This window comes from Pungitius pungitius, chromosome 3, assembly GCF_949316345.1.
Source record: "Pungitius pungitius chromosome 3, fPunPun2.1, whole genome shotgun sequence".
NCBI classification, from domain to species: Eukaryota; Metazoa; Chordata; class Actinopteri; order Perciformes; family Gasterosteidae; genus Pungitius; species Pungitius pungitius.
This window is the reverse complement of record NC_084902.1, coordinates 1,884,562-1,945,509: the sequence shown is the minus strand read 5'-3', so window position 1 is coordinate 1,945,509 and position 60,948 is coordinate 1,884,562. Positions and strand designations below refer to the sequence as shown.

The 60,948-nt window shown below is 50.4% G+C and overlaps 4 protein-coding genes across 4 annotated transcripts; 2 read left to right on the top strand and 2 right to left on the bottom strand.

The window, feature by feature from the left end:
- Positions 1-2,349: 2,349 nt before the first annotated feature.
- Positions 2,350-12,928, bottom strand: chrd (chordin). The gene is made up of 21 exons (XM_037476602.2): positions 12,569-12,928; positions 11,357-11,460; positions 11,122-11,248; positions 10,330-10,476; positions 10,130-10,247; positions 9,711-9,798; positions 8,723-8,864; positions 8,459-8,596; positions 8,275-8,354; positions 7,192-7,339; positions 6,470-6,576; positions 6,079-6,358; positions 5,751-5,992; positions 5,526-5,639; positions 4,495-4,680; positions 4,320-4,413; positions 4,172-4,228; positions 3,971-4,074; positions 3,480-3,743; positions 2,955-3,048; positions 2,350-2,829 (listed from the first exon to the last, which is right to left on the bottom strand). The coding sequence occupies exons 1-21, from the start codon at positions 12,711-12,713 to the stop codon at positions 2,765-2,767; spliced, it is 2,844 nt and encodes a 947-aa protein (XP_037332499.2). The 5' UTR covers positions 12,714-12,928; the 3' UTR covers positions 2,350-2,764.
- A 4,659-nt stretch (positions 12,929-17,587) lies between these two features.
- LOC119197931 (uncharacterized) lies at positions 17,588-21,212 on the bottom strand. Its single transcript, XM_037455061.2, has 5 exons — positions 20,396-21,212; positions 20,032-20,086; positions 19,842-19,925; positions 19,518-19,739; positions 17,588-18,479 (listed from the first exon to the last, which is right to left on the bottom strand). Exons 1-5 carry the CDS (start codon positions 20,822-20,824, stop codon positions 17,971-17,973), a joined length of 1,299 nt encoding a protein of 432 aa, XP_037310958.2. The 5' UTR covers positions 20,825-21,212; the 3' UTR covers positions 17,588-17,970.
- Positions 21,213-22,487: 1,275 nt separating this feature from the next.
- thpo (thrombopoietin) lies at positions 22,488-25,487 on the top strand. The gene is made up of 5 exons (XM_037459035.2): positions 22,488-22,782; positions 23,284-23,405; positions 23,569-23,655; positions 24,233-24,397; positions 24,715-25,487. Exons 1-5 carry the CDS (start codon positions 22,770-22,772, stop codon positions 24,898-24,900), a joined length of 573 nt encoding a protein of 190 aa, XP_037314932.2. The 5' UTR covers positions 22,488-22,769; the 3' UTR covers positions 24,901-25,487.
- Positions 25,488-26,242: 755 nt separating this feature from the next.
- Positions 26,243-51,790, top strand: zgc:153039 (uncharacterized protein LOC767698 homolog). The gene is given in 14 exon segments (XM_062561016.1): positions 26,243-26,663; positions 28,131-28,265; positions 28,706-28,843; positions 29,124-29,447; positions 30,018-30,125; positions 30,206-30,317; positions 37,020-37,177; positions 38,638-38,720; positions 40,942-41,067; positions 45,041-45,232; positions 48,655-48,753; positions 48,756-48,831; positions 49,530-49,676; positions 49,906-51,790. Coding segments are annotated over 14 exon segments (2,847 nt in total). The 5' UTR covers positions 26,243-26,443; the 3' UTR covers positions 50,835-51,790.
- Positions 51,791-60,948: the final 9,158 nt, after the last annotated feature.

Below are 60,948 nucleotides of genomic sequence, written 5' to 3'. Positions count from 1 at the left end.
TTAGGAGTGTGATTGAAATGAGAGGAAGCCGGACTTTGAGGCGTTTAAAAGGTTCTCCTCCACAAGGCAGTGGAGTTGAAATGATTGAGTGAAACAGTAAAAAACATCCAAGGAAAGAGATAATAGGTCCATTTTCTGAGGTGTCAATGTGTGTGAGACAGATGAGCCTCTGATGACTGTAACAGCTGTTTTCACACTATGCCTCTACTGTCAATACACAACACATGTGGCCTGTGTGTGATGTATTTGTTTACAGTCTGTATTATGCCTTCCCCTCACTAAGTCAACGAGGACTTTTGGTTTTGCTGTTGTTGGTGCAAAGTAAAAACCTGAAAAAATGGCTGAAATTGATTTGGCAGGAGCCTCTTTTCTTTCTCTCACACACACACACTCAGGCCTTGTTCTGTTATCGCTGTGAGGACACACATTGACGTAATCCACTCCCTAACCCTCACACTCAACCATCAAAACTAAATGCCTGAGTTAAACCTGAACCCTAAAACCAAGGATCAACCCCTAAAACAGCCCTTTGGAGGTTTGTCCCAGAGTGAAGGCCTCATTTCCATAAAATGTCTTAAACTCGTTAATTGGTCCTCACAGTTATGGTTGTATAAGCGCTCTCACACACCTTCACAAGATTCCCTTACATTAATTCCCTCACACCTAAAAGAAGCAGCTGACTTTACTCAAAAATGTCATTTTTAATTTAGGGACCTACTTTTTGTTCCCATAAGTAAGGTTAGTCCCCACAATGTGACTGTGTGGATTGAACTGTGTCCTCACAAGACTGGAATACAGGTCAACACACACTCACACTTTCCCCTGCAGCCTGACGGATGTTTTGAGGCTTTAAGAGCTTAGCTTAGCATAAAGACTGGAAACAGGGGAAAGCAGTCAGCCCGACTCTGTTCAAAGGGGAAATAATCTGCATACCAGAAGCTCTAGAGTTTATTAAGTAGGATTGCATCATTGAAAAAGGAGCTACCCGCCGTACAGGACAGTGCTCTATGATGTTAATATATTCAGTCTGAATCTCCAGGTGTTATGGTAACTCACCTTTATCTTTAGACTAAAGCCCGGATAAACATTTCAAATGGTGGAATCCTATTATCTTGTCTCCATTTTTTCCCTAATGCCAAATAGTTGATCATTTCTACTCTGCTTTGTTCATGTTACACATAATCAATCCTCTGGGTGTAAAAAGAGTAAAAACCAAACTGAGAATAAAGGATGAACCAACCTTCCTTCACTCGGGAAGAAGCAAAGGCAACAGTTCATGACATGTTGCTCTGATTGAGGTAATAAATAAAAGGAATGCATGATTCTTATTGGCTGCAGACTGAACAGACATCTGAGGGGGGAAGCCGCTTCTCACGAAAAACAGGTTGAATTACTTTGTGTTAAACGCAAAACAAATAGAATATTTTTTCTAGCTATTCAGCTATTGCAAAACAGTTTGGAGAGGTTTGAGCGGGTGTCAGGGTGTAGCTCAGCATTTTTGACCTTTGACCCCTCCCCGACCGCTTTTCTGATGATGACTTTCCAACATGCAACACACACATGGAGTTCAACAGGTGCCATCACCACCATCTGTGTTTTCACACCGTCAGTGTGAGAGCGCCTTTCAGCCAGCAGAGTGCAGTGTACCAGATGTGTGTGTGTCTGCAACGAAGTGTGTATGTGTGCACGTATGTGTGTGTGTGTGTTCCTGATTCAGGAGTTTGTGCATTTTTACATCTGTGAATATGTGTTTATGTTTCAGTCTGTCTGCACCATGTGTGTGTGTGTGTGTGTGTGTGTGTGAACACATGGGGAGGTGTGTGAGGGACAAAACCTCGCTGAGTAAGGAAAGAAAGGGAAGGAGGGAGGAGGGAGGGAAGGGAAAGGAAAATACAGACAAAAGAGGAAGGAGGACATAGGAAAGGATGGAAGTGAAGGTGAGAAAATAAAAGGACGTCAATGAACTTTCTTTTTCAGCGAACATCTTTTTATTTTCTATTTCGTCTCCACGTCAATCAATAAATACAAAATAAAAATACAAACAAGTTTCATATTCATAAACAACAACAATGAGAATTAAAAGAAATTGTTTTTAATTGTTTAAAACAAGAAGTAGGAATCCACAGGGCTGCAGTTAATCGATCTTACCTCTTCTTCACCTAAACCCTGACGTTTTGGACGTTTACTTTCTGTATCGCTGTTTATTCATATTCTTTACTGGTAAAAACACACACACACACATTCCCGCTCTCTCTCACACACACACACACACACATTCCCGCTCTGTCACACACACACACACACACACATATTCCTGCTCTCTCTCACACACACACACACACACACACACACACACACACACACATCCTCGCATATGTAGTAGCTGCAGTACCTCGAGCAGTACCCTGTCGACTGTTACCACAAAATGCATTCACAACAAAACATATATAAATGTATATACGTTTTTGTTGTTTTATCCTGTTTAGCTGTTTAAAAATAAAATAAAAAATCCAACAAAAATAAAAGTCCAGCAACAACGGAGCGACAGGAAGCAGAGAGGTTTGTGAACGTCTTCATTCCTTCACCTGGCGAGTCTTTGGAGGTGTTTCCTGCTTCCTGTGTCTCTCTGTTCATTACAATCCCGAAGCTGATAGCAGGGTGGGTGAGGAGGGAGGGAGGGAGGGTGAGACCCAGGATGGGACCCAGTGTGCAGGGTTGGGGTCCATCGGGGGGGACGGGGGGGGGACGGGGGGGGCGGTTCACATTAGTGTCTCCAGCTTCGTCTTTTGTCCGCAGCTTTCATCGGCGGGACGTCCTCCTCTCTGGAATCTGTGCGGGACAGAAAGACGTGTTTTCAGGACCCGAGAAGGATGAAGCACAGCGCCTTGTGTGTGTGTGTGTGAGTGTGTCTGTGTGTGTGTGTGTGTGTGTGTGTGTGTGTGGCCATTGCTCACCGAGGCATTCGGGGCAGCACGCCGCCTCTCTGCGGGCGATGCTGCTGCAGGTCAGCACGGGACACTGCTTCCTCTGACACTTGGTGGCACCGTGCTAAGGGAGGAAGGGGAGGAGAGGAGGGAGGAAGGGAGGGAGGAGAGGAGGGAGGAAGGGGAGGAGAGGAGGGAGGAAGGGAGGAGAGGAGGGAGGAAGGAGAAACGCCATTAAAATGAGGAAAAGGAAGGATCTGCTGCTGTTTGGGAGGAATTTAAAACTACGATGTGTCATCATCATCATCCTCGCTTCTGTCACATGGCAGGTTAAGTAACAAAGCCCACTCTATCGAGCTGAGGAGTTCTCTTAGATCTTAAAGTTCTCGCCACATTAGTTTGTTAGCTAAAGACTTCTCTTTCATCTTTGTGATTTTGAGCCAAAATGCTCCAAACAGTGGCTGAAGATGTTGGTGTTTCAGCAGGGATTCCACATGGTGTCAATACAACTAGAAGAACTTGCAAGGAGAACTTTTCCCTCAGTGGAACACTCACATCACACCAGCAGTTGATGCACTTCATCTCCCCCACCAGCGGCACCCAGGGGTGCCAGTTGTCACTGTTCTGGTAGTAGTTCTTGCCGAACTTGCAGTTCCTCGGGCCGTCCGCCTGCATCATGTCGCCGTGCTCCAGGCCCGGGGGGGTCCTCTCCTCCTCGGGACACTCCTTGCAGCAGTCGGAGGGGTTGCGTCTCACCGGGTGGCTGCAGGTCAACAGCGGACACGTCACCTTCTCGCAGTGCACCTCCCCCGAAGATCCCTGCAGGAACACAAGCAGCGGGTCAGATGCTGCTACTTTGATTCTTCCTTCTTGCACAACGTCGACTTCTGACTCCCCCCCCCCCCCCCCACATGGACCTCATGGACCTCGGGGTGAACTTACGAGAAATGCATTCATGCCTCCGTGAGACAAACGTCCCGCTGAGGGGATCTGGAAAGCGCATGCAGCCAGATGTGTGAGCGGGTTCATGGTTCATGTATATTTACCTTGCATGTGCACACGGCACATTTAATGTAGCCAAAGGGAGGCACAAAGGGATGCCACGTGGTCCCCGGGGCGTGCATCTTCTGGTCTCCTTCGAAGTAACAACCTGAGACGGGACGGGGGACGGTTAGAAAAGGAGGTTCTCTTTGTGCGCTGAAATGCAACAAGTGAAAAGTGAAGGAGACGGGAGAGGAAGCACCCACCCTCGGGATTTTCATCCACCCGCTCGGCCACCTTCATGTCTTGGGGCTCTTCGCTCTCTGAGAAGATACAAAAAAAGACATAAAAAACGGAATCAGTTTACGACTCACGAGCCCTCTACTGGACTCTGCTGAAAGCGGAGCGTCTCACCGTCACAGCGGGGGCAGCACTCGTCTTCGGGCTGGACGGTTCTGGAGCAGCTCAGCGGGGGGCAGATGACGGGGTCACAGATCACGGTTCGCTTCTGCAGGGAGAGACGGGACGAGGTTTAACGCGCGATGGGGACGGACGGAGGGACGGACGGACAGGGGCGCTTCCTCCTTACCCGGCAGCTGCAGGAGAAGCACCTGTCGTAGTTGGGGGTCCAGCGGGAGCCGTGGGCCTGATGCTGGTTCTCGAAGAAGCAGGTGTGGGGGTCCTTCTTCAGCCGCTCGGGGTCCATGGCCAGCAGGTCGTCTAACTCGGCCTCCTCGGCCCGGGTCCCCGACTCGCAGTTGTTGGACACGTGGACCTGCAGAGGTGTGTGGAAAAGAAGAGATGGAAAGGGGGGAAGGGGGGGGTTGGGGGGAGGGGGGGTTATGATGCAGAGAGAACACAGAGAGAGGCCGGTTAGAACTGGAGGAGGGTCTCAAGCTGTTAATGGTTCCTAAGAGGAGGGCTTCAGAGCAGATGGCTGATGGACCCCACTATGTGTGTGTGTGTGTGTGTGTGTGTGTGTGTGTGTGTGTGTGTGTGTGAGTCTCAAAGGGCTCATCGACCACCTGACTCGTCCTCAAACCCCAATAAAAGTGGTTTTAACTTCTCAGAGAGCAGCTGTGGGTGAAAGTGATCAAACACTCGTCTTCCTCCTGTAATCATCTATTCTGCTTCGGCAATTTTATGACTCAAATCAGTGATTGATGACAATAAAGACACCATTTCATCTATTGTTATGGTATCAATTGTACATTACATTATTTCAAGTTTTTTTGTTCTGGGAATAAAATAAAAGGCTAAATGAAACGTTTTAATAAATGATACATCGTAGGTTTGAGCCTTTGATCAGTTGAACAGTTTCGAACCAGAACCATTATTTTAACATCTGATGTGTTCAGTCTGATGCTCAGTTTGAGAAGTAGTAGAAAGATCTCACGTCCCGTTTCCTGATGAATCCACTCCCCCCCCCCCCCCCCTGGAGGGGGCGGACTAAATAGCGCTGTTAGCATTTTATTGTGTTACCGCTGTAAAATGTTTGTCTTGTAAAACAGTGTCAATGTCTCCTCGGCTTTAAATTGTCTCCAAGAAAACCTAAATCTAAACAAAGGAGGAAGGAAACGGCTTCACGTCGACGACCTGAACCACAAATGACCAACGTACCCGTCCTCGTATCTCTCCTCGCGGGTTGGTCTTGGTGCTGACCTGGATGAAGGCCATGCCCTGGTCCAGGTGTCGCAGTAGTTCAGCGCTGATGTCCTTCAGCACTCCCTGAGCCTGGAGGAGGAGGAAGAGGAGGAGGAGGAGGGTGTGTTTGAGCATGTAGTTTGTGTGTACATGCATGAATCTGTGTGTGTGTGTCTGTGTGTGTGTGCGCGCGCGACCCACCTGCGACCCGTAGAAGCCGGTCAGCAGCCTCTTGTGGGCGGTGCTGCTGTCGTCGATCTCTCCGATCTCGGCCAGGCCGTGGAGGTGGGCGTTGACGGCGAGGTCGTCCGTCTTGCTGAGGCCCGCCACCACGATCTCGTAGTGCAGGTGGCAGTGCTGGTCCACGGACACCCAGGCGTGACCGGAGGCCCCGGTTCTCACCGGGGGGGACACAAAGTGTCCGGCCAGCGTGGTGGGCAACTCTGGAAAGAAGAAGAGACCCGTCAATTAGCGCCCAGCCCCGCCCCTAAAGCACGCGGCGCTCTGCGACCGCTGGGCGCGCCCCCACCTTGCCGCGGCGCCTCCAGGCCGCTGTAGAGCAGCGCTCGGATCTGCCCCCTCAGCTCGCCCTCCGGGGCGTGCGCGGTGGCCGCGTTGATGAACAGCTCGTTCTGCAGCAGCATGTGGACGTGCCGCGCCTCCATGCGGCTCCAGCTGCCCTGCGCCCGCCCCGCCGCCGCGTCGAACTCCGCCGTCAGGTCGTACAGCACCGAGCGCTTGTTCCGCCGCCGCGGCTTCAGCTCGATGGTGAGGCCCACGCACTCGCTGGAGAGGCCGGCGACCTGGACCTGGAGGCGTAGAGGGGGGGAGAGGGGGGGACAGCGACCTTGTAACCTGTGCTGTCATAGTCCACACTGCAGAATATACGTTTGTGCTTCGACAGCGTGACCATGTCGTACCATGTAGTCCAGCGTGCCGTTGTCGTGGAGGTTGAAGATGGCCGACCCGGCGCCCCCCGTCTTCCCCGGGGTCAGCGCGTCGCCGCTGGACATCACGCTCTGAATGGCTGAGACACACGGAGACGGACTCAGGTCAGAAAACCACCTCGGAGCAGAAGCAACCATCACGTCGAGCCCCCCCCACCCCACCCCGATCAACTGTAGTGGAGCCCGATCAGCATGCGAGAGGACGTCCAAAGACGCAGTCACTGAGGCAACAGATTTAATTGAACAGCCAATCAGGAGGCACGTAGCTGTGTCTGTGACTTTCGCATGTTGTAGCACACACACACACACACACACACACACACAGACACACGCACACGCATGTTGCATGCACGCTTCAACAGCCAAGGTCAGGCCTTGAGAGTGAGGTAACCCTCGCTGAATGCAGCGAGCTTAAAGAGATTACAGCGAATGAGAAGCAGAGGCTCCGGAGAAGTGAAGGAAAATGGAGTTAAAAAAGGAAAAGAGGCTTTTGGATTCTTCGCACATAACGTCACGGCGTTCAGAGACCTCTCATAATTAAATAAAAAAGCTAAAAGCGTCTTTCTGTCTGTTTGCTGTCAGTCGTCAAAGGTTCCCGTGGAAGGACACAATCAGAGGGTCCGCCCCCCCCCCCCCCCCCCCTCCCAGGAGGATGACACAAATAAAACAGTGTGTGTGTGTGTGTTTAAACTCACTGTCGCACGACTTCCTGCCGGTGATGGAGCCGGAGATCTGCCGGGGGTCCTGACCCTCGGTCGCCACGGCGATCTCCAGCTGACCCCGGGACAACCAGAAGAGCTCGCGGCTGTTCAGGTCGGTCAGAACCTCGGCGAAGTCCGGGTCCTTCACGCCAACGACAAAGGAAAAGAAGAAGATTCAAAGTCAGTTTTTATTAATACCAGAGAAATGTGACATTGAGCTGTTCTGCCTCTTTGAGATGGTGTTGGTGCAACACAGAGGTGTTACCGTGGCAACCGGGTCCTCAAGCTTGTTTAAAAAAGCGAAGACGGACGGACGTGTTTCCAGCAGAAAACCCATCAAACACAATCAATCATGTGGAACCTCCAGGGAGAACAAACACCCCCAAAACAACGCCATTCGTAGTGAGTGAAGGTTGAAGCTTTTCAGTGGGGGGGGGGGGGGGTGTTGAAGAGAAAGAAATGTAACTTTTATGACTTCAGTATGAATACACACAGCTGTAAAGGAGGGAAGGTGACTTGGGCTGGTGGGGGGGCAGGAGGGGGTGGGGGGGGGTAAGGTGCAAACAGATATATCTCTCTCTCCTCTCTCCGCCGAATTGAAACCCGACCCCCCCCCCCCCCCCCCCCTCCTTTCCTCTCTTCGCTCCATCTGCAGCCCACAGACCACTAACCACTGACATGTGTGAGGAGTTTGTACCACCCCCGCCCAACCCCACCCCCCATCCCTCGGTCACATCTGTTCTCATCTCGCACACTTTCTCTCGCCCCCCCCCCCCCCCCCCCCCCCCTTCCTCATTTGAACTCGTCATGTCTGAGTCTTGGGCTGTGATCACAGGGCTAGGATGTGGTGAGCGGACCACATCCGTCCCAGAGAGACCCGGGTGGTGGTCGGGGTGGTGTGGGGGGGGCGGGGCGGGGGAGGGGGGGGCACCCGGAGTGTGTTGCTGTCTGCTGTTTCCAAACCAACAACAACAACACTCCCTCTTTCAGCCTAAACACATTTCAACTGTATCAACCAAGCCCCGCCCCCCTCCTCCACCCCCCCCCCCCCCCGATGGTTTCACGGCCTGGACTCACGTGGGAGGTGACGTTGGCGCGGATCTCTCTCAGGACGTGTTGGCGGTACATCAGCTGGACTCGGATGGGCACCAGACCTTCTGAGGGGGGAGTGGAGAGAGAGAGAGAGAGATGGATTTAAAGATGGACCCGATGGACCCAGCGGCGTGGATGGACGGGCTCCTGGCCCCCTCCCCCCCCTTACCTCGGTCCCTGTGCTGCACCAGGCCCTGCAGGATGAGGATGAAGTGGAGGTTGTTCTCCGTGTCGCTCAGCGTCAACATGGCGAGGCCCCCGGTGCCCGAGTTCTCCTCCGAAGACGTCAGCGTGGAGCTGAAGGTCTCTGCACACGAGGGACACGCCCAGATTACACCACTCCTCCCACTCTGATCACTGTGACACACACATCAAGACCAACACCCCGCCCCCTCCCCTCCCTCCCTCCCTCCTCCCCCCCCCCCTTACGCACCGGCAAACAGCGCCCTGTGTTTGATGACCTTTCCCTCCACCTCGTGGCGCCCGCCCGAGGCCGCCGTGATGCGCACGCGCATCAGCTCCGACTGCAGCTGTCGCATCGCAGGCTTCGCCATGTTCTTCCAGACGCCACAGATCTGCACACACACACACACACACACACACACACACACACACACACACACACACAGGCAGGTCAGCGGCATTGTTGTTGTTGTTCAGACAGAGTTTTAACATTTAACAACAAGAGAAGAAAACACGCGATTGTTCTCGTGAAAGCCAAAGTCTGCGTCAACGTGAAGCCACTACTTCTCCTCGGGGGGGGGGGGGGGGGGTGGAGGGGGTGGAGGTGGAGGAGGGGGCTGGAAGTTCAGGAGGAGGGGGGGGGTCGTCCCCCGAGCGCTGATGTCACGTCTGAACAATGTCTCTCTGACTGAAGCACTCGCTGTTTTCACACAGGTCCTTGACACTGATATTTATCTAAAAATAATCATTCCTGGACCTGCTTTCTATAAGGGGGGGGGGGGGGGCAAGGATGTGTGTGTGTGGGGGGGGGAGGGGGGGGCAGCCTGGCTGAGTGTAGAGGAGATGTGTATTTTGGCAGGAAGTGATGGAGTCTCAGGGAGCTCGCTGATTTATCCCCATAATATTGGGGCTTTTTGTTCTTTATTAAACCTGATGCCCCCCCCCCCCACATGCCCCCTTCAGCGAATGAGTGAGTGTTGATGTTAACAGCAATCGGACTCAGTTTAAAGTGTACTTGTGTTTGCAAATGTGTGTGTGTGTGTGTGTGTGTGTGTGTGTGTGTGTGTGTTTGTCGTTTATTATTGCAGCAACTGAGTAATGGGAGGAAGAAAAAGTCACGGAGGGGGGGGGGGGGGGGTTAGGAGAGGGGGGGGCATCCATCAAACCAGGCCTCTCTCTTCCTCTGCGGAGAACGTGCACACGTAACAAAAACAGCGCCGACGGAGGAGGTTTCTCACCATGTCGGAGCGTCCCGGCGGGACGCGGTGCTCGAAGGCGGGGGCGCCGTCTGCATCCAGGAAGACTATTTTACCAGGGCGGCTCATTCTGAGGGGACGAGGGGGAGACGAGGGAGGGACGAGGGAGGGACGAGGGAGGGACGAGGGAGGGACGAGGGGGAGACGAGGGAGGGCAGAGGGAGGGACGAGGGGGAGACGAGGGAGGGCAGAGGGAGGGACGAGGGGGAGACGAGGGGGAGACGAGGGAGGGACGAGGGGGAGACAGTGTTAACCCAAAGTCATATCTCACATTCCCGTATATTTAAATCACACTAAACAAGTCAAGTAAACGTGTTGGACGTAGAAGAACCAGAGGTCACATGACCTATTTGATGTGATCTGACCCCCCCCTGAGATCCCCCCCCCCTCCTCTGTCCTACCTCTGGTACGTGATGGAGAAGGCCAGGCTGGTCCTGGTCAGGGAGAAGCGAGCTCTGGCCACGCCGTTGGAGCTCGGCAGCCACGACTCCGTCACTCCTGTCAACACCGCCACAAAGTCTGCAAGGGGGGGGGAGGTTACTTCACCACGCCTGAATAAATCCCACGGCCCCCCCGGCTCTGAGGCTCCTCTGGTGCTCACCTGTGCGGCTCTCCCCGGGGCCCGCCTCCTCGGAGCTCAGGTAGGACCGGTCGTTGTAGGACTTGTGGAGGTCGTCCTCTTTGTCTTTGCTCTTCTCGTGGAAGTACTCGAAGCCCTCGGGCAGCGAGGCGCTCGGCCTCTTGTCGCCTGGGGAGGGAGTCGGTGGGGGGGGGGGGGGGCGGGGGGCAAAAGACTTGATTAAATAGGAGTTACACGCTGTGAAGCCGCTACCAACAAGCAGAAAGAAGAAAACAGCTCGACTCACAGCATCGACAGCATGACTATGAATGAAGGGGGGGGGGGGGGGGGTCTGGGTTGTGTCTCACTCTTGACTTCTCCCCACTTCACAGCGCTCAGGTGCACCAGTCATAACACACACACGCACACACATACACACAAACACACACACATGCATAAACAAGACACTTTTTTTTCCATCACTCGCACAAAAATACTTTGTTGCCAAAGCTAAGACAAACACACTCAACCTTTTCCTTAAAAGGTTGACCACAACACACACACACAAACACACACACACAAACACACACACACACACACAGTCCCGGGCCTGTCCACATGCGGCTTTACCTTTTCTTTCCATTACCAGATGCACAGTGTAGAAAAACAACCAATCTGCTGAATAACAGCATGAAGACCCACCGTGTGTGTGTGTGTGTGTGTGTGTGTGAGTGGCACTAAATAGACGGCTACTTCGATGGAGCCGCTGCTCAGTGCATCAAACAGCTGTTTGGGGGGCTAGTTGGTCCTTTGGGGGGGGGGGGGGTGTCGTACCTTTGGGGCAGCTGCGGCAGCAGTGTCCCGGCAGCAGGACAGGGTCCTCGCAGTCCGGCTCGGGGCAGGCCTGCTTGATGTTCCTACAGTTCACCTTCCCGAAGACTTTACCGCGACGGCCCTTCTGCTGCGAGGGAGACGCGGCGACATCAATACACACCGATGCACGTTTACACACACACACACACACACGCACGTGCACGTACACCCACGTGCACACGTGAGAGGGACTCACCGGTTCGCAGTGGCACTGGACGCAGTGCATGACCCCGAACGGCTCCCCGAGGTCCGGGTGCCACGTGTCCTCCAGAGAGTAGAAGCGGCCCCCGAACGAGCATCCTGCAACACAAACGCTAGTTTATGACGTGGTTGAATTCATTCATTCATGCGTCACGTGAACGCTGAACACGTTTAAGGGGCCATTGCAGAAGGACATCAGCTGGAGCAGCTGCAGATTGTTTTAGGATTCCTCAGCGAATAGGAAGTATGTCACGGGGTGTTTATTGTTTATCGCTGTCAGGGGTTATTATGGCTCTACTAAAAACCATCAGTGTTAGTCACGCTGTGTTACTGCCTGCTGGTAAACACACACGCGCGCGCACACACACACGCACGCGCGCGCTGCTACCAACCTGGTTCACATTATTCTTTCGTTAAAGTCGCTGCACACTTTCAAACATTGAGCCCAAATAAATCAACTCACGAGGAGCCAATGCATGCAAGTCGATTGATTATACAGGAGGGGGGGTTTCAGAGGGGGGGGGGGTCCCACAGACTTTAACCCCTGCGTAAGTTACCTTGTTAAAAGAAAAAAGAAAAGGCGCGTTTGGGGGGATTTCACACATGAATCAAACGGCGTCCCCGGTTCTTCTGACCCACGTCTTTCCCTCCGGTCACGGACACGTGGGGCGATCATTAGGGAGCACGTGCACAACACAGGGGACCGCTTCTCTCTTTTTTCGGGAGTTGCCATCGCGTGCGGATGAAGTGGGGTCGTCGCCTCCGTGGCCCCCGGACGCGCAGACGCGCCGCAGAGAGCCGAATTAAAGCTTCATTGGCTTTTATTTCAGGAGACGCACGAAGGGCCGACATTACCACTGATGGGGGGGGGGGGGTGTTTCGGCTTGATTTGGATTTGAAACCAAGACATTCATTTCGACAAAATCTGGAAAGTTGCTTAAGTGCTCGCTGCTGCCCCCTCACGACGTGTTTCAGGACGGATGGGGGGGGGGGTAAAGCTCGAAGTAAATGACCAAACTGCAGTTTTGGGGTATTGCACATCAGCCGAATTAAAGACTAACTCCTCATAATTCATGTACACTACACGGTTCAGCCCTTTGACGCTTGCACACACTGCAGCGCGGCGCGCGCTGCTTCAACGCGCACGTTGTGAACGGAGTCACCCCAACAGGCGTTCTAATGAAAAAAAAGCAAAGCCGTGTCTCACCTGCCAGGCCCTTGGAGGGCAGCGGTTCCCTCTCCGAGTGGATGGGCAGAGAAGAGGACTTGAGTCGAGAGGCCGCTCCGCTGGACTCCAGCCACGCGCAGCTCAGCGCGCACAGCAAGGACGGGAGCGCGCGGGTAGCCAGCATCCCCAAAAGACTCCCCGTAGCGATACGGAGCACTCTGTGAAGCCTCGGAGCGAAAACACGCGCACGCACACACACGCAAACGCACACACACACACACACACAAGAAATAAAACCAACTGCAGCGCGTCACGTCCGAGTCTCCTTTAGTTTCTCGAGTCTCTGACTGAAGGTTTTCTCCTCTCGGCCCCGGCCCTCTCTGCTTTATAGTCCGCTTCCCTGACAACTTGCAGCGGCCACCGGGTGGAGGAGGAGGAGGGGGAGGAGGAGGAGGAGATGGGTGGGGGTGGGTGGGGGGGGGGGGGTGATGGAAAAGGGAAATTGACGCCCCTATCAATTCACTAAGGCCAAAGACATGGAAATGAGCCTGAATCGTTTTATTGGCCAACAATACTTCCAATACAAAACTTCCATCATACTGTTTTTACCCCCCAAGATCTCTGCAGTCCAATGGGGGGCTCTGCTGCTTGTCTTGTTGTACTCATTTAATAATTTAATTTGCGTTACATGGGGTTTTTTTCTGTACTTTATCCCACCAGAGATTCAGTTTCTTACTTCTGCTCTCACACAGAAACATCTCAAGACTTTCTGTAGAGAGATTTCTTTCAAACAACTGATTCCCTCATTAGTATTTTTATGTTTTATTCATGTACCGCTGCCATTGTGTTGGTGTCCCCTTATTTACTTGTTGATTTGAATTATGGATTCATTTATACATCTGTTGGATTGCCATACGGCCTCCACACATCGGTGATGCAACGTTCTGGGTCCCCCCCCCCCCCGTGTGCATCTCCAGATCGTGTACAGTCAGGAATGTGTGAGCGTCTGGGCCGTCTTATTTTCTCAAGTGCGTTCGGAGCGGAGACCCGAGCGACTCAACAGAAACAAACCAAAATAGTTTGAATTCCTCCTTCAGTCCATCTGCACACCTCCGACCGCAATCCACATCGGCTGGGATTCAGGTACAGGTGCCAGGGGCCTCAACAACAAGGGAGATTCATAAGGTGGGTGGGGGAGGGGGGGGGGGGGTATTTAGATCTGGGAAATGTTCCCATCGGACAAGCCGTTGAGCCGTTGAGCAACAGTCGGGCTCCTCTCAGTCGGTCTCTGGGGGGCCCGAATAAAACGCTCCGTGGCTGAAGTTTACGTTGCTGTGTGGTGCAGCTCCAGAGTGATTTATCTCCCATGGGTTCAGCAAAGGTCAGGCTCGTACATGGCTGAGATGTTTGGAATAAAAGGAGGGATTGATTTGTTGGAGGGGGGGGCGGGGGGGGGGGGGGGGGTCTATTAATGAGTTTGTAGAAAACATGCTCAAGTTAGTGCCTTCGCACTGAGGAGAAACCCTTTGTTTTGCTGATCCTCACATTGAGAACCCCTGAGTGACTCAAGGCAGTTGTGTTCATTTGATTGAGGTTTCTCTGCCAGGGGGCCCCCCAGTGCCCCCCCCCCCCCCAGGGGCCATAAACGCTGCGTCTCTGCACTAAAACATGTGCTGCATGTAGCGCGCTCTGTGCCATCAGCGAGGTGCGAGGTGAGGTGTCGGTGCCAATGTGTCACATAATGGGACCTGTGGGAGTCACTTCCATTCGGGTGTGGAGATTCGCGCCCCCCCCCCCTCCCCTCGATGACGGCCTATTTGCGCCTCATCATCGGGTGATAAGCGACACTGTTCTTCTTCTGCGGTGATTCATTAGGCCGACTGGATGCTCGCTCTTCTTCTGGCGCAAACAGAACGGCGCGCACTAACGAGCCGTCGGGGGGGGGACAAAGAGCTGTTCATGTGTATTGGAAACTCTTATTCCATGAATTCCAGACAGTACATCACAGTTCGGACATTGTAATCCTCCGGGCGGGTCTCACAGAGTTTCCTCTTGCTGGTGAGCAGACCACGTGACTCCGAACCAGGTTCCAAAAATGAAGCCGAACGATTATTTACGACGCGCACCGTATGATTACAAATGATCAGCATCGATCATCAGACAGGTTTTCTGTTGACACGGCTTCTGAGGAGGATTCAGGCTCCCCGACCAGCAATGTGGAGGTTTCTATAAAAGTTATTGAATATTCGTTATGACACGTTCATCTCGCATGGATCCAGGATTAGAACGCGCAGAGCGGGAATGAGCTCTGACGTCATCAAAATCGATCACGACGCTCTTTTTATTTGGGTTTAAATGGATTTACCCACGTCGCAGGTTTCTAGATGCGTCGATATGAAACCACACCATGCACACAAAGGGGATATGGTGCGCGTGTGTGTGTGCGTGCGTGAGCTGTAAATCAACCGCATTGGGGTGATGGTGCAGCTGAATGGACGCACACATTTGGGTGCTTCACGCTCCATCACAGCGCTGTGTATTTGCTCTTGTTTGTCAGACGTCGGTCATAAATGCCCCCCCCCCGCCCCCCACCTCTCTTAATCTGTCTGCATTGACTACACAGCGCGCGCGCGCGCACACACGCACTGCCCCGCATCCTGTTTGCTGGTCGGACTGGGAGGGTGTGAATATTCCACCAGCGAGCTACGACAGCCCGGCAGATGTGCCCGTCTCCCTCTCAGAGACGCGCACGCACACGCGCACACGCCACCTGTTCCTCGTCCCACGGAGGCGCGCTGCGCCAACGTGCACGACACGTCCCTCCTCTTCGCTTCTGCCCTTAGACGTAAATAAGCGTGCGATCTAAAGGAGAAGGATACTCTCATCGCGCATCTCCACGTCACGTGACCCCCTGTTAGTTCGCATCTCAAAGGCCCGATTATCTGTGGCTCATGTTTAGAAAAGCCGCGTCCTGTTGCATTCCTAATTTATGTGCGCATTTTCCCATCATAGGGCAGACATCTCGGGCGGTAAATCATTCCACTTTCACACCAAAAGCAAAGAGGGGGAGAAAAAAAGAACATCAAGAGAACCGAAGCGCATCCACTTTGGGACTCTGTCATGCTGATGCCGATAATGATGGTAATAAGAGGCTCGCTTGTAAAGCTAATGTTGTGCTGCAGCGGCCAACGAGGGGGTCCGGTGGGCCTGTCCTGCCCCCCCCCCCCCCTCCCCCGCCAGCATGCGGGTTCCCATGTTTATTCATACGAAACGGAAATCCATTTGCGCGCGCACGTGGAGAGGAGCTGCGGTTTGTCTCCATGCGGCGGGCCTCACTGGAGCCAATTAGCGCGCACGATGCACGGGCTGCTGTTTGGGGGTGTTGCGCTTATTTTGACACCTCGACGAGAGGAGCCTGATTACAGTGGAGTCTGACGTCACTGAGCCGCTAAGAAAGTGAAACAGAGCAAACACATATCAGAATTCTTTATTAGGATCCTTTACTTAAGTAAAAGTACACGTAACATTAAAATACATACATAAAATACATAAAATATATATACATAAAATATAAGGCAGGCAATTCAAAGTGCTTTAAATAAGACACGAAAAGGCCTTAAAACGAGACAAAAGAAGAAACAAAAGAGTCAACCATAAGAGGTGGATAAGCTTAAAATAAATAGGATTAAATTTAATATGATAGTACAATTATTCAATTCAGTGCAAAAGGTTCACTGTAGCAAAGCGTGAGATGGAAATACTTGAGTAAATGTACTGAGTCTCACCAAGAAAGTACTTCTTAAAGTAGTCGCTGCCAAATGCTCACACATGGCACAAAGCGTTTGAAGCCTTATTCATCCTTCCTGGAAATCTCCACATCTCTCCCCCTCTCCCTCCCCCCTCCCCCTCCCTTTCTCCCTCTCTCTCTCTCTCTCTCTCTCTCTCTCTCTCGGCTCTTTGAAATGTGCATCACTTCCCTCTCATTTCTGTTTACAAGAGTCAAATTGCTTCCACGCACAATTTATTCTGTGAAGCAGATAACTCTGCAGGGAAAGCTTCCCCTGAAAAGCCGTCGGAGCACATGTCATTTTTTTTTAAATTCCCTTTCCCTCCCTCCGGTGAGCAGTCACGCCGATGAGTGGCCTGAGACAGTCTGCCGAGCGTCTCTTTTGGTCTCTTTTGACTCACCGGTTATTCCCGAGTCTGCACGAAATGAATGATGCTCAGCGGACTGCTGCTACTTTTATCATTGAGCTTGGCCTAACAAGTGCCCCCTGGGGTGCCGACACCGACTAATGCCTGTTTTAATACCAGCACTTTCCTTTTCGTCTTAAAATTCGATTTACAATTTGACATGTGTGAATAAATAGTTTGGGACAATCTGAACGTTGACAGTAAAGCCAGAGACACATGTCAGCTATAAAGGAAGTAAAGAGAGACTCAAAGCTGCTGCAAAGAGGTTCAGAAACACAACAAAGGTACAAAAAAGAACTACAAAGCCACTCAAAATGACTACAATGGGTCACAAATAAAGTGAAAAAAGATACAAAATGCACTCAAAGCCGCAATGAAGAGACACAAGAATGAATGAATGAACCACAAAGACACCTAAAGACTACAAAGAGACAAAAGACAACAACAAAGAGGCTTCGTTCGGTAAGAGGTCCTTTTAACCCCTCAAGACTATAAATGTACACATATATATATATATATATATATGTTTTATGTGCCAACAAACTTATTAATGAACAATCGGCACTTTTAATGAGTTCAGTTGAGCTTTCGAGCTGCTGGGACTCCCTCTCTCCTCGTCACCTGCCGCCTTTGATTCACGCATGCTGTTTTTTCTTTTGAAGTCGGCGCCCCCCACCCCCCCCCCCCCTGCGGTTTTCAGAAGAGGTCGGAGAAGGGCAAAGCCCCGCTACTGTCCTCCGGGCGGCAGGCCGTGGGACAAACCTGCTCTGCCACCTGTCCTCGCCGCTCTGTGTCAACACCGCCGGCGTAACTGTACTCACACCTCGCCCCCCCCCCCCCCCCCCCCCCTCTCCTCCGCTGGCACTCACGCGTTGTCATGCTTGTGCACACACACACAGACACACACGCAAGGACGTGCGCTGTTGGACCCCCTACCGCCTGACAACCGTCACACAGAGACAGATCCAGGAGTCCTGCTGCTAAGCGAAGCCCACCTTCTCCTCACACCTCCCATTACAGAAGAGTCTTTCTTGACCCAATCCGGGGGTGGGGGGGGGGTTTGTTTGGTTGAGGCAGAGAGGGGCTGCGTCCTGGGGAGAGAGGCCATTGCAGGTCCGGGGGGGTCACGCAGAGACCGGTGAAGAGGCGGCCAAAACTCTTTTAAGATTCAAAGATTTGCCTTTCAAACACAGCCGAAGATCAAACCCCCCGGAGGAGCAGTGCGTTTCCGGTGGTCCCATTGTTCCTCATTCCTGTCCCTCCCCCCCGCGGGGAAACGTCCCAGTGGCCAGATCCACGGTGCAGCAGGACGACCCAAAGCCGGACACCAGGCCCGAGTCAGAGTCGGACACGGCCAGCTCCTCGAACCTCTGTATCACTCTCTTCACCGACTGGAAGGGAGCGTCCCGGGACCACCGGCCCCCGCCGGGGCGCTCCCTGTAGTCCGAGTCCCTGCCGAGGAACACGTGGGGAGGGGGCGGGAGGCCGCAGCGCAGCCTCAGCCGGCCCTGGCCGAGGCCCAGAGCCGGGAGAACTCCGGCCGGGCCGAAGCGGGTCGGCAGGGTGGCCAGGTGCTCCCGGGTCAGAGGGTTGTGGAAGCTCAGGGCGCCCCCCCCGACGTTCAGGAAGACCCCGAGGGTTTTGACCCGAGGCGGGACGGTACGCAGCGTCTCGCGGTTCCCATCGTACACCGCACGAAAAGCTGGGCCCCGTCTCTCAAGCCACCAGCCGCCACAACCATCCAGGGGGCGGACGCCTGAGGGACACAAACCCAATACACCAGCATCACACATATGACAATCAATTGGTACAAATGCCCTATTTTTGGCGAATTATTAAAAACATCTTCTTCTTGACGCTTTAAAAATCTTGGAACATGATACATCTGAAATTTGGTCACCACCATCCAGCAACCTCTACTTGTAAAAAGTCAAAAGTCGAACCTAAAGTGTCTCAAACCTGCAATCTCTCTCCTATCCACCAGGGGGCGACTCTTCTGGTCCCATAAAAGTCTATGGCAAAATGACTCTACTTCTCTCTTGATTTATTCCCTCAGTAAACATTGTAAACATTAGTGTATGGTCTCAGTCTCTAGTTTCATGCCTTCTTCAATACAGCATGATGTTCATTTATGTTCCAATCAGAGTAAAACAGACCTTGTGATTGACAGACCTGCTTGAGACTTTTAGTCTTCTTTTATTGTTTATCTCCCCAAAACTAAAAAAGGTCATTCTAGACCCGAAGTTTGTAAGTCTTGCGTCTGTTTAGATTTATATGCAGATGATTCTGATTCTGTGAATAAATGCAATTTAAAGCATATATAGTTTTTTGAGCTTACCAGTATGGTAACATGTTGTTTAAGGTTAGATGCACTTTAATTTAAACTTTAAATATATTGTGAACATATAGGGTTTATTTTTTATTGCCAACACCATGTCCAATTGTATTCATCTAGTTGATAGCTTGATAAAAACAAGATACAAAAGGTAATTAATGTATTTCTCAATGTTTTCAAAGCTGTTATGTTTCAATTCTTCCTGTTTCAAACAAATGAAAAAGTTTTAACGCTGGCCAGACATGACGTTAAACACAGCCTCACTTTTCACTCAACCAATTATCAACATTTGAACCACGTGGTGGCGATGGCGCTTGTGTGTTTGTGTGTTTGTATTTGTGCATGAATGTGAGTGTGCGTTGGAACAAGCACCGTCCTGCTGACCAACAGTTGGGGCCTCTGGAAGCAATAAGCGGGCTGGCAGGAGACCAACCCGAAACAAAAAGGGAGAGCTCTGACCGATCCTGTAGACGGAGCTGTTACAGACGTCCACCTCCCAGTAGTACTGTCCTCGTGCAATGACCACGTCGGCGCTGACCTGGGGGAGGGGGTCACAGGTCGTGGATCTCCTGGCATCGTGGCCTTGAGGCGGATTCTCTCCTTGGTAGGTGACGGTGAGGGAGAAGTTGGACAGAGCGAGGGATGGAGGGACATTTGAACAGTCCAGAGCGAAATGTAGTCCTAAAATAAATAAATAAATATAACAATCAATATGCCATACACATTAAAGTAAATTAGTTGTATTCATCTAAAAGATGAAAGTCATCAAGTATGATTCCCGACCCGAGACGGACCGCTCCATCTCCTCCTCTCGTAGGTCCACATCGCCATCCACTGGTGCTACCGAGGAACTGGCAGCGTCGCAGCCTGACGGGGGGGGGAAACGAGAAGAGTCTCCCCCATTCTGCAGCTTTTCATGTTCACGGATCACGCAATCAAAGGTTTGCTCCGAGCGGGACCTCGCTACACTCACCATGTAAACAGCCGGGCTCCGCCGTGTCACTCGCGTCCCGGCAGCGTGAAACCCCCTGAGTACAGAGATTCAAAATAGAAGACATATGTGGTAAATTCAAACCAGGGGAATGACCATGTGCGCTGTTTCATGACGCTAGTGCAGTAATAGATTGCAGTGTAAGAAGCTGGTGCGGATTTATCAGGAAAAATATCTTCCGAAAACCAGCTCGGAGTGGAAACAATAAATCTGGGCTACTTGTCTAAGAAGTATGCAGCTTGAAGGCCGGGAGGCGTTTATCTTAGCACCAGGGCTACAGTTTTCTATCTCTGGGTTAAACATTGAAGTCTCTACAGGCCGCTTGTCTTACTTTGTGTCTCTTTACCTGCACGTGTTGACTTTGATCTTCAGATTGTCCCACCTTCCTGTCTGTCCCCCCGCTGACACGCAAAAGACTCGGGTTGGGATGCTTGGGGAGACAGGAAGTGGCAGATGACCACGTCCGGCACGGCAGCTCCACAGGACGTCGGCAGTACTGGCACGGCACCAAGCAGGCCACCGGCGCCACGCTACGCTGACCACCAGACTGACCGCGAGACCGGCCTGATCTCGTCTCCTGCACGGCGGCTATGCAGTGGGCACACATGGGGTGAGAGCACGGCAGTAGCAGGACGTGGTCGTGCCCCCGGCTGAAGACGGGACACAGAGAGAGCTGGCGGTATTGGTCATCTTCATCACGGGACTGCGCCGCTTCCACACCCGGAAGCTCCTGCTCCCTTGGTCTTCTCCAGAGCTCAAACACCCTCGCCGACATCACCGACAGTTAAATACATTCTTCAAAAACGGCTGCTTTTTGGACTTTCTCCGATCCTGTCTTGCGAGAGAAGTCAAAGTGAAGCTCTTGGTTCACATGTTGCCTTAGAAAAAGCCCAAAAATCCCTAAAAATCCAAAGCCCCCCCCCCAAAAAAGCCCTAAGAATTTATTCTCCATATCCAGCTGCTCACCCAGACGAGGGCGACATCTTATTGTCCTGGTGTCCTTTTTAGAGAATCCCAAAGACGGACTGCCGAACGCTGGTGAGCAGTTAAGAAACCCTACCGCTGGTGATCCGCTCTGTCTCTGACTACTGCGGGTGGAGAAAGGTGGAGTAGCCTGAGAGCAGATGAAAGACACCGAGCAGAAGAGCGAGAGGAAGGGAGTGAGTGAGTGAGAGAGAGGAGCCCGGCCTTTTAAAAGGTACTCAATGCTTGGTGTTGCCATGGTATCGGCTCTCCCCTTAGAGACGCACAATGGGCAGATAATGCGCTTGTGCACGCACGCACACACAAAGGGCTCATTACTGCCACCATCACGAGCTACGCCGGTCTAAACCTCTGTGACACCCCACAACCCCTCCCCCAGCACCAAATCTGTCCCAGCTCTTTAGATCCCGAGTTGGCGAGAGGGAGGCTGCTCATTGTCCCCTTTGACTTGTTTACAAGGCAAGAGGCCGGATCTGAGGTCAGCGTAGGGAGGGCTTTCGAGTACTACAAATAGTAAAGAGAACCAAGTGCTTCATTGGAGGTTCACTGGTTCTTTACCAATTCCCTCGTAGCTGGATCGACCAGATTTGGACGCTGTTTGGTTGGTAAATAGTTGGTCAGAATTGTGCGTTATGTCAGGAGCTTTAGAAAGAACCAAATTAGAATACATGCATACAGTCTTTGCAAAATAAAGCCCCGTCTTCATAGGAAGCTTGAAATTGTGCAACGTGACATGATATCTGAAAAGTGCATTATCAAGCTAGCAAAGAGGCCAGGGGTGAGAGGTGTTTCCCCCCATGGTTGTCCGGGGAAACACAAAGGCCTCTATTACTCTTGAAGGAACAAATATTGAACTTTAACAGAGCCTTTGATCGTAACGGTCCCTCACAGTTACTCGGAAATGGCTCACCCATTACTGGAATGGAGCCAAGAGGAGCATGGGCAATCTCCGGATTGGGAAAGCACAAAAGGAAGGTACCACAATAATGACCATGATATGATACCCATATTGCCCTGAAAGCAACCTGTCAATCACAAGTTTGCCCCGCCCTAAACCGTTACCTGCTTCATGGTCTGTTTGACTCTAAATTGACAATAATTCACCAAATGAACATCATGCTCTATTAAAAAAGATTGAAACTTGAAACGAGATTGAGACCATAAACTCATGTTTACAATGTTTACACTGAGGGAATAAACCAAGAGAGAAGTAGAGTAATTTTCTCATAGAGGTCTATGACCAGAGGAGTTGTTTTGATGTGCACAACCCGACCAGCACCAGACATAAAAAGTCACAGACTCTCTGCTAAACATAGTTGAGCATCTGTTGGGGTTAGGTTAGCTAACATCCACATGTATCTGGGTTAGTCCTGTCCGGGTCTATGTGGTGCCTCTCTTGTCCTATTTGCGTTGAGCATCCAGAGTCAAACATTAACTTTGTGCTAGATCAAATATAAAACAGCTTGCAGTGCACGTCACCGTTTGACTCATGGCACACAGGTTTATAAAACCAATGCCACAACCACTCAAAGAGAAAGCAGCTCAATGGGGTCTTCACCTGAGCTCTGATTCTGGACTTTGAGGGAGTTTCTAACTCGAAAAAATGGGGTTTCTACTGGATACAGAATGATTTTTGATTATCTTTGCTCTGAGCACATTTTCTCCAAAGCTGAATGGAAGAAGGATGCAGGTTGACAAACCACAACTGACGGCCACCATGCACCCAGCATCGGGTTATGGCTTATAGCAGTAAGTAAGCCTCATTCCCTGCACTGCAACACTTAGACATAATGGATTTGGTGTCATTGTTGGATTATAATACACTTACAGTGGTGTGAAGGTATTGCTTGTCAAACACCATGGGGCCTGATGGAGAGATCCGGTCACTGTTTGGAATACTGCTGCGCTACATTACCTTGATCCATTACAATATCCCGCTCTCTTTCGTAGCAGACCAGAAGAACTCTATAAAAGGACAACAGAGAAGTTACAACACCAGATGCCAGATTGTGTAGCTAATAGTGGCTTTGGAAATACTTGTTAATGAAAGGCATGTGTGTAGGGAGTTCTTGAGAGGGGAGAGTATGCTATAAAAGCAGCTAGCAGGCGAGATGCAACACGTAAAATTCACACCACTGGAGAAAGAAAAAGGAAGGGGAGGGGGAAATGAAAAATCAAATGCAGAAAGACAAAACCCAAGTTGCGTCCAGATGGCCGATGGTCAGTCACCTCCACCGTGTGGCCCCCTAGGACTCCTGCTGCTGCTGATTGGAGGCATTTGCTCTGTCCACGCCGGACCGACCGACTTTTGGTACAACCATCCAGTCAGAAGAAATATGGTGAAAGGGATTGTGGGCCTGAGGGAAGACATGGTGAGGAGTTGCGCAATAATCTTGATTTAAAAAATGAATGTGTATCTGTTTAAAAAACGCTCCAACAAGAGTTTCTTCAAATAAATGTTTACCTTATGTGTAGAAAAAAAAGAAGTTTCTTTGTTGGTTTATGAGTGTGACAACACTGTGGTCATGTGCTCAGGTAGCCTGCGTGGGTGCAGACACTCTGCACTCTCCTGTTCAGCTGCCATGTGTTATGGTGCACGCAACAGAATGGGCAAATAAAACCGTAAGTTCCTAACACCCTGCGGCGCAGGTACACACACTTTCACTTTCATACATTTGTCAGTCAGTAACCAACAGCTGGTCTTTTGAGTTATCTTTTTTACTAAGTATTTTAAATAGCAATGTGGCAACCTCTGGTTCTGAAAAGTTTCTTCCACCAGGTGCGACTCCTCTGGTCCTATAGAAACAGGCTTCAGTCGACAAACCAATTGGTGACGTCGCCATGACTACGTCCACTTCCCATAACGAGTCTATGACTCGGCCTCACAGAGACACCAGCACGGCAGCTCGGTGTGGTTGATGAGATTACTGACCCGGACCTGCAGCACTTCGGTGCTGATGACCGGGTCGGTTGTAACACCGTCAGCCCGACCGATCCGACAGGATCGGCTGTGATGTCGTCGATATCACACTTTTTAGTCGATGGGCGTACGACCGCTGAGTGTCAGATGCTCAAACAAAAGGAGTCACCACCAAACCCGCCCTCCCCCACTGAAACACGTCACACTTAACGAACCAGCCGCCTTGATCTCGCAGGAACTCTGTTAAAGTTTCGGGGTGTGCGTGTGTGCCTCCTGCAGCTCCAGCAGAAGTGTGCAGAGGTGGTCGAGGCCCTGCGGATGTTTCGGGACGGCGTGCAGGCGACAAAGAATCAGTCCACGTCGGAGTGTCAGACCTCGCTGCTGGAGAAACTGCAGCGTCACATCACCAACTACGTGGCCATCGTCCGCAGGCTCCAGATTCAGGTGAATACTGCACAAACATCCACCGAAAACAAGGTATATTTATTGCCACTTGTGCCTAAGATAAGAGGGAGAGTGATATGATGAATAGGGAATGTAGAGCAGGACATTTTTAGGACATTTTGGTTGCAAAGAAGGCAAAATCCAAGATGCAGGCAGCCAAAAAGCCAAAACCCGCAGCTTCACGCCTTTGGTCCCCAAACCACAATGACTAAGTCCGCTTCTTATGAACAGCCCGTGGTCTGGAACCAAGTGAAACCCGTGTTTTGTCCTCCTTGATCTTTTGAATTCGGGATTTGTGATCTTCTGGGCCCTTACAGAGCGGCGCAGTGACGCCGCCTCCCCCGTCGCCACAGAGCTGCTCCAGGGTGAACTCCACCAGCGAAGTGCTGAAACAGTACGGGAACCTACTCCGGGGGAAACTGGAACGCCTCGCCATCGACCTCCGAGACGAAGCCCCCGAGTGGGGTCAGAGGTCAACCGCAGCTGAAGGACCGTCCAGCTAATTTGACAATAGAAGCGCTTGTTTTGTGCTGCCGAGCCGCTCCGCTGACCCGCGTTATGAGGAGAGGGACCAACGCATCGAGAACCGGGAGGTGGTCGGGTTCGGAGGAGGGAACGGCGCGAAGGGATCCAACGTTTTCATGTTTTGCTCCAGGGACGAGGACGGAGACGGGCAGAGAGCGGCTTGGGGCTCAAGGGTCTTTGGTTGAACGTCATTAAAAACTCATGAGGAGCGGCGGCCTCTCTCAGACCTTCTCAGTGTGTAAAGCCAGTAGTGTTATTAAGTAATGGATGACCTATGACCTCACCACCAAAGTGCAACAACTCTGACTCATTGTCCCTTTGAAGCAGTCAACACCGCCCCACAAATGTCAAATGTCACATTCTAGATTTTTAAATCCATGTTGTGAACGACAACAAAATTAGTGGGGTCATTTTTATGTTTATCCGTTTTTATTTTAAACTTTCATCAGACCAAAGATGTCTGAATACATGTGTATGAACACTGAGAGATACTATCTAATTACTTATGTAGATATTTTTACAGAATCTCTCTCTCTCTCTATATATATATATATATATATATACACACACATAAATGAATGAATATGAATATTTTTGTGATAATGTGTCTTTTTTTCTTGTTGAATATAAATATGTTGTTATTTTTAACTATGAATCTAAATTAGAATTTGCTTGTGTGACTCTGTTTCATGTTATTTATTTACAGAGGAGGACTTTCAATTGTTTGTGGAAGAAACGTAATGAATGTATCAATGATGTCAATGTTTTTTTTATTATTTGTTTTATTTTGTATTCTGAAATGTTAAAAAACAACAACATTGAAACTTTTTTGGGTTACATGACCCAAATGTAACAGGAAAAAAGTAATCAAGGATTATAGGAAAAGAAAATTGAAATTTTCAAGTTAGCTATTGACAGCAATGATAAAACCGGAAATTGCAGTATGTATCTTGTATTTCTCTCATGTAACTACTACTACTACTACTACTACTGTAAGTACTGACTGTCTGTGGTTTATGTTGGTGAATTATTCTAAATTCTTTTTTGACTTTGACATATAAATAATTATACATATATCTAAAAATATTTTTCTAAATGCGTATTATAAATATATAAATACATGCATAATATATTTGTAATAATAAAGCAGTATTTTTTTGAATATGCAATGATTTCAATCTAATCTATTTTTAATCTAAGTAAATGCACTCAGTGTCATCCGAATCATTTTGTGGTCAGCAGCTTTTATACTGGTAGTTACAACCGGAAGCTCCGTGTCTACTTACGGCAGGTGACGTTGGCACGTCACATGACTCTTCTCAGTAACGGCGCTAAGATGTGAGAGCCGGAGAGGCTGAGCACTTGAGGTGGACTTTTAACTGACTTTTTTTTAGTAGTAGTACACGCCAGCGCTTGACCTCGCCCGGTTCACGTAAAGTCGTTTTCATCGTAATTTCTTAACTTTAGCAATGTAACGCTAGCTAGATAACGCATTTATTTATTTTTTCGGTCGTCGTCACAATGACGGAGCGGACTCCTCTCCTCCACTACCGCCTCTCCACCAGCGTCAATGAGTCCGAGCCGCGGTCACCTGAGCCCGGGCAGCCTCCGGCGCAGCACCCGGGCAGCCCGCGGCGGAGGCCCGCCCCGCAGCGGCAGCCGAAGAAACTCTCCATCTTCTTCGGGGTGGTGATCCCCACCTTGCTGTCGATGTTCAGCGTGGTGGTGTTCCTCAGAATAGGTGAGCGCGGAGGATGGGGGACCTCCACCCAAATCACTGAGCCCAGAGAGCTGATATTTTCATGCCTCATGTGTGTCATGGTGGAAGGTGTGGGATTTATAACCGAACTATGACCCTTTTCAGTACATGTGTTGAACAGAAATACACGTTTATACACAAAATGTAACTAAACTAAACTAACCCTACGTATTGTTACCCCTTTACCTCAGATCCCAATAAACGTATGTCGGTTTTTCTTTTTTTACTAAATATACCAAACAGCAGCTTGTTTCAGTAACGACGTTTAAGTTCAGCCAAACTGCGTTAACAGCTCTGACATCTGATGTCAAAGGTCACGTGACCTCATCTGCGGGGCGCTTGAATTCGGAATGCGAGAAAATAAAAGTTCTTGATTGCATTCAGTTAAATAGTGAAAGCGGCCTCATAATCTCCCCTCATTGATTCAGTGCTGTTCATGAGTGGGATTTGGATTAAGAGGCCGTTTCATTGGAGGGGTTTTAAAGCTTCAAGCTGATGCTTTTCCCTCATGTTTCATACACCTGCAATCAAAGCCCTGTGCATTATTTGATTGGATGATGATGGAATCGCTCCATGAAATGTCATCCAGCAGCAGGACCATCCGTGTCACCACCATCTTTTAAAATTTTTTTTTACCATGAAACCTTCAACATCTCACACAGGTTGGAATTTTTCCTCCAGATACTTTTAAGTTACGAATCACTTGCTCCTGCAAAAGTTTGTTAGTTTTTTCCTTTGTTAGGAGCTCGTGACATTCATTTCCTGCAGAAGATGAGCGTTACAAACGGAGTGAATGTGCGGTTGCTACGGGTGAGATTTCAGCGCGAAGAGCCTCGAAAAACGTTCCGCTTTCCCGTGACCAAGCGTGCGCGTGAAGCTGCTGATCACGTTGTCATGACAATTCACACATTCCTCCTCGCTGCTGCCGCAGCATTCCTGAGGCGATGTAACTTCACCTCCCTTTCTCTGCCGCGTGCTGCGCGTTTTACCTCCGTTAAGTTGTGTTTTCTTGCTCTGTCTCTCAGCACCCACCCCCCCACCCTGCCCCCCAGTCTCGTGAGATGTCAGCTGCTTAGCAGTGCGCGCACACACACACACACAGTAGCTGTCTGTGTTGCCCCTCCACCCATGAACCAGCCGTGGTTTCACTGTGGATGTGAAACCTCTGTGACGGTTCCAGGTGTGGTGATTTCTGTCTGAATATCAGATGATGTTACCAGTCAACGTGTACAAACAAACCGATTTCAACATACGGTCAATATTTATGTTGCAGATTTCTTCATTTTTGGCTGCCCATATTTGGAAAACCCTGATTTGGTTTATGCAGCATCATCTGAAATGATTCAAAAGATAATAGAACAACGCATGTGCTTTTTGTCGTAGGGAACCAGTGCCAAGCTAATCCTTCCCTTTGTTTCTGTGTGTGTGTGTGTGTGTGTGTGTGACCAGGATTCATGGTGGGCCAGTCCGGACTGTACCAATCTATCGCCATGCTCCTGGTGGCCTACTTCATCATCTGCATGACGGTGCTGTCGGTCTGCGCCATCTCCACCAACGGAGCCCTGGACGCCGGGGGGGCCTACTGTATCCTCACACACACACACACACACACACACGCTGTCAGATGACATGGTGTGTGTGTCTGTTTAGGCCAGTGGGATGTAGAATTGTTTCATGCTCTGTCTATTCAGATAGAGGCCAGTATGCTGCTTTTCAGTCACTTCCTGTCAAGAGTGATTCATTTTTCGTTATAGATTAACTTGCTGTTGTGCTGCAGGACTTTGTCCCATGTCGTTTAGCTTCTAGTGGTGGTTGTTGTTGTTCTTTTTAAAAATAGTCCTTATTGAAAGCACTGAGAGGAAGCTTATCTTTAGTGGCGGCGGTAAACCACCTGGAAGCCGCCATGTCGGGGTCAGTTAGTCTGATGGCAACTAGACACCAGTCCCTTAGAACGGAAAGGCCCACCACCCCACCCCTACCCCCACTCATGAGAGTGTAAATGCAGCCTGAACCCCCCACCTCAGACATGATCAGCAGAGCGCTGGGGCCCGAGTTCGGCGGCAGCATCGGCATCATGTTCTTCCTGGCCAACGTGTGCGGCAGCGCGCTCTACGTGCTCGGCCTGGTCGAGGCCATCGTGGCCACCTTCGGCGTGCCGGAAGGTGAGTTTCACCTCGACTCCCCCGTGAGGCGCCGCCCGGGCGACATGCAGAAAAATGTACATGTGACGTAACTTTATCATTATCACGTTATTGGACGACGAACGGGAGAAAACCTCGCTAACGCTATGCGGTATTTAAGCTTAGGAAATGTCATTAAAAATTGCTATCAATCAAAAACATTGTTTTCAGTATTCTGGCCTCGTAGGTTTGTGAAAAGCAGGTTTTGTGTGTTTTAAAGCTTCTCAAATGCATCACGTGTCTTTCCACTCGTGACCTCCAGACGGGTCGGTGGCCACCTCCCCCTTCCAGGTCCTGCCGTCGGGCTACTGGTGGTCTCTGCTCTACGCCACGGGCGTGGCCCTGCTGTGCCTGCTGGTGTGCCTGGTGGGGGCCCACATCTACGCCAAGGCCACCTTCCTCATCTTCCTGGTGGTCATGTTCGTCCTGGGCACCATCTTCCTCAGCTTCTTCGCCGTGGGCCCGCGCACCATCGTGCTGCCCGGCTCCGCCTTCAACCCGCCGGCCAATGGGACGGGCCCGGCCTTCCCCACCACCGGCAACTTCACCGGCTTCAAGCTGGACACGCTGCTGGGGAACCTGGGGGGTAAGCCGCCGCCGCCGCCCGAATCGTCGCTTGATCCGCTACAGTTTGACTCAGAGAAGAGGAGTCGTGCTTTTGTGTACTTGGGCCTAAACGCGCGTGATGGCGGTAGGTGAGGCGGTGTTGGGGGAGGCACTGGTGTGGTGGGGTAGTTCCATCACCACGAGATGTACGCTTCGATCGGCCGGTGAATGCACGCTGTGTCTGCTCTCTGCTTCCTAATGTCCACGCAAATCTATCCAATGACCTGGGGTATGTTTGCAGGCGCTGGTGTCCGAGCACATGATTGCTAAAGCTAAGTGGAGTCACTCGGCCACACGTGACAACCGTTACACACTGAAGGTCAAGGAGCAGAGGAGCGAGGGGGAGGGAGTGGATCTGATTCTATTCTGAGGAGCAGGAAAGATGGCGGCTCCTATTGGGTCACGAATTCATGCCTCCTTGCTCTCATTAGTCCACGCGTCAGAGTACTTTTGTTCTTATTGGGACTACCCTCTTCAACGAGGTCCTCCCAACCCGTGTGAGTCAGCTCTGGGAACCAGCCGACGTCTCCGCTGTTGTCTCCCCCCACAGCCGACTACACCCTGGACTACACCACAAACACCGTGATGACCTTCGCCACCGTCTTCGCCGTCATGTTTAACGGCTGCACCGGCATCATGGCCGGCTCCAATATGTCAGGTAGGTGAGGTGTGTGTGTGTGTGTGTGTGTGTGTGTGTGTGTGTGTGTGGACACGCAGTAAACCCATCGTACCCACCAGGCGACCTGAAGAACCCCAGCTACTCCATCCCCCGGGGCACCATCACCGCCGTCATCTTCACCTTCATCATCTACAACCTGCTCAGCATCCTGGTGGCCTGCTCCTGTGACCGGTGAGTGTCTCACACACACACACACACACACACACACACACACACACACACACACACTGGGGTGTTAACAGTTGAGTATTTTAGGTTCCTTATTCTTAGATGTAGTATGAAAAGAAGAAGCATTTGTTGTTCCTGTTCCTGTATACGTCAGATTTCAGCATCGATGCAGATGCTGACATGACAAGGCTGTAAAAGAGACACACACACACACTGAGAAGAAGCTCTTAACACACTTTCTCCAGCTGTGACCAGAGACTTTATTGCGTTGGGCTCCTGATCTGTTGTCGTTGCTTAAGGTTGTTTACCGTCTTGGGTTGCGTCTTATCTTGGGTTCACTTGGGGGTTGTGTGTTTATGAGCGTTATCTGACCGGAGAAACGTTGAGTCGTCTCTCAGAAGCGCTGCTAAAGATGACGATGTGTACTTCAGTCTCACAAAGGCCTCCTCCAAGGCTTTAATGTGAGAAAACAAGAGGAAAAGAACCACATTTCTCAACACTCCCCTTTAATGTTCACCTTCTTATTGGGGGCTTCTGTGCTTCTGTGCAGCGTATTTCTTCTTCTGCATGTGCTGTTTGACCAACAACACCTAAAGTGCACTGTAGAGCTTCATTGATGATGACTTCAGGAAAGAGGACACGGGAGCCTAGGGAATATGTGTTGATATTATTATTCAGATCATGGATCTAAAGGTCAGATCCCTTCTGCTGAGGCCATGAGGTCGTAAATAAAAGGGTCTTAAACCACTTCACTTCTGCAGTTGCGCTGTAGTTGCGTTTGACATCCAGAAGGTGGCAGTCACGCTCTCTGCCGCTTGTCTTTAGAGGGACACTCACCTTTACGAGAGGCTTCTGCTTGGGTTTGTTCCTTAGGGGGGCGGGGGGGGGGGGGGTTGTATCGACTCACGGAGTCTTTCAGACGTTCGATCCAGCGTCAAAGAGGTTTTCAGAAGCTCTGCAGCTCAGTGACGCGACTTGTTGGTGACACTTTGTGTATTTGTACACAGAATCCTGCCACTGTGAGGTTTACTTCTGAGATGCACCCCCCCCCCCCCCCCCTGTATATCTGGTCTTCACCGTTAATAGAGCTTCCGTATATATCATTTATTTCTTCCGTTTGGAAGATTAGGGCCGCCGATACATGATGACGCCGATAGAGGGATAGAGGGGATGAAGGCCGAGGGAGTGTGGAAGGGGGTCTATTAACCTTACGTGACCAGCTAGCCAGCCATGACAGATTGGCCTGTCGAGGCTTTATCAAGCTCTTCTGCTTGTGTCTACACACTGTGTGTGTGTGTGTGTGTTCCGTGGGACTGTGCGTCAGTGACCTGTAGGCTAATCCGCCCAGCTTTTGTATTAATAACTGACTTGATAATTATATTAATTTTGAATCTGCTGGGCCTTCTTCTTTGTTGTGCTATCTCTGACATGCAGCCTCATGGACGTGTGTTCCTCTGCTTCTGTCTCTCACACACGCACATACACACGTACACGCACACACACACGTACACACACACGCACACGCACAGCTCTTGCTTTTTACAGAGAAGTTGCATCCATCGTCACACTTTTTTCCCTCCATCCTTCAATACAAAAACCAAACATGGCGTATTTGTGCTGCGGCTCTTTTCTATTTCCATCTCTGTATATTATATTAATATTCTCCCCCCCTTCAGGAACCCCGCTTCTTTTCCCTGCGTTGCCCCTTTAGGACGAGGTTTGGTATCCGGCCTCAAGTGACTCACAGCGTTTAACGCACACACATGGGCTAAAGTTTCCCAGGGTGCACGGTTTAAACGGTTTAAGATCTCCTTACGGTATGAAATTCTCACGTAACACTCATACCGGTGTTACGCCATAAAACTGAAGTTGCTCTTAAGCAAGCGGCAGATTTATATTTTAATGTCATCACAGGGCGCCCGGCGGTCGGAGCTGGTTGTCTTACGTGTGTTGAGATTGAGTCATTGAGGTTATAACTTTATAACAACAATGAATAACCCACAACAAACTCTCTTTACAGGGTAAAACACCACAACACAACAGCTTGTGACACATAAACATTTTGCAATACTACAAATTGTACATTTATAAAAAATATTCCCCGCCGAACTGCATGCTGGGTACAAGAAGTAACTCTGTTGCTACATGAAAACACGGAAAAGAGCGAAACAGGAGGAACAACAAGAGACCAGAGATCACTTGTGCACAGAGAGGAGCTGTGTCTGTTTGGAGGGTTTTTGGGTTTGATAAATCCGACGCAAGCTCCGTTAGATCAGAAAAGAAATTATTGCAAAGTCTCTCGAGCCTCGGGTGGCAACAACTAGCAGCCAAAACAAGCTAACACGCTAACAAGCTAACAGCCAACAGAGCGCAGAGGAAACGTGGTTTGGGGGAAAGAACCGATCTCAAACACCTGTAGGAGATGCAGAATGGAGTAGGAGACGTACTGAAAAGCACATCGCGACTCAAACAAATCAGAATCAGTTCACACACACACACACACACACACACACACACACACACACACACCCTCCTTTTGGCACTATCGGCCACAGCAGCGTTCTTGGCTAACCCTTCCTCCTCTCCTTGTCTGTCATCCATCCATCCACACAGCCGTTCTCCCCCCTTTTGTCACTCACCCCCCCTCCCTATCTCTCTGCTGCAGAGATTCTAGTCACCCCCCTCCCCCTTTTTCTTCTTTCCTTACTCCCCAATTGTTTTTTGAGGTAACAATGGTGGCGGTACAGGCCAAGTCCTCTACAACGTGCCCTCTCTGGATTTAAACCTATTGGGGGGGAGGCAGCCCCCCCCCCCCTCCAGGTGATATGATAATGATGATTATGGACCAAAACCAGAGGCTGCAGATGGGCTGAGCACCGGGAACGACTGGAAGCCGAGAGATTACATGAGAAGAGATGACATGAGATGAGAAGAGAAGACGTGACATGAGAATAGATGACATGACATGAGAAGAGATGACATAAGAAGAGATGACATGACATGAGAATAGATGACATGACATGAGAAGAGAAGACGTGAGAATAGATAACATGAGAAGATATGACATGAGAAGAGATGACATGAGAATAGATGACATGAGATGAGAAGAGAAGACGTGACATGAGAATAGATGACATGAGAATAGATGACATGACATGAGAAGAGATGACATGACATGAGAATAGATGACATAAGAAGAGATGACATGACATGAGAATAGATGACATGACATGAGAAGAGAAGACGTGAGAATAGATAACATGAGAAGATATGACATGAGAAGAGATGACATGAGAATAGATGACATGACATGAGAAGAGATGACATGACATGAGAATAGATGACATAAGAAGAGATGACATGACATGAGAATAGATGACATGACATGAGAAGAGAAGACGTGAGAATAGATAACATGAGAAGATATGACATGAGAAGAGATGACATGAGAATAGATGACATGACATGAGAAGAGATGACATGACATGAGAATAGATGACATAAGAAGAGATGACATGAGAAGATATGACATGAGAAGAGATGACATGACATGAGAAGAGAAGACGTGACATGAGAATAGATGACATGAGAAGAGAGAAGAGAAAATGCAACACAAATATTTAGGTATGTGAGCGCTGTGCGGCGATGGAAGGACTGTGCAGATGGAAGGAGAGAGAAGTGTGTGTGTGCGCTCAGAGGCCTTGTTAGTTATTGATCCTATTTAATAATCCTTTAGCACAGCCTACTCCCCTGAGAGCACTTAACTCCCCCCTCCCTCCCTTTCCCTACTCTCCCTTTGCCTCCCTCTCCTGAGCTGCCTCCGAAACGAGTCTGAACTCTTCCTGTGCCCACTGTAGAAGTACCCAGGAGGCCGAGGTGGGGGCTGCAGAGGTCACGGGGGTCGAGGTCCACGTGTGCAGGCCGAAGAACCTCTGACGTTTGGACACGTTAGCATTCCGCTAACCGTCTCTAAATGTGCATCCGTGTGGTTTACACTCTACCGGGGACAAGAGGGCACCTTTTATTAAAGCTTAAATATTTCATGTAGGTGCGGAACGGGGGAAAGAATAATGTGAATCACAGACAATAAGAGGCGTTAACGAAGTGACGGAGGATCCATTAGATCCAATGACCTTTGCACACGGGCGGAGTATCGACCTCCTGCTCCCAGCACCGCCGGGTCCGTATCGCACAGACGAGCCGCGTGATGGTGCAACGAGCGCCGCGCCCATGTTACCCACAAGCCCCCAGCCGGGACCCCATTCTGCTGGACCATTAGACCGGGTGACCGGGGGCCGAGGCCCGGGCACAGGGGGGCCCGTGGGGGCTCGTGGGTGACGAGGTACCGAGCGCGGTAGTGGTGGGGGGAGGGGGGGGGGGGGCATGTGATCTCTGCTTGCCTTTGTTTCCTGCTCCGAACAAGCTCCTTTTAATCCGTCACGCCTTTGTTCCCCTCTTTATTTAGACGGCAGGGCTCATTTCAGCCGAATGATCGGATCAATAGAGATTATACACACACACACACACACACACACACACACGCATATACAGTATACAAGCTTCACAGTCATGGCAGTGGACCTTTAAAAAATATACAATTATAAGACCGAATACTTGACCAGCCAATGAACACGTCCTTCTCACACGTGCGCGCACGCACGTGCACACGCCATTTGTCATCGCTGTCACCCGGTCTGCAGCGGCTTTGTTTTTTAGAGCCGGTTTGGAAATGTCAAGCTTTTCAGGATTTATTTGGCTCCTGCTGCACGTCAGAGAAATTAATAATCAGCACATAAGTTTTGACCCACATCATCACTCACCTCACACGCACACACACACACACACTTGTATTTTTCTTGATGTCTAGCACCTTTTGCCTTTTTGTGTGTGTGCAGCGAGCACAGCGAGGCGGCCCTCCAATCGAGTGCCAGCGTATCCGACCGGTGAACAGTTGTTATGAATATGTCAGAGATTCTGATTACAGCAGCGGCTCATAAACTTTTCACTGCAGTACACACACACACACACACACAAACACGCACGCACAGACGTGCACGGTGAATAAACAAAGTAGTTGGCATGTCCTAATTTCCAGGCCGACGTTTCTCAGCAGCACCTTTTTGATTTGTGGTAATGCAACAATGTGTGGGTGTGTGTGTGTGTGTGTGTGTGTTTGTGTGTGTGTGTGTGTGTGTGTGTGTGTGTGTGTGTGTGTGTGTGTGTGTGTGTGTGTGTGTGTGTGTGTGTGTGTGTGTGTGTGTGTGTGTGTGTGTGTGTGTGTGTGTGTGTGTGTGTGTGTGTGTGTGTGTGTGTTTGCTTCGTCCTGCCGCCACGTGAAATGCGCCACACGCTCAGGTCTTTGGATGGAGGAAACAACACTTAACAGGGCCATGATAATAAGTATTAAAGTCACTGGACGAGAGAGAGAGAGAGAGAGAGAGAGGGGGGAGTGAGTCACAATCTCTCTAGCTGTGTTATATTGGATGGAGGTAGGGGGGGGGGTTAGCAATCATGCACACCCTGCTGTGGTTTTTGTACTGTGTTCTTTTTCTCCATATCTGGTACACACACAGCGTCTCATCATTATGCTCCTGTGTGATCATCACTGCCTCTTCAATCTTGTTCTTTTTCATTGGACACGTTTGTGTGCCCCCCCCCCTCCTCCCCCCCCCCCCTCCCCTCCCCTCCCTGGAAAACCTTTTGGACCACTTGCTTTTGATCTGCAGAAATGGATGTAATAATGTGAGGAGTTTAGAGAAGGTGGGAGTTGTCCAGTGTGTGTGTGTGTGTGTGTGTGTGTGTGTGTGTGTGTGTGTGTGTGTGTGTTGCATGTGAAGTTATCAGCAACTTATCGCCTCTGCACTGAATATATAAGATAACAAATGCAACAGTTGGAGAACCGATGTTTTCTGTGCCGTTGATCCATAAGGATTGAGTTGGTGTTTGTTGTTGTTTGGTAAAGATAACCAGCGTTTTCCAGGTTCATTTGAGCAGCTGCATCAGTTCACCACACAAAGGGCAGCGCTCTTCCTCCTTGATGAAGGAGCGATATCAGTTAGATTAACGTTTTATAGGGAAACAGTTCTCCGACATCACAAAAGATCACTTCCTGTACGACCACCATTGATACTGAAGACTGGAAGCATTTACCCGTTATGTTAGGTGATGACACGCTGCAGCCGAGCATCCACTGTCCCACAGACTGTCCCACAGACTGTCTCTCACACTGTACGTCAATTGATCAAATGTCTGATTATAAACTATATATATATATATATATATATATATACATATATATATATATACATACAATGAACAATACGTTCAATTCATCCGACAGAAATGATTCAAATACATATTATGACGTAAGACGATTGTCCTCATGACTGACATCTGGTTCAAACTGACAACGGATCCGTCCTCGAGGAACCGAGCCTGATGTCAATCGTCTCGTTAGTTTGAGCTGGACATTTGATCGACTCAGTTGAACCACGCACAGTGTGTGTGTCTGAAGTCAGCCTGAATCTTCCATTAAGAACACAATTCATGTGATGTTACTGAATGGAACCCCTATCTGTTAGCGGCTAACGTTAGCAGCTAACGTTAGCGGCTAACGGTACCGATATCTAACTGACGCAACGAATCTCACGGCCTGAACCTCTGTGTGACGGTCTCCTGCTTTGTGTCCCCTCTGAACCTCTTCAGGGTCCTTCTTCAGAGGGACTACAGCTTCCTGAGAGACATCAACATCTGGAACCCGTTCGTCACCGTGGGGGTTTATTCCTCCACCCTCTCCGCCGCCATGAGCAACCTCATCGGAGCCTCGCGCATCCTCTACGCCCTGGCCAGGGACGACCTGTTTGGTAGGAAGGAGAGTCTTCCTTTATTCGCCAGGCTTGTGTGTGTGTGTGTGTGTGTGTGTGTGTGTGTGGTCCCCTGCAGTGGAGACGGACAGGTCCTCAGCCTAAAGGGTTAACTCAGATGAATCTCTTTAATTAAGACCCAATGACTGAATGCGTAACGTTCTCGTTGGAGAGGGATGAAGTGGTTACTATGACCACACCGAGTGTGTGTGCGTGCGTTTATGTGTGTGTGTGTGTCACAACTTGCCACTGTGCTATGCAAACAGAGTGATGGATGCGTCAGTTCTCCGACACACACAGACACACCTCCCTGTTTCTTTCTTCTCTTTTTATGTCACTAATCTTAACTTAACCCCCCCCCCCCCCCGCCCCCCTCCCCTCCCCCGCCTCTCTGGCTCTCCTCCATCACTCCGTCTGCTGCTCTCGGCACATTGATTTCACTTTAAAGTCTCGCAGATTTAATTCCCATCTTTCATCAGCTGTGAAATTTAGCCTCAAGCCCCCCCCCCCCCCCCCCCAACCTGTTACCTCAGCTCCTCCCATCTCCCCCCTTTCCAGTTGCTCCTCTGTCGTTGTTGTTGTGAACCTTGGCTGCACTCGGATGACATCACCATGTGGCGTTATGTTAATACGCTCTGTTCCCATAAAGCACGCGGCCCGTAAGCTACTAAAGAAAGTTGAGTCCCTCCCCCCCCCCTCCCCCTATCTCTCTCTCTCTCTCTCTCTCTCTCTCTCAATTACACAGTTTGTCTAAATGTCAGCAACTCCGTAAAAGTGAGATGCAGCCGCTCCTGCTTCTGTTGCTACGGGAGACGCCGTGAGTCCAACCTTGCGCTCTTCTACACTACCCAAGTGCTCGTCGCCAGCGAGCTCTTGGTGTTGCGTTGTGCCGGTTTTGGGGTTGCGTAACCATGGTAACCGGGGCCAACGTGGCGTAACCAGGGGATTGATTGGGCCGTCTGAACTAACATAAGCGAATAAATGCGGCGCTTGCCCTCTGTCTTAATGGGTGCTGTCATTCTCGCTCTTTGCTAAAGTCCCGCCTCATCCAGGCTGTGATTGGTTGCTTCGACGTGTGACATTGACGAAGGCGGTGCAAAGTTCCTTCTCTGTTGTATGAGGTTGTTTTGAGAGGTATCTGCTCCTGTTACCTCCTCACAAGGGGCCTAAAAGGTCCACTAACGCCGCAATGATCAGTTCTGGATTGAAGGAATCCACAGTTCTCTGTATTGTGTTCATATTGTAATTAGTGCAAACCACCTGGTGGAGAAGTGAACCCGAGCAGCTCCTCTGCGTGAGGGACATCCCATAGACGTTGTGTCCAAACCAGTGTCTTTTCCACTGGTGGGAGCGATGACTGGCGACATCAAATAGAGGAAGTTCTCCATCAATCCAGAAGCGGGTGGTGGGTTTCCTCCTCGCTTCGTCCCTCACTGCAGCCTTTCTCCTCGTCCCTGCAGGGAAGGCGCTGTCTCCGGCGAAGAAGACGTCCCTCAGCGGCAACCCCTGGGTGTCGGTGCTCCTCTCCTGGTTCCTCGTGCAGGTGAGTGGAGATGAGCGAGGTGGAGGGTCAATACAAGACGTTGGATACTTATTACAAAAGCAGCTGGTGAATGATGGGGGGGGGGGTAAATGAAGGAAAACTTAAACCAACGTCTATCCTTAGAAAATCATATTTATTCTTCTTTTGTTCACTTCCTCTTCTAATGATGGAACAGGTTTCTATAGATTAGATCTTCAAACCAAGTTGAAAAGCAAAGATTTAGACACCGGCCTTTGTTTTAAAAGATTCAGTGAAATCGACAAACCCGGGATAAATTGAAGCAGTGAAGCTCGGCACAAAGGGAAAGAAGAGGAGCTTCAACAAGCTGCTTTTACATAATAGATTCCAAGTCATGAAGATGAGTCTCCTGCATGATGTGCATTTAGCGCATGGTGGTGCATTTAGGGGCAAACAGACCATGAAGCTTTAGGGCGGGGCTACACGCTGATTGACAGGTCTACCAGAGAGGTAGAGGGCGTCTCTACATCCAAATACGGTCACTTCCTGTCCGCTGGTTGCAAAAAGTCGAGATGGCGACGCACAAATGGTTGATGACAGCATCCAATCTATCTATCTATAGTGTAGATCTATAGATATACATATCTATAGATCTATAGATTGACAGTGACAGCCATCATACCACATCCACACAGGGTTTGTAGTATTGGAATCTGTATTCAGAGGAGTCTTCTAATGAATGCAGTTCTTCCACGGACCCCCCTCTGAGGAGAAGAGTGCATCGTGTGGTGTCCTCCATGCGGAGGAGTAAGTAAATAGTGAATTCTCCTGAGGAGAAGCATATGGGTGGGAGGGAGGAGAGACAAGGGGGAGAATCTTTAGACCGTCCCGTAGTGAGTGTGTAAATGGCTGGTCATTACATGCGCTCTGCCTCTCTCTCCTCCCCTCCTCCTCCTCCTCTCCCCCCCGCCGCCAACCTCCAGGAGCAGAGGAGGAGCAATTAGATGGAAATCGTTAGCCGCGCCCCCGCTTCCATCCGAGATCATTGACTCTCTCGTCCCCCTTTTTTTCTCCCCCGCCTCCTCCTTCGCCATTTGGATGATTCACTGATGACAAAAGTCTGATTGTAATCTCGCGGCGCGAGCCGAGGGAGGGAGAACCGGGGGGGGGGGGGGGAGGAAAGCGAGCATCTCCACAAATGGCTTCCAGGAGACAAACGGACGCCGCACGGTCGGCCCCTCAAACTTCCTCCTGGAAAATCCCAACAGTATTTGGGATACTTTCCACATCAGTCAAAGTCAGGGACCAATCACACTCCGGCTCCTCGGCCATTGGCCGATGTTATTAGAGATGGACTGGTAGTTCCCTCGGACCCTGGAGGACGCAAAGGACCACTTCCTGTCTGATGGCTGACGCCCCGTGTCTGTTAACACTTAACAGCGCTTCTGAACAAACAAGAAGAGGCCAGAACATCCCTCTGGGTTCTTCTTTTTATTCACACGCCCCAGTAAAAACACTCTTTCAAACGGCCGCACAAAAACATCCCTGGGGGGGGGTTTGGTGCGTACACACACACTCACACACACACACACACACGCCGGCCTGTGTCTGAGTTAATGGCTAATTAATGGTCTGTTAGAGACGACTCCCTGGAGGGGGGGGGGCAGAGACACCCACTGACTTTGACTGCCAGAGGTCATTTCCTACCCGCTGGCCCTCTTCTTCTCCACCTCATCTTCTTCTTTGGTCCCCCCCCCCCCCCCCCCCCTTGAGGTGTATATGTTGGATATCTTTATTATTGGGTTAATGCAGCATAATGAATACATTATTACATCATATACCATATAACGGGGCAGTTAAAGCGCGACGTAATGTGTTGTCACGGATACCGTCTGACTTATCGGTGGACATAAGACTCTTTGGGACCACGGAGCTGCTCGCCCCCCACCTCGATGACCCCCCCCCCCCCCCCCTCCTTCATTGCAGACCCGTGATTCCCTCTTAACCTTTAGAAGGTGACTTATGGATGATCTGGGGTAGCATCGCATCAACAACATCCTTGCAGGTTATCTAGATTAAGTTTGTGCAGCACCGCTGGGGGGCTCATCGGTCTCATAAATATCATGATCCCATTATGAAGACTAGTCTTATTTGTTTCATAATTTATCTCATTCCCTGTATGTTTCAACAATAGTGCTCTTTCTATTTTCTATCCTCTCTGACGTGACACTGACACTTGGATCCCTTCTGTCGGCTCTTCCAGCTGGTGCTTTTCTCCGGGAAGCTGAACACCATCGCCAGCATCGTGACCATCTTCTTCCTGCTGGTGTACGCGGCCGTGGACCTGGCCTGCCTCGCCCTGGAGTGGGCCTCCGCCCCCAACTTCAGGTACACACACACACACACACACACACACACACACACACACACACACACACACAATCAAGAACCTGCATTACATCCAATCCAAACACATCTTGGTCTCTGATGGCTCCACGGAGAAGAAGTCTGGAGATTGTATCAAACGGTCAGTCCCGGTTCCTCCAGGGCACGAGGTGTGCGTCATGTGACTCTCTCTCCTCTTTTGTTCTGCCTCCATTGTTTGTGCACGTGTGTGAAGATGTGGCGGCTGGCCAGCTGGTTGCTGCTATGGCGACAGTCCGCTAATTAAAAGCCATAAAACCAGCCTCTGCTTACAGCCGTGTGCCGGAGAGGGACCGGCAGTAAAAGTGTGTGTGTGTGTGTGTGTGTGTGTGTGTGTGTGTGTGTGTGTGTGTGTTTGTGTGTGTGCGGCTCCTACAGTAACGTGGAGATGTTCTAGAGATTTAAAGTAACAATGTTTATCTGTGTGTGTGTGTGTGTGTGTGTTGTTTGTATTACCAAGGACACTCGTAATGATCCTGATTTATAAAAAGCTCCCAGAAGCCCCGGGGGCAGTTTGTGGCGTGCATGTAGCTCCGTGATTACATCCACGCCGCCCGCCACTAAAGAAAGAACATCAGCCGAGTCCAAAGACGCACCTTGGCTGATTGAAGTCCTCCGCTGGCCGTGACAAACATTCCAGACACGACAGCCGCTTCCCGCTTTTTATTTGTTGAGAAACCGTTTAAACGCTTTCTTTTATTTCATTTTTGTTATGACAGATTGCCTCCAGCACTGCATTGTGTGTGTGTGTGTGTGTGTGTGTGTGTGTGTGCGCGCAGTGGGAGGTGAGAACATTTACAGCTCTCCAAGTCAAGGACACGTCAGTCGAGTAGAGTTGGAATCAGGGTACAGAAATACTTATATAGATATAACGGCCAATCAGAATCAAGTAGAAAACCAGCTTTGCTCTCACCACTGACTTCCTGTTTGGACACCATGGCAACAGCAGGAGCTCCGTGCTTTGAATCCAACAGAGAATATCACGGCAGTCATTTTGCATTTTAGCAATAAATGAATCCATTGAGAGAAGTTACTCCACCTTTCGTCTTTCAGCCATGAAATATTTCATCAAAAGACAAAAGGCGGCGTTCATGTTTGGAAACGTGCACCTTTGAGGGGAGCAGAGGATGATGTCATCCCGTGGGTGTCGGCTGTCCAGAATCCTAAAGCCTTTTTGGGGGGGCGGGGCTACACTGTGATTGACGGGTCTAATAGAGACCTATACGGCGTCTCCACATCCTCCTCTGCCTCAGATGTGTTCGCCTCTGCGCGTGAAGTCGATCTGAAGGACACGCGTGCACATCGACCGCCACTAGAGCGCGCTGCGAGCACCCAGAGGGGAGGAGTCCACGCAGTCCTCGTTATCCGCCGCGGTGACCGCTGGCAAAGTCTCCGGGACACAAAGTTATCCGCACAACACCCCCCCCCCCCCCCCCCCCCCGTGACCCCGGGGCGGGCTCCCGGAGCTGATAAGGGCGACCCGTGTTCCGCCTCCCTCTGAGTGGTCCTCATTGTTGCCGTGTCAACCGGGGACGTTGGACGCCAGTTGTTGGTGTGTTTGTGTTTGGCTGCTGTCGTCGTGCTCTTCACTCCCCTCCCTGTCTGGCTCTCTCTCCCACGTCTCTTTCCAGGCATGAAAAAATTAAAAGCCATTAGCGGCCGCCCCCCCCCCCCCCCCCAGAACTGCTCCGTAATTAGCATAACTAATTTAGCAGAAATATTTTCCTTTCCCCTTAAATCTGCTGTTGTGTAGAGGAGCGATTGAAATAATGATGTAGCAGAAAGTGTGTGTGCGTGTGTGTGTGAGAGAGAGAAGGTGTGCGATTCTGGGAACTGTTTGTGTGTCTAAGATCAAGTCACGCCGGATGTTTCTTCTTTTTTTTGGTTATTGATGTGTGAGCGTATCTGTCTGTGTGTGTGTGTGTGTGTGTGCTGTGTGTGTGTGTGTGTGTGTTCCTTCATCTGTGTGTGTTTGTCGTTTTATCTGTTGTGTGTGTTTTGAGCGAGGAGGCTTCTGTTGGCTGCTTCTTTATCAGCATTGGCTCCAGCTGTGTAGAGTGTTCCTCTGGGGGGGGGGGGGGGGGGGGGGCTGAGGCTGCGTGGGCACTCGTACTTGTATGAACACACACACACATTAACACTTGCACACGCAGTGTCACAAGGTCACTGGCCAGGATCCAACCAAGCGCCGCACGCTGATGCCAAAGGGGGGGGAGGGGGGGGGGGGGGGCTGAACTCCGTCAGCCGGTTGGTTTTTTATGTGAGTGTCTCCAGATCCACTTAAAGTCCACCAAGATGCTGTGATTGGCCAGTTCGTTCCCAAGAGGCGGGACTTAGCCGCTCTCAAGTGATTCCTTAAATGGATTCTTGAGGTCGGCTGACGTAACGTCTCACTCACTGACCTCTCACTTAAAGACCCCCCCCCCCCCACACTCTCACTGTGGGGGGGGGTCTGTGTCTTGGCTACAGGCCGGGTCTCCTCCCCTCGTTTTCTTAATGTCTCTCTTGAGGACTCGATTGGCCACGAATACCTCGTGCCTGCTTTTTCCCTGCTGTGTCAGCAAAGTGACATCAGCTTGCTGGGGGGGGGGGGGGGCAGCGTTTATTGCAGGACAGGACCGTCGCTGCTGGTGACAAAAGACGGGGAGGAGGGGGGAGCTTTTATCGTAATTACACCTGCTCTGCGAGGGAGGGGCTAAGAGGACGCGGAGTGATGAAGTGGATGAAGAAATAAGAGCAAAGTTGTGATGCTGAAGCCTCCCCCCCCCGCCCCCCCCCCCCCCCCCCCCCCGGTTCCAAAAACTCTTTTATTACCGTTGTCTCGCCCGTCCCTCAATTTATGTTCTGTTTTGTTCTGTTTGACTAAAAGCCCACTGATCACCTCATGGATCATTCTACAGTTTGTGTCGCCTCCTTCCTGACGAAGGATATTTCACTAAAAAATAGAAACTGTGGAACCAATTCCTGAGCATCTCCAGAGCGTACGAGAGTCCGTCCTCTCGGGGGGGCAGGGGGGGGGGGGGCACTTGAGCTGCGTTGGGTAATTACTGCTGGGACTTAATGGCTGTTTATCTACACCGCTGCAGTTATGGGGCGGAAATTGGGGTCGATTACGCAATCCTCCAAAAAGAATCCCACGCGTGCAGCTCCGTTTTGTGTGCGAGGTGGAGCTGCAGAGCTTATTATCCAGTGTTTATCTCGCCCCCCCCCCGCCCTCTCTCGTTAGGAGGCGACGGGGACTTCAGACCTTCCTCGGGTTCAGATCTGACCCTTTTTAAAAACAAATCCATCGCGCCGCGTTTTGGACCAAATTGCAATCCCTGGACTGCATATTTGTTTTTTGATAAGGTGCTGTTTGTTTATCCCACCGGTTTAAACCCCCCCCCCCCCCCCCCCAATCAAAGCCGACAACCTCCTAATTACAGAGGAGGGTCTGTTTGCATGGACGACGTAAGCTGCCACTTCCTGTTAATTAGTATTCAACCGAGCAGCGGCGTTATGGCGCAACGCTGCGAAGGCCGTGTGGGCTTTGGTTTAAATGAGGCTGTTGTTGTTGTTGTTGTGTAGAGGCTCTTTGTCGTGATCGTGACACACACACACACACACACACACACATGGGCGCGGAGGCCTCTGTGGGTTCCGTTAAAGAGAATCAGCATCCAGGGGGGGCGAAGACGAGCCGACAGCAGGATGCTGACGTGGGCAGATGTTCACTTCTTCTAAAGCTAAGACGGATCTGGTGTGAGTTTCTAAATGAACATTCTCTCCCTGTGGGGGTGTGGGGGGGGGGGGTATAAACCCATTAAAGCTTCCCTCACACTGTCCACGTGGCTCATCACCTCATGTGTAGATGTGGAATTTAAAAAGGTTAAAAAGGCAGCGATCCTGATTGACAGTTGTCAATAGAAACTAAAGATCTTTATTGATCCCCCACAGGCCCCACCTTCCGTTACTTCACCTGGCACACCTGCGTGCTGGGCATCGTGGGCTGCGCCGTCATGATGTTCCTCATCAACGCCATCTACGCCTCGGCCAGCATCGCCTTCATGCTGCTGCTGCTGCTGCTGATCCACTACCTCAGCCCCACCTCCAGCTGGGGCTACATCAGCCAGGCGCTCATCTTCCACCAGGTCAGAGCCCACCGAGCTCCAGGCTGTGGTGCTATCCCTCACACACACACACACACACACACACACACACTGCTGCAATTGTCATTCCAACAGCAGCCATCTATCACATTTATATCGGGTCTGCCAGACACACACACACAGCTTTACATCATCCAGCTCTGCGTGTCCTCTATCTGAGCGAGCCTGTTGCTCTCAAGGAGGGGGGCCCGGTTGCCAGGGAGGGGGGGGGAGGTGATGGTGGCCGGTTTGCCAGCAGCTCGTCTGGAGGCAGAACATTATTACAACCACTTAACTTATTGAGCCTTTTCCCCCTTTTTCTCATGCCCCCCCTTTTTTTTATTCACTTCATCTGCTCCTCAGTTTCTCCTCCTTTGTTTCAACCCGAGACGCAGAGAACACAGTGAATGCAGGACTTTTCTAAAATTCATCCTGTGTAGTGACCAGCAGGGGGCGACTCCTCTGCTCCCATAGACGTCTATGAGGAAATGACTCTACTTCTGTGTGGTGACCAGCAGGGGGCGACTCCTCTGCTCCCATAGACGTCTATGAGAAATGACTCTACTTCTTGTGTAGTGACCAGCAGGGGGCGACTCCTCTGCTCCCATAGACGTCTATGAGGAAATGACTCTACTTCTGTGTAGTGACCAGCAGGGGGCGACTCCTCTGCTCCCATAGACGTCTATGAGGAAATGACTCTACTTCTGTGTAGTGACCAGCAGGGGGCGACTCCTCTGCTCCATAGACGTTCTATGAGGAAATGACTCTACTTCTGTGTAGTGACCAGCAGGGGGCGACTCCTCTGCTCCCATAGACGTCTATGAGGAAATGACTCTACTTCTGTGTAGTGACCAGCAGGGGGCGACTCCTCTGCTCCCATAGACGTCTATGAGGAAATGACTCTACTTCTGTGTAGTGACCAGCAGGGGGCGACTCCTCTGCTCCCATAGACGTCTATGAGAAATGACTCTACTTCTGTGTAGTGACAGCAGGGGGCGACTCCTCTGCTTCCCATAGACGTCTATAGAGGAAATGACTTTACTTCTGTGTAGTGACCAGCAGGGGGCGACTCCTCTGCGTCTCTCCCATAGACGTCTATGAGGAAATGACTCTACTTCTGTGTAGTGACCAGCAGGGGGCGACTCCTCTGCTCCCATAGACGTCTATGAGGAAATGACTCTACTTCTGTGTAGTGACCAGCAGGGGGCGACTCCTCTGCTCCCATAGACGTCTATGAGGAAATGACTCTACTTCTGTGTGGTGACCAGCAGGGGGCGACTCCTCTGCTCCCATAGACGTCTATGAGGAAATGACTCTACTTCTGTGTAGTGACCAGCAGGGGGCGACTCCTCTGCTCCCATAGACGTCTATGAGGAAATGACTCTACTTCTGTGTAGTGACCAGCAGGGGGCGACTCCTCTGCTCCCATAGACGTCTATGAGGAAATGACTCTACTTCTGTGTAGTGACCAGCAGGGGGCGACTCCTCTGCTCCCATAGACGTCTATGATGGAAATGACTCTACTTCTGTGTAGTGACCAGCAGGGGGCGACTCCTCTGCTCCCATAGGACGTCTATGAGGAAATGACTCTACTTCTGTGTAGTGACCAGCAGGGGGCGACTCCTCTGCTCCCATAGACGTCTATGAGGAAATGACTCTACTTCTGTGTAGTGACCAGCAGGGGGCGACTCCTCTGCTCCCATAGACGTCTATGAGGAAATGACTCTACTTCTGTGTAGTGACCAGCAGGGGGCGACTCCTCTGCTCCCATAGACGTCTATGAGGAAATGACTCTACTTCTGTGTAGTGACCAGCAGGGGGCGACTCCTCTGCTCCCATAGACGTCTATGAGGAAATGACTTTACTTCTGTGTAGTGACCAGCAGGGGGCGACTCCTCTGCTCCCATAGACGTCTATGAGGAAATGACTCTACTTCTGTGTAGTGACCAGCAGGGGGCGACTCCCTCTGCTCCCATAGACGTCTATGAGGAAATGACTCTACTTCTGTGTAGTGACCAGCAGGGGGCGACTCCTCTGCTCCCATAGACGTCTATGAGGAAATGACTCTACTTCTGTGTAGTGACACAGAACGGTTCATACAAATATTATCAATTGTCAATATTATTATGAGAGACAACTCTTACAGTTTGCTCCTCTGCAGGACGGGGGGGGGGGGGGGGGGATGTCTGTCCATGTGTGGCGGGACGCCAACTGTTTGACATTGAAGCGGCAACAACAAACGCAGTTGACAATAACAAGCTGCTGAAAACAGAGAATGAAGAAGAAGAAGCGCTGATGGTATCAGGTGGAGGGGGGGCAGCGAGGGGGGGGGGGGGGTGGGAGGGGGGCGGTAGTATAAGCAGGAGGAGAGGGGATGAGTGATTGAGAACTAAGTGATGGATGAGACACCACGGAGGAGTGATGATGGCCTGATGGATGACGCAGAGAGACGGATGGTTAGAGGAGGAGCCTCGGAACAGCTGCGGCGATTATGAGGGTGATAATGTGGGGAACGTCGTAAACGTCACCTTTTATTCAGCGTCCCACGTGGGGAGGGGGACGTCTTTCCTATTGCCCCCCCCCCCCTCTCACCCCTCATCGCCTTGAGTCTCTCAGACCTTAAAGAGTTTTAAAACCGAAAGTCATCTAGAAGTTGGCCGGTGCTTTGGCTCCACTCCCCCCCCCCACCCCCCCCCCCCCCCCCCCCCCCCCGCTCCTCCTCCCCCCTCCCTCCTTCTGCTCTGATTGTGATGCGGTTGGCTGCAGTTTAAGTTTGTGTCCTCATCACGTCTCCTCACAGCTGTTGAGTTTCTCAGGAGCTCTGAGATCTGCAAAGGAAATCTGTGCGTAACAAATCTGGTTTTAGTCAAATAAGACCAAAGAAAGTAAAATAAACATCTAAGATTAGTATCATTTGTTGTAGAAATCTACACAAGGATGCTGCGTCAATTATAATCAAATTCAAAGATGTGATTTTATAAGGTTAAAAGTTCAATTGTGGAAACAGCAGTGAAAAAACAATCAGGTTCCATTTAGAATCTAATTATTATATCACAACATGAGTACATTAAGTCCTGGTGGAATTTGTAGATTTACATATTTTTTTGTCCAATAAGCGCTGAATGATGCCGTGGAATCAACCTGTCAATCAGCCCTGTAGCCCCGCCTTAAAGCATCCCCTGCTTTATGGTCTGTTTAAGAAGAAGAAGACTTAAAAGTAGAGACTGAGACCACGAACTCATGTTTACTGAGGGAATAAATGGAGAGAAGTAGAGTCACTTTGTCATAGACTTCTATTCACTTTCTTTTATTGTTTCAGTGCTTATGTTCCACCTTTAAATGAGTTCCCTTCTGTTAAAGCTGGGCTATACCTCGATAGTCTAAATGTCAATAAACCCGCTTCCCGATGCCTTCGTCCCCCACAGGTGCGGAAGTACCTGCTGATGCTGGACGTGAGGAAGGACCACGTTAAGTTCTGGAGGCCTCAGGTCCTGCTGATGGTGTCCAACCCTCGCAGCAGCGTGGGCCTCTAATCAGGTTCATCAACGACATCAAGAAGAGCGGCCTCTACGTGTTGGGACACGTCCAGCTCGGAGACCTCGGTAAGTGTTTTCCATTCATGCACCTGAAGTACTTCAGGGACGGCCTCCGTGCGGCTTTCGCCATGGCGACGGCTGCAAATACGCGACAACAGCGCAGGTGGAGCTAACCGTGTTTAGCCGAGGGGGAGCTGCACAGTGATGTTTTCATATGTTAATGTCATAAATGTCACTTTGAAACCTCGCCATAAACGTTCTGTGATGAGCAATCAGGAAACGCTTTCCCACCAAATCAAGTTCTGCTCCATTTCTCTTCTGATCCGGCGACTGTTCATTTGGTGAATGACCATCGACACAGCAGATAATTCAACGACATTTTGACACGAGACGCAACGGGGAAACTAAAAGTTTGTGTGAGTTGCATTTTTAGAAGCAGGTGAGACTGTTCCCACCCAGGATCAAACGCACCCACCAAGGCGATGGCGCCTCTGTCCGCTAGCTGCTGAAACGGGCCCCCCAGAGCTTATGGTGCACTCGGCCCTTATGATGGAGTGCCCCCCCCGCCCCCCCCCCCTCCTCCCAAGTCCTCCAGCGCTGCACTCTGAATGTATTTAAAGTGCTTCAGAGTTCCAATGAGTCTGTAGAGATCAGATCAGCTCTCCTTGTGCATATCAATGTATTTTGAAGGGAGGGAGGGGGCTCTTTGTGCTTTCCCTGTATCTCAGCCTCTCCTCCTCCTCCCCCCCTCCCTCCCTCCCCAGGCACGCTGCCGTCGGACCCCCTGCAGTCCAAGTACGATTCCTGGCTGGCGCTGGTGGACCACCTCAACATCAAAGCCTTCGTCAACTTGACGCTGGCCGACTCGGTGCGTCACGGCGTGCAGCACCTCCTCTTCATCTCTGGACTAGGTCAGTGCCACCGCCGGCCCACAATGCACCAGTGAACGCTCGCACTGGTACTATGTCCCCGTCCAAACGTCTGCGTGATGTTATGTCTTCTTTCCAAATGTTGCTAATTACCTGAATTACGGGTTGGGAACGAAAAGTCTTCATTCAGCGTTTTAGTCTTGACTGCGGATGTTTGTGGAGTTTGAGTCTCACCCCCCCCCACCCCCTCCTCCTCTTTGCATCGTTCCAGGCGGGATGCGTCCCAACACCCTCGTCCTCGGTTTCTATGACGACGGCCTCCCGAGGGACAAGCTGATCGACCCGTCGCTTGCCGCCGGTCAGCCCGCCGACCCCTCTGACTCCTCCGAGGGGCGCCCCCCCCTCTTCCACTTCTCCACCCTGCGGGGGTCCGGTGACGGGCGGGACCTCGGCGAGTCGGGCGACGGGAAGGTCCTCGGCCCCCAGGAGTACGTGGCCATCCTCGCCGACGCCATGAAGATGCTGAAGAACGTGGTGCTCGCCCGCCACTTCAACGACTTCGAGCGGGCCGGCGTCCTGTCGGGGGGGGCGGGGGCGCTCTACGTCGACGTCTGGCCCGTCAACCTGCTGCGCCCGGACAGCTGCAGCTACGTCGACACCTGCTCCCTCTTCCTGCTGCAGCTGGCGTGCATCCTCAACATGGTGCGCGCCTGGCGCCGGGCCACGCTCCGCCTCTTCCTGTGCGTGGAGGAGGGGCGCAGCGTGAGGGGCTCGGAGGAGAAGCTGGGCCAGCTGCTGAAGGAGCTGCGCATCAAAGCTCAGGTGTACTCGGTGCCCTGGGACCAGCAGGTGGCGCTCCACTGGCAGCGCCAGGGCGAGTGGGCCCAGAAGCCGCCGGCGCCGGCGCCGCGGCCCCCCGACGGGGGGAAGGAGGCGGAGGAGGAGAGCGACGAGCAGTACGCCAACAGCTTCCCGAGCAACGCCACGCGCCTCTCCGACGACTACCTGTCCGCCGTCAACCGGCTGATCCTGGACTCGGCCCGGCCCGCCCCCGCCGTGCGCTTCCTGTACTTGCCCCGCCCGCCGGCCGACACGCGGCGCTACACCACCTACCTGCAGCAGCTGCAGCTGATGACGCGCGAGCTGGGCCCCACGCTGCTCATCCACGGGGTCACGCCCGTCATCACCACCGACCTCTGAGGGGAGGGGCTCCGTCGTTCGACCCCCGAAACCCTGATCCGTTCCAACCTGAACGTCTAATAAACAGAAGGTCTGCTTTGCAGTTACACAATAATAAATGTGTCGCTATTACAGAGGTTCTTAAAACATTTCACTCCAAAAATGATTTCATGTGGGATCTCAGGAAGACGTTCCTCTTTTTTCTGTACTTTTTGTGAACTGAACCACGAGCTCTGCAAAAACTACTGACACATGTTTACGGTGCCAAAAACTACTGTGATTATACGTGGATTTTAGGTTCATTAGGATAGTTTTTACTGACCCGTTTTGAATCAATAATATTTTCTGAGTTGGCGTGCAAATAATAGATAATAAAACTGGTCCTGTTCTGCCCCTGATTGGGTGATACTCGCTGCCATCGTTGGTTTGATTGGCCGTGAACCTGAAACAAACCAATCAGAGCCAGAGGAGGGCGGGTCTCTTGGCGGAACCTCGATCTAAAAGTGGCCACCCTGGTTCCAGTGGACTAAAGAGCAGCCAATCAAATCTCTTGAGGTGCTAGCATCCGTTAGCCAATGCTAGCTGATACTCCCTAATGCTAACGGATGCTAACAGCTTCAGAAAGCTGCAGAACGAGGCTCCGGTTTCTTCTCAAAAGTCACACAGCAGAAGTTCTGTAGCATTTTGAGTCGAGCTTAGAGTTAGAATGAAGCATCAGGTTTTATCGTGACATAATGCGACAATGTGTAGCTGGAGGAAAGGGCGGCGCTTTGCGGTTCTGATGATGTTTGCACACTACACTCCTGGACACTACGCCGCCAGCCGCTGTCCTGAAAGCACAAACAACAACCATGAGGATTTGTTGGAGTGATGAAATGCTCAAATATATCTGTAATTTGGACGATGGAATCTGATGTGAGTGAAAAAGAATAAAGCGGTTTGTAACGTGTTTCCTGCTGCTGGTTCCAGGTGGTTTATGGGAAATGACGACTTAGTTTCATTCCATCTCAGAGCTGAAGGCTTTTCTTCCCTTATTTCTGTTTTTGGTGTCTCCTGTTTGTTTGAGGTAAACTTTGGGAAATGGGGTCGAGACAGAGATACAAGGGGGGGGGGGGGCACGGGCCAAATGACCCGGGGGGGGGGGTGGGGGGGATTCCATTTCCGCTCCGAGGTCAACAACAGATTGGAAGAATAAGCCCCAAAAAACATCAATATCTGCTCAGGCTTCCATTTATCACCGGGGGAGGGGGGCGGGGGGGCTGAACAATGGGTTCAGGATGAGGGTTCCTCAATGTGTGTTTGTATGTTCATCTGAGCAATCCCTTTCCACACTGGTGTCTTCTTCTACTCCTTTTTGTCGCTTTACAGTCGCTGTCGATCTAAATTTGACGAAAATCCTCATTTCTGTTTTTGTAAATATTTTTAAAGTTTTCTTAAAACGGACACGAACCTTTAATTTATTTGTATGAACCGTTCTACAAGAGATCGGATGTGATGAATGTCATTATACAGAGATATACAAAGAGGATCATGGGTAAATAATGAGAATAAATATTAAAATATAAACATTTTTGGTTCAAATTGACATTAAAACTCTTTAGTTTGTGAGATATTTAGTTGAAGCTGAGATGTTTTGTCACAAAACGTCAACTAAATACTTTCATTGAAGTAAAGTCGTATTCCATCAAACGAATTTTACATTTAAAGTGATTCGCTTCTTAAAACTAAAAAAAGCCTTGGGGAAAAAAAATAAAAGAAATAGTGACAGGAACCGGAGGAGAGGAGTGTGTGTGTGTGCGTACGTGTGTGTGTGTGTGTGTGTGTGTGTGTGTGTGTGTGTGAGAAATCAAAGATGGAGTCCATCAGTGTGCCTCCGAGTCAAAATAAAACTTGTCAAGTCGGCACAACCCTGATCAGAGGAAACTTGTCGCTACCTTGTCACTTCCACAGTGTGTCAGAGCCCACCGGCCGCTGCCACCCCCCCCCCCCCCCCACAACCCCCGCCCCCCCCGGACAGACACACACTTCACCACTTATAATTTCCATTTCATCTGCATCTTCCGATCCACTTAATCCTACGTGACGCGTGGGTCGACAGGTGGATCGGACAGGCGGCTCGTCAAGTGGAATTTTGTCACACCGACACACATATTTCATCGCTGGTTGGGGGGGTTGGTCCCCCCCCCCTCCACCTCCCCCCCCCCTCCAGTCCAAACAGACGTCTGGCTTCTCCTGCCAACCTCGTGTGCATTGTAACGTGTGCAGAAAGCCTCAAGGCCTCAGACTGCTGCAGCACCGAGAATCTGTGTATGTGTGTGTCTCTTTCTCTGTGTGTGTGTGTGTGTGTGTGTGTCAAACCTTGCAATGAAATAACCTCTAGGTTTATTTCATGAGTACCGATGAATGATGAATGGATGGGAAAGTTGTCGCAGCTTTAGTTCTGCACCGTTTAGTCATCACGTGTTTCAGGTCCTTCTCTCTCGCTGTGAGTCCCGAGGGAATTACCCACAATTCATAGCGCTGGCGGGATGAACTCGGGGTTACCCGAGGAGGCCGGAGACGTAGAAGAACAAAGAGGCCGACACTCTGTTTGGTTTGATCTTGATACGTTGAGATATTAATTATTAATTCTCGCACACAGACGGTGAGAAGTGGCCGTTGACACCCATTTGTTTGGACCCGGACACTTACTTACCAAATGTTAATTAAATGTAATTAAAATTCACTAAAGTTGGGAGACGGAGCTCTGCTTGTGATTGGCTCGGGGCGCATGTCGGGGGCGGGACGTCGGCGCCACGGCTCGAGCCAGCCTCTCATCACCGTTAGGCAACGTGTCAGGTCATGTGACCTCTTGCTTGTGTCGCTTCATGGTGCCGATGATGAGGGTGAGACTGCGAGCCTCCTCTTCGAAGTACCTTTTAAATAATGAATGTAACGCTTTGTTCTGAAAGCAGATTTTAACTTTGCAGAAGCCTGTTGTGTCCGAGCAGGAAACCCGTCGAGCTGTTTGAACCCGAAGCTCAACGTCTCACCCCTTGTTTGAATAACGGGGATTGAATTGGAGAAGAGCTTTGGAATAAAAACAGGCAAACCTGGAAGAGTTGTTGAAGGGCTTCAGAGACGAGGTCCGTAGGTTTGTGTTTGGTGACCTGCGCCGATGAGAGGGAGCCGAAAATAACACCTGCTTTAGAGGAGACTAATTGGAATTGGCTTAGGGGCTCAGAGAGTTTAGTGATATTAATTAGTTTGACTGCTGCATATATCCAAAGAGTCTGTCTGGTCATGTGATCAAATAACAGCCATATGCATACGTACATATTGAATATATATGTATTATATATGTGTACCCGGGTCAGGTTTTGCATTGGTCCCACGTACTGCAGCCGGCTGTGTAAACACACCGTGTGTGTGTGTGTCAGTGTGTGTGTGTGTGTGTGCGCGTGTGTGTGTGTGTGTGTGTGTGTGTGTGTGTGTGTGTGTGTGTTTGAGTTGGCGAAGCCGCCGCGGCCCTCCTCCTCGTTGTGACATCTGTTTTCCCCGGTGCGTTCCTCGTTTATCCAACAAGCTCCTTTTACAACCCCAGAATTAATCTCCAGATTTGCTCTGATCCCCACGTCGCCTTTTCATAAAGGGAACTGCGTTCATTTGGCGGTAAAAACTATGTTGTTTTACTTAAATAACTAAACAAATGACCCTGATTTTGGAGATTTCGAGGCCCTGACTGCGTCTATCCGGCTGGTCTCTTCCAGTGTTCCTATAACTACAAAAAATAGGATACGATGACCCCTCTTGGACCCCTCGTCGATGTCCTTCGCTCTTTCTCTGTGTGATTTTCTTTGGCTTTAAGTGGCTCCGCTCAGCTTCACTGAACCCATTGATGCTTCCCTGCAGAAAGTACACAGGAACCTCTGGATCTTGGACCCGGTCTGCAGCTGGATTATTATCACCTTTTTTGCCGGTACGTCATCGTATGATGGAACTATTGAGGCTGCGAAAGAACAAGCCCGAGTCCTTCATTCATCAATTTTACTCTCAAAGTGCTTTGATTTTTAAAATCTACAACACTTTCCTCCACCGAGAGACTTCAGGGGATCCGTCCTCCAGCGGGAAACACAGGCTTCCACAGACAGAATATAACTGAACTTCTAACGTAAACTGTGACCCGGTTCCACAGAAACCTCCCGTCCTCTCACTGGAATGTCGCCGCGTGGAACCGGCGCCAGCGGAGCGGGGACGCGACCACGCGGCTGTGCCTTTGTGTCGGTCTGCTCGCAGCACGTTAAGGAGGAGACAGCTCGGCGTCCTCGGCAGTCAAAGCAGCGACCCAAAAGCCCAGAACAAAGAGACGGAAACCCTCGCCAGAGATGTAATCACGTGGATTCACCGATGAAGACGAAGAAGCATTGTCCCCTCCCTCCTCCATCCCACACCCACTCTCCCTTCTGGTCCTTGTCGCTCAGGGAACAAACAAAGGGAGGAAGAAGAAGAGGATGAAGAAGAAGAGGAGAAGGGCGAGGTAAACGGCCGGCGGAGTGTTTGTCTTTGTGTGTGTTTACAGAGGTAATTAGTGCATTACGCGCCGGGCGAAAATGCACAGGCCAGCCATGCAGAGGAAATGGACGAGTAATGGAGGGTTACCTTCGCCAAAGCGGGCCCGAGGGGTTCATTTAACACACACACACACACACACACACACACAGAGGGCTGCTGGTGCATCCAGTAAACACAGAGACAAAATGTCACGCAGGCTAATTGCGGGAGAAAGTGCTTTTATTTAAATGATCATTGCGCGCGCGTGCGCGTGTGATTAGTCGGGTCGAAGTGCGCTGAAAGTCGTGTTAATTACTGAATGCGCCGTTAGAAGTTCAACGAGGTGCTTCGCAGCGGCGCGGCGGCGGAGGAGGCGGGGTCAATGAGAAGACGGAGGCCCGGTGGCGTCGGGGTGGGAGCGTCCCACGCTGGAAGTGCGTCAGGACTTTTTTCATCCCCACACTTCCAACCATTAAGAATGCAAGAAAAGAAATGTGTACGTACGCCAATAAATAATGTGACAAAAAGTAGCAGAATGTCACCACTGTTATTTTACCCCAAAATGGGTTTTAACAGCCAAAGGTGTTTTGTCAGATTAATCTGGAATCCAGAGCTTGATTCATTGCTCTGGTTTTCTTTTTTTCATCTTGTTTTGGTAATTTCCTTCTGACTTGCTGTGTTTCTTCCGGACAGCCCATAAACACCTCTTGTTTTCTGGAAGGAGCCAATGAAAGATATCGATTTTATCTGAGTGGATTTCTGTGGACGCTCCAACGAGAGCTAAGGTTTTTTCTGGTTTAATGTTTATCAGATGAATCTTTTGCTTTCTCTTTTTTAAAGTTTAGCAAATATTATTTAAAGGTTTCTAGTTGTCACTGGGGGATCTTATGAGTCAGTTCCCCAATTTAGAAGTTACTGTTGGATCAAAAATGGATGGCAGTATACGCCGGTGATAGAAACCTGTCAATCAGTGTGTAGCCCCGCCCTAAAGCATCCCCTGCTTTATGGTCTGTTTGACTCTAAATGGACCATCAATCACTAAATGAACATCATGCTGCATTGAAGACGACTTGAAACTAGAGACTAAGACCATAAACTCAAGTTTACAATGTTTACTGAGGGAATAAATCAAGAGAGAAGAAGAGTCATTTCCTCATAGACGTCTATGGGAGCAGCGGAGTCGCCCCCTGCTGGTCACAACACAGAAGTAGAGTCCTTTCCTCATAGACGTCTATGGGAGCAGCGGAGTCGCCCCCTGCTGGTCACTACACAGAAGTAGAGTCATTTCCTCATAGACGTCTATGGGAGCAGCGGAGTCGCCCCCTGCTGGTCACAACACAGAAGTAGAGTCCTTTCCTCATAGACGTCTATGGGAGCAGAGGAGTCGCCCCCTGCTGGTCACTACACAGAAGTAGAGTCATTTCCTCATAGACGTCTATGGGAGCAGAGGAGTCGCCCCCTGCTGGTCACTACACAGAAGTAGAGTCATTTCCTCATAGACGTCTATGGGAGCAGAGGAGTCGCCCCCTGCTGGTCACTACACAGAAGTAGAGTCATTTCCTCAAAGACGTCTATGGGAGCAGAGGCGTCGCCCCCTGCTGGTCACTATACAGAAGTAGAGTCATTTCCTCATAGACGTCTATGGGAGCAGAGGAGTCGCCCCCTGCTGGTCACTATACAGAAGTAGAGTCATTTCCTCATAGACGTCTATGGGAGCAGAGGAGTCGCCCCCTGCTGGTCACTACACAGAAGTAGAGTCATTTCCTCATAGACGTCTATGGGAGCAGAGGGGTCGCCCCCTGCTGGTTACTTGATATAATGCAGCTTTAAGAAACATCCGATTGGTTTCACTTTTCAGACGCTGCCTCCATTTCTCCTCACAAAAATAATGAAAACACAAATACATTTATAGTCAAATAAAATCAACTAACCTCCGAGTTTTGTTGACGGAAGTCAAACCTTGTTTGTGTTTCTTTGTTTTTGTCGATCTAAAGATAGACTGGTCGTCCACTGGGGACACTTAGAAAGAAGATTGGACAAAATAATAAAAAGTGGGATGCTGTTGAAGCGAGGACACACACGCACACACACACACACACACACACACAAATTGATCCGGGCAGTGGAGTTGAGGAGCAGCAGGAAACGAGCTGGGACATCTTAATTTAGCTTTGAACATCTGCCTCGCCGCGCGGTGCAGAACCTGCTGCTCACACGGCGCTCCGCTCCTCGCGCCAACAGATGGATTTAGACTTTTCCTCCCGACATCCCGCCGCCTCCGGGGAGATCCCACAGTTTTGGGGGGATTGAATCGAGCCGCGTCGAATCGGCCTCGGATGCCAAGAGGCGGCGCGTGAATGGGATTTTCTTATTTTTTAATTAGTGGATCCTCCGCCACAATTCAGGGGCCCCACCTGTGGGGTTTGTGCCTCTAGGGGGGGGGGGGGGGGGCGGGGGCTGTGGGTTGTGGACGTTTTCTAAATTAACTGTCATGAAAACAGACAGAATGGCGGATCAACCTGTGCAGGAGGCGCATGGTGATCGTATCCAGTGGGAGGAGGTCATGGGGGTTGGGGGTGGGAGGGGGTGGGGGGGGGGGGGTATGACTGTGGCCGTCAGGAAGCAGTAACGAAATTAAATCAATTGGTTTTGAGTCTCAGGCGGCCGCTGATGAGAAGGCGGGTTCACATACAAACATTTAACCTCCTGACGTAATGTCACATTTCACAAAAAAAGAATTTAGATAAATAATGACGAAACTCGCTCTTGTTTTTGTCCACAAATACTTCAGTTTGAGAAATTGTCCTTGTGCTGCTGAGACAAACAGACGCACACATGATATCAGCCAGTGTGTATATGTGTCAGTGTGTGTGTGTATGTGTGTGTATGTGTGTGTGTGTGCCGTCCCGTATGTCTGTGTTTAGCTCAATCTCAAGAGCTGTGGGAACGGTCAGAATAAAGTTATTTGGCTCCAACTGTGTGTGTGTGTGTGTGTGTGTGTGTGTGTGTGTGTGTAGAAAGGGAGAGTGAATAGGAAAACAAAACAGATAGGAAAAAAACAAATGCTCCCCTCTGATTGAATCTGTTGAGGCGTGTCATTGAGATAGATCACAAACGGTGGGGTGTGTGTGGGTGTGTGCGTGTATGCGTGTGTGTGTGTTTGACTGGGTTGACCATTACACAAAGTGGAAAATGATGGAATTTGCCATCCATTTCTGAGAGACATGTGTCAGAATGGGTTTGTGTGTGTGCATTTCTTGAATGTGCACAGTGTGTGTGTGTCTGTGTGTGTGTGTGTGTGCGTGGTTGCTTGATAAACACGTTAGTGCGTGCATCAGCATTCATGCGGCCCCCGTGCGTGTGATTAGTTATTTACTCGGCGCTGCAGTGTGTGATTAAGTGCGGTTTGAAGCGGTGGCTTTACGCTACGACGCGTCCTGGATCACATCAACACACACACAGACACACACACACACACAGGTAGACAGAGCTTCAGGGGACTTTGTGCCACGCTGACTGTTAGCAGGACAGTTGGACGGTATGACTCTGTTGCTGTTTAATTGAGAGGATGTTGCGGCTTAGAGTTGCATCACTGGTGCGCCACACTTTGCAGGTTTTTGGGGGATTCTCTTGTAATCAAAGACTGAAATGAACAGAAAGACTGAGCTCCTGCATTAGGAGTCCGTGGGACATCAGGACCATAGAACTCTCGCGTCTTTAAAGGGGACATAGTGTCAACTCCAACTCATTGTACTCATTGTGTTTCTCATTTAATGGTGCGGCGAAAATCCGTCACCAGGAAACCAGCTTCTGGATGTCTCTCACCGTCTGTGACAGGTTTACTGGGGACCTTTGTGGGGAATGGCGTCAAGTTGTCATTTAAAAAACTACTTTATTTACCCGCAGAACAGCTGTGCGTTTGGCAGATAAATCACCGCAAGGCATCCGAGGATAAGAAATATTTTCGTTTGAATGACCAGCTTTCAAACGTCTGGTCTGGTCTCTGTGTGCGTTTGGATGTTGTCTGGAGTTTGTGTGTGTTGTTTGTCTTTGTGTGTGTGTGTGTTGTTTGTCTTTGTGTGTGTGTGTGTGTGTGTGTGTGTGGTCTCACGTCCCCAGTGCTCAGTTACAAGGATCCAGTTGTGATCGACAAGTTTGACCCTTCTCACCCTTTATTGTGAAAGACACTTTTGTCCAAAGGACCCGCTTCCCTTTGGAGAGTAACACAAACAGACCCCCCCTCCCCCCCATTCCCCCCTCCCCTCCTTTGGGGATATGCGATTACCTTTTGAGCGGCTGGCTGAAGTCCACAGTGTGTGTGTGTGTGTGTGTAGGCTTCAGATGACAGATTTATAGAATTCTCACATGTGCTGAAGCAATCAGAGTCGCCCACAGACTCAAATCCTCTAATAATAATAAAAACACAGAGGAGAGACGAGTGGAGACGACAGACGGAGCCGAACGTTGAGAGGACGAAAAGTGACGGACGGAGAACTGAAAGAAATCTGCTGAAATGAGCTGAGAGATGTTGTGTTGTCTTCATCCTTTCTGTCCAGAGAAGACTCGTTAAGAGACGACTCGTTAAGAGACGACTCGTTAAGAGACGACTCATTTAGAGATGCCAATAGAGAGAGGACTCGTTAAGAGACTCCTATTGAGTGATGACTCGTTGGGAGACAACTTGTTAAGAGACGGCTCATTAAGAGACAAACCTGTTGAGGGACTCGTCGTTAAATGAAGACTTGTCTAAAGAAGACTCGTTAAGAGACGTCTTGTTAAGAGACGATGTGAGAAATGTGGAAATAAGACATTATGGGGGGGTTGATTTAACGGGGCTCGTCTTTATGAGGCAGAAAGTCTTGTTTTTTCTGGGATTTAGTTTGTAGTGTGTCTTCTCTCAGTCCTCCTCCCCCCTCTTTCTGTCTTCAGAGTGGAGGTCCTCCAGGAGACCTTCACGAGAAGTTGGTGTTTACTCCTCCATCGTTGAACTGAACATTATTTCTCAAAGAGTCGAAGCTGAAGACCATCAGATCAGGTGGAAGAAATAAGTTCTGAGAATATTGGAGACAAAATGCTGTCCCTTTCCCCGTCTCCCCCTTTCCGCCCCCCCCCCCTCCCTCCACTGAGGGAGAGCCTCATTAAGGCGAGAAATCCGCTGACACACACTCGTGCACAACATCGCCTCACACTGTTCCCCGGTCGCCTCCTTTCACTTTATATAATTCAGACCTTTTCATCTGAATTTTATTGCTTTTCTTACCTCTGACCTTTTCATGTCTCTGCGATTGGTTTTGTTTTACGGCGCTTTCACGCCGTATTTGTGCTGACAAACCTTTTCGGTTTTCTACCTGCAGAACACCTTTCTGCTGCTTCCGGGGATGTTTTCTTCTGTTGTACCTTCTTTATGTCTTTGGTTCTCTACCGCTTTTCATCTTCAGCGTTGCCTGCAGGAAAAGACTGACGAATCCATCGTACTGTAGCCGGAAGATCACAGCGCTGTTATTTTTAATTCATTAGGGGCAGAATAATTCATTGTTAGATCCAGACCGCCCATGTTGGAGTAACTCGTGTCAGGGTTAAATATTAAATGATGTTTCTACAGTGA

What these genes read in the sequence shown, in the direction of transcription:
- chrd (XM_037476602.2), bottom strand. Translation starts at nt 12,713, where the DNA reads ATGCTGGCTACCCGCGCGCTCCCGTCCTTGCTGTGCGCGCTGAGCTGC. An exon ending in ACGGCACGCTGGACTACATG is followed by an intron (nt 6,359 to 6,469) that starts GTACGACATGGT and finishes CTACGCCTCCAG; the next exon opens with GTCCAGGTCGCCGGCCTCTC. An exon ending in GCATCAACTGCTGGTGTGAT is followed by an intron (nt 3,049 to 3,479) that starts GTGAGTGTTCCA and finishes TTCCTCCCTTAG; the next exon opens with CACGGTGCCACCAAGTGTCA.
- LOC119197931 (XM_037455061.2), bottom strand. Translation starts at nt 20,824, where the DNA reads ATGTCGGCGAGGGTGTTTGAGCTCTGGAGAAGACCAAGGGAGCAGGAG. An exon ending in GGAGCCCGGCTGTTTACATG is followed by an intron (nt 19,926 to 20,031) that starts GTGAGTGTAGCG and finishes CCCCCCCGTCAG; the next exon opens with GCTGCGACGCTGCCAGTTCC. An exon ending in GATGGAGCGGTCCGTCTCGG is followed by an intron (nt 19,740 to 19,841) that starts GTCGGGAATCAT and finishes TATTTATTTTAG; the next exon opens with GACTACATTTCGCTCTGGAC.
- thpo (XM_037459035.2), top strand. An exon ending in CAGAATGGGCAAATAAAACC is followed by an intron (nt 23,656 to 24,232) that starts GTAAGTTCCTAA and finishes TGCCTCCTGCAG; the next exon opens with CTCCAGCAGAAGTGTGCAGA. An exon ending in TCCGCAGGCTCCAGATTCAG is followed by an intron (nt 24,398 to 24,714) that starts GTGAATACTGCA and finishes GGGCCCTTACAG; the next exon opens with AGCGGCGCAGTGACGCCGCC.